At 36.2% G+C, this 72,089-nt stretch overlaps 1 protein-coding gene and 1 pseudogene across 2 annotated transcripts; both read right to left on the reverse strand.

The window, feature by feature from the left end:
* Window positions 1–1,539: 1,539 nt before the first annotated feature.
* Window positions 1,540–28,706, reverse strand: RGS18 (regulator of G protein signaling 18). Its single transcript, XM_082648826.1, has 5 exons — window positions 28,457–28,706; window positions 27,865–27,966; window positions 26,774–26,835; window positions 4,905–5,071; window positions 1,540–2,932 (listed from the first exon to the last, which is right to left on the reverse strand). The coding sequence occupies exons 1-5, from the start codon at window positions 28,573–28,575 to the stop codon at window positions 2,675–2,677; spliced, it is 708 nt and encodes a 235-aa protein (XP_082504952.1). The 5' UTR covers window positions 28,576–28,706; the 3' UTR covers window positions 1,540–2,674.
* Window positions 28,707–42,609: 13,903 nt separating this feature from the next.
* LOC309835154 (BCL2/adenovirus E1B 19 kDa protein-interacting protein 3-like) lies at window positions 42,610–44,253 on the reverse strand (annotated as a pseudogene). The gene is made up of 2 exons: window positions 44,060–44,253; window positions 42,610–43,265 (listed from the first exon to the last, which is right to left on the reverse strand). The product of its transcript is annotated as a BCL2/adenovirus E1B 19 kDa protein-interacting protein 3-like (transcript).
* Between the last annotated feature and the right edge of the window lie 27,836 nt (window positions 44,254–72,089).

Raw genomic sequence — 72,089 nt, forward strand, 5'->3', positions numbered from 1 at the left:
TTATAACAACACCAAAAAAAAATCAGAAAAGTATTTTAAAAATAAATAAATAAAATGTGGTACTTAAATACAGGGAATACTTTTCATAATCCTGTCCATGCACTAAAGTAAATTAATCTATACTTGGCGCTTCACAAATATTTTAAAATTTAATCGTCTTAAGAACACTGTAAATGTTTTATTCCAATATTACAAATGAAAAAGTGAAGTTCAGAATATTTAAGTAGCTTTCCCAACATATTGCTTTTGATAAGTGGCAGAGCCAGGATTTAAATAAAAATATGCCACATTGGAAAGCCTTTACCTTTTGCTGAAATATGTACTACTTTCCTCATAGGGCCTCCTGTTGCTTCCATTTAATTCCAAGGTCATTTATTGAGCTTCTGTTATGTACAAAATATGACAGTCTGGGTATTGACTTTTGTCTGTGGGCTTTATGACACCTCAGATGATTTAATTCAACCCAAGTCTCTCTTTAAAGACATTCTGTATTTATACACGTGACTGGTCAAAAAAATGTAAGCTATATTTCCTGTGATTTTTTTTTTCCTTTCATGTACTTCTAATTTTTTTTATAGAATTGCTCCCTATTCTTAGACCAATATCCCATATTAACGTTTAGTCTGAAAATTTCCTTCATTAACCATAATTATTTGCCTCTTTTTCTTGTTTGGGCATCAACCAAGAGGTGCTTTGGAGAATATCAGGTCAATAAATCAATAGAATCCATAAATGTGAGGGCCATAAAGAAAATTAGAAATTAGAAATCATGAGTCCTCATCTTGAAAAGAATGTGTGGAGGAAGGATGCTTAGAAATTAAATGAATTTCTGAGAATCGGGCATCTGATAAGGAGCCCAGACGTTAAGACTCTCAGGCTTTCATTGTATATTTCTACAATTCCTTCAGCCAGCGTTCAGTACTGTCTGCCCATTTTTACTTGACTTCTTTCACTTCTACAATTGTTTATTTTGTTTTCTGTATTTGACTACTTATCCCCCCTACAGACACAAACTCCTTGAAGTCAAGGTTTAACTTCATCAAGAAGTCCTGTTATGTTTTTGAAGGGTCTCATGGAATATTTCATAATTTAAACAAGATATTGGGTGCTTCTAAAGAGTATTAACAAGCGAAAAAGCTGTATACTAGCTTTCTGCGGTCCTAGAAAAATGCTGTTAAAATCAGTCCATGATTTTTTTCTGATGAGATCAGACAGCTTGTATAAAGTCTTAACTCTGTGTATAAAGCTATCAAACTCTTTGAAAAGAGACTACCACAAAAAAAGAAAATACAAATCAGCCAAAGAAAAAAGAAAAATAATTTTCTTAGTTGATCTTTGAAATGCATAATGCCTTGTTTTCATTTTCACAACAGTATTGGGAGTTGATTTAGCATTAAGATCAGTGACAAAATAACTCGATTAATACTTTCTACTCCAATATCATTCTAAAATAAGAAAATATGTCTGTCTCATTTGATGACAGGAAGGATAATCAATAATCGGTGAGAGCATTTAGTGGTCAGATAAACATTAACTGTATGAATGAAGAAATTAAAAATGTTTATTACTATAGGTGATCTACAGTTTTATACTTTACAGTTCAACTAAAATAACATTTGCCAAAGACAAACGTATGACATTTTAAATACAGACATTTACATATAATGCAACACACATCTAAAAGTAAATATTTCCCTATAGTTAGAGACATACATACTTATTAGCATCATCATATTTGAATAATATAGTATTAAATGATTCAGTGAGATTTGGAATAAGAACATGATCCATGGAGGAACACTATCTGAATATGAGCCAGTGTGGCATGTGCCTGAGTTTCCAGGGCCTTGGACTCCTTGCCTCTTTACTTCCTCTCATTCCAAAAATAAAGGTTCATGACTCTGGGGATAAACCTCCTCTGGTCATCATTCAGATGACTGACTGCCCACTCTTTTAGCGGAAAGTTTTTCTCACAGATGAGAAGATGCTCCACTCAGTCCCAACCTGGAGCTATTGCAGCATCTGGTCATGTTTCTTTGACCACCAGAAGTGGTTCCGTATAACTGAGTACGTCCATGCTCACTTAGGAATGAGCACAAATGTGGATCCCATTCTTGGTTATCAACCTAGGTTCTGTATGACCTGGAAGTTCTGTAGAGATGAATGTGTCCTCCCAAAAGTTCCTGTTGCTGGCTTATAACTAGAAGTGATATATTGCTATTCTTGAGCCAGGGTTCTATACTCTCTATAACTGAACCAGAGAAAAGCTTCATCATTATAGAAAATGTTGTCCAAATACATGGCTATCTGAGCATCATATAGTTTACATCTAGAAAAAAAAGTCCAAACTAGATATTTGGCCAAACTGTTGAAATTTTGCAAAAGTTTAACCTTTACAATCTTATACAACATAATTATTACTTCTTTTCTGCCTTTTAATTAAGCAATAAGTTTTTCTGACTATGAATGAAATGAAGTCAGATGGAAGCTTTTACAGAATATCTTGGCAGATAGAGTATATATTGTCAGAATAAAAATTTTGGTTTGCATTTTTTAAATCATTTCGAATGATGCACTTTATTTTAAAAGACTTACCAATTTGTTAACATAAACATGCTATATCTTAGAAGCAGATATACAAGCTTGCCAGCAAAATGAGCAAAATTAATTTTCTTTATAACCAAATGGCAACATCTGACTTTACATCCTGGAATTCATTGTAGGTAAATGAACGTGATCGTCTTCTAAGATTTGTTGGTCTCTGAGGTCTTCCTTCTATCAAGTCTAAATAGATGTCAGATTTCAGAAAACGTGTGTAACTGTCTTGCTCCATGAGCTGATACACTCTGCTTTGTGCAGCATCAAAACTGTGGAGGGTGGGTTGGGTGATGCTCCTGGTGATGATTTCTTTGGTGTGAAAATCAAGGTTAACCTGGATAATAAAAACAATAATAAAAGTGTAATTATCGTCAATCTACTTAAGTAAACACCTTTGAGAAACAGAAATAAAGGACTGACTCCACGTTGGAGGGGGCATACGGCACTTGGATGCTTGGTGCTTTTCCTGTTGTGGGTCCAGGGATCCAGTGATTCACTCTGGGCTGGCATGTTACCTGGCTCTTCTCTCCCTTTGCACCCGGTCCTTATCAGTCTCTGCCAGTGTAGGATCATGGAACAATGTAATGTTAGGTGTCCTAGAGGTCATTAGATTCAACTCATTTTCAAAGTGAAAACTAAACTTTGTAGAAATTCAATTATTTTGAGTGAGGGCAAGCAGTGTGTTTGGGGCATATTTGGGATTTCAATGTGAGGCTTTTGCTATATCCCAGTGCTCTTTTCATTATATTATGATGTTTTCCTACAAGCAAACGTGTGCTGAAAATGCCTATATGCATATATACGTGTGTGTGTGTGTATATATATAAAGATATAAAATCCTTTAACGCTTTTTATCAAAACATTGATGATATATTCGGCTTTGATGGTGCTCAGTTTTCAGTTTTCACGTAGGTTTCTTTTCCTTCGTGGGTAACACCACATAACCAGCTGCCTTTGTTTACTTGTGTGTAAGGGGAAGACAGGATAATACTTTGAAACACAAAACAGATTGAGACATACTGAAACAAGGAAAATAACTGTCATTTCATGTGCAACAGTATCTACATAAGCAGTGCTACCTCGTGGACAGCAACAATTTATAGTCAAACAGAACTCTTAACAGTGACAGATTATCAGTTCTACACTTCTGTGAAAAGACACTATTTATTGAGCACGTACTAAAAATACAGAAACTGTAATTCATATTCAAGGATAGTGAAGTAATATTTGCTGGTTTAATAGCCATTTTAGCAGTTGTTTCATACAGTTACCTCATACTGAGCTTGCAGTAAAAAAAAAAATCACAATTGTTTTTTCACTTGAACCGTTGCCAAATTAGGTTTTCCTCATCTTTCTATTATGAAATTTTCTTTTAGTCCATCTTAATGTGTAGGGATAATAATTACAGGGCAAATGAAACTTTGTACAGGTAGATGAGCTAACATTAAAATAGTACATAATACAAACTTCTTGATTTCTCTTACCTTCATCACGTACAAAAATCTTTAGTTTCTACAAGCAGTTACTTGTGCTAAGGTGATAAACATGATAAATGAATGAATCTAAATGTTGCAATTAATTGTGTTCACTCTTAGTCTAGAATAAAATACCCTGAGGAGTAACTTCAGTTATACCTTTCCTTCCATAAGCAATATCTTATAATGCATTCTGTTTGTAAATAGAAATCTATATACAGGCAGACCTTGGAGATATTGCGGGTTCCCTTCCAGACCACCTCAGTAAAGGGGATATCGCAATAAAGTGAGTCACACAAAATTTTTGGTTTCCCAGTGCATAAAAATGTTATGTTTACATGATAATCCATTAAGTGTGTGATAGCATTATGACTAAAAAAACAACATACATCCCTTAATTAAAAAATACTTCATTGTGCAAAAAGGCTAACCATCAGCTGAGCCTTCAATGAGTCACAGTAGAAACATCAAAGATCACTGATCACAGATCACCATAGCAAGTATAATAATAATGGAAAAAGTAAGAATTATTGTGAGAACTACCTAAATGTTACATAGAGATATGAAGTGAACCAATGCTGTTGGAAAAATGGCACCGATAGACTTGTTCAAGGCAGGGCTGTCACAAACCTTCAATTTGTAAAAAACAAAATATATGTGAAGTGCAATAAAGTGAAGAGAATAACATGAGACATGCTTGTAAATAACCACCATTTTTCTTTCAACAAAATTCTGACCTTTCTGTTAGAATGTATGGCAGTACCGATTTGATGAAGACATATTCTCTCAAAAAATTTTCAAACAGATGTAAATTTTTACAATCATCTTTACCTCTTGTGGAGCATCATTCTGTATAAATTTCTCATATATTGCTTTTGCTTTATGAATTATTTGTTGAGGGTCTTTGCTTTTCTTGAAATCTTCACAGGCTATCCAAAATTCAATGTTTTCCTCACTGAATTCAGTTTTAAGAAATCTGGTAAAAGTCTCCAGTCCATCTACCAAGGAAAGAAGTGATATATTTTAACTAAAAAATATTGATACTGAGAATATATGCTACTTGATATTGAAGTACAACTGTGAGTGTTAGCAGAAGAAGCGTCTTCCCTCTAATTCAGGGCAGTAGCACACATCTTGCTCATGAGGAACCATGTTAACAATTAGCTGAAATCTTCACAACTATGAAAGGTAAGTACCATTTCTGTTGAAATGAGGCTGGTATCATACTTAGACCTGAGTAACAGGGACCTTAAATCTGGACCTCACTTTGGGTTTCTCTCAGCTGTGCCTTTCCTTGGGGTGAGTGTCGTAGGGTTATTCTACAGAGCCAAAGAGCCATTCCAGCTGGAGATCATCTCTCAACTTCTAGACCATGCTTCTTGGACTCAGGACCCTGAAATTCCCTTTAAAAGGCTTTGTGGGACTTCCCTGGTGGCACAGTGGTTGAGAATCTGCCTGCTAATGCAGGGGACACGGGTTCGAGCCCTGGTCTGGGAGGATCCCACATGCCATGGAGCAACTAGACCTGTGAACCACAACTATTGAGCCTGCGCGTCTGGAGCCTGTGCTCCGCAACAAGAGAGGCCGCGATAGTGAGAGGCCCGTGCACCGCGATGAAGAGTGGCCCCTGCTTGCCACAACTAGAGAAAGCCCTCGCACAGAAACAAAGACCCAACACAGCAAAAATAAATAAATAAATTAATAAACTCCTACCCCCAACATCTTCAAAGAAAAAAAAAAAAGGCTTTGTGTTTCCAGGATTGGCACAGTCCTCTGCCCCAGATACATCCACCAAAGGCACCTGTCTCAGTGGAATGCACACCCCAAGGCTTGAGTGTGGACAGGACTTGAATTTGCATGCTGGAGTGTCCACCCAAATGTTCAAAGAGGCCTCTCACAGTGTGGAACCAAACCATGGGTGGAAAGTGAAGGGAGGTGGGCTATGCTTATAGGGTAGAACTGGGAAGAGTCTGAGAATTTTATATTCAAACGTAATCTACCGTGTGTCACAATAGAAGGACATGCGGTATGCGGGCCTCTCACTGTTGTGGCCTCTCCCATTGCGGAGCACAGGCTCCGGACGCGCAGGCTCAGCGGCCACGGCTCACGGGCCCAGCCGCTCCGCAGCATGTGGGATCTTCCCGGACCGGGGCACGAACCCATGTCCCCTGCATCGGCAGGCGGACTCTCAACCACTGCGCCACCAGGGAAGCCCAAAATGTCTATTTTTAACAGTTTATTAGCCTGATCTGTAACTCTTAAGCATTTAGAAATATAGTATGGGGCCTCTATTTTTACTTTTTTCCTGAGGCCCATGAATGTTAGGGGCAGGTATCAAGTCTTATGGAAGACTGCCAGGGTTCAAGTTCTTGTTCAGCTAGTTACTATGTGGTCCTGAGTGAATTACTTTTCCTTTCTGTGTCTCAGTTTCTCAATATTTAAAATTAAGATAATGATAAAACGGACCTGATAGAGCTGTTTAGAGAATTAAATGTGCCAAAATGTGCAGGACGCTTAAAACAGAAACTGGCGTATAGCAAGTACTCTATCTGGGTTTTGATGGGGGGTGTGATGGTTATGATGATGTTGATGATTTTGATGACTATCGTTTTTTTTAGGCTCAGTTAGGTAAAGTTTCATAGCTAAAACTGTGGCAGACTCAGGATTCAACACTAAGACAATCTGACTTTAATACTAGGGTTCTTTCAACTATTTATGATATTCTACTTTTTTGGGCTAATAGGTTTTTGTTTTTTTTTTCATTTATTTTTGGTCGTGTCGGGTCTTTGTTGACGCGCTTGGGTTTTCTCTAGTTGCGCGAGCGGGGTCTACTGTTCGTTGCGGTGCGCAGGCTTCTCATTGTGGTGGCTTCTATTGTTGTGCAGCACCGGCTCTAGGCACGCGGGCTTCAGTAGTTGTGGCTCGAGGGCTCTAGAGCGCAGGCTCAGTAGTTGTAGCACATGAGCTTAGTTGCTCCGTGGCATGCGGGATTTTCCCAGACCAGGGCTCGAACCCGTGTCCTCTGCATTGGCAGGCAGCTTCTTAACCACTGTGCCACCAGGGAAGCCCTGGTATTTTTTTAAAAAAATTAAACTTCTTTGAGAAAATTATAGATTCACGTGTAGTTGTAGGAAATAACAGAGACAGAGCCCATGTACCCTTTATCCAGTTTCCACCAATATAACATCTTGTAAAACTGTAGTAAAAATATCACAAATAGGATAATGATATTGATATAGTTAAGATACAGAATATTTTCGTGATTACAAGGTTATCTCATGTTGCCTTTTTACTGTTATACTTACATTTTTCCCACACCCAACCCCTCCTTAAATGTTAGGAACCAATAGTCTGTTCTCCATTGCTGTAATTTGGTCTACTCAAGAATATGGTATAAGTGGAATCATGTAGTATATATTGTTTGGGGTGGCGTTTTTCATCTACCATGATCCGCTGGAGATTCATCAGTATATCAGTAATTTGTGCCTTTTCATTGCCGTGTTGTATTCCATGGTATGGATTTGTTTAACCATTCCTGTTGAAGGTTTTGGGGAGCAGTTATCAATAAGGATGCTATAAACATTTATGTATAGATTTTGTGTGTGTGTGTGTAGACATAAGTTTTCATTTCTGTGGGATGAGAGAAGTGAAGCTGTTCAGTTATATGGTATTTGAAATAGAGAAGAGAGCATTATAGAAGCATTGAGAAAAGGTAAAAATGTTCCTTCTAGATTTTTCAGATAAATTTTCTCAGGGACTTCCCTGGCAGTCCAGTGGTTAAGACTCTGTGCTCCTAACATGGGGAGCACATGTTTGACCCCTGGTTGGGGAACTAAGATCTCACATGCTGCACAGCACAGCCAATAAATAAATAAATAAATAAATAAATTTTCTCAGAGAAATTCACATTTGAGTTGGATACAAATGATTTTTAGCAATCTTTCTTTAGATTTGTTCTCTACTCATAGTTATGACCTATTTCTCTTTCTGCTATCACAGGTGAGTTATTACATGAGGAAATTTCATGAGTCCTGTCTAGAGTTCTCACCTAGCAGCATTTGATTAATAATGATCCCCTCCTTTTTGAAATATTCTTCTTCCTGGGATTCTAGGACACCATACCTCCTAATTTATACCATCCGATTACTTTAAGCCTGGCTTAATGTCTTCTGTTCCCTGGTTAAATGTGATGTTCGCTGGGATTCTGTTCTTTACATTCTTCTCCTTTTCTTGCCTCTTCTACCTCCCTTTTCTTCCTCTATCCTCCTGTATCCTCGTCTTCTAACATTTTTCCTGAAACTCCTTTCCCCCTTATTTCCCTCTGTACTTTATGCATACTGCTGGCACCTACAGGCAAAATAAGGCATTACAAACAATCTTGCAAAACAATAAAGTTTCTCTGAGTTAAATTTTGATCTAATTAAAAGATTTTAATCTCATTACAAGAAATCATTAGAAGAAAATTTTTCTCTTCACCTCAGATATTCCTCCAGCTACTGATCTATTTCTCCTTACAAAGTCTTTTGAGTAAGCTTTCTGCAGTTGGTCTCTTAATCCCCTTCACTCATTTACCTCCCCATACACTAAAATGTGGTTTCTACTCAACGCTTGACTTAAATAATTTTTACCAAAATGACTTACTGTAATATTCCATGGAAAAAAATTTTTTCCAATCCATATATTACTTCATCTCTCTATGACAGCAGGCAAAGATGAAATATGTCTGTAATTCTTTTCTATGGCACATACACTCTTGAGTTTCTTCTTATATCTCTGACTACTGCTTTTCTAAATACTTCTCAGTTTATCCTTCTTCCTTCTTCCCTTTAATTCCAGTTCCAGGGCAATTACTTCAACACTTTAACACAATGAATATGCTGATGATTTTCAGAAATGATCTCCGGCTCAGATCTCTTTCCTGAGCTCCAAGCTCATATCACCCAACATTTGGTAAACATCTCCACTGAATTTCCCACCAAAATAATCACATCACAGCTGAATTCAATATCTTCACCCAAAAGCTTCCCAGAATGTTTCCCACCCAATGACACCATCCACTCAACAACTTAACCCACAACCCTGGCATCCTTAGGGATCCCCAATTTTCTTCTCAACTCAATCAATAATCAGATCTTCTCAACTTTATCTTCTTTATGTATCATGCATCTGTCTTTTTATTTTTATTCAATCAATCTGGAATTACCCTTATTCAGACCAGGATCATATTTTACATAGATTATTATAAAAACCTTCTAAATGGTGACTCTGACTCCAGGCTTCACTTGCTTCCCTCCCCTGCTAACCGCCCCCCAACACTTTCCAAGTTATTATTCACATTCTAGTCAGTAATATCTTTCTAGAGTACAAACTTAATTATGTTTCTTCACTGTTGAAAATTTTCCAACAATGCCCTTAATCTCTTTCCACTCTCTTTCTCACACTCTAAGCTCCAAGCACAGTGAAATAACTTAGAGTTTCATTCATGTGCCATGTTCCCACATCTCTTTAGCTTCTATTGGAAAGATTTTCTCTTCCTACTCCAATTTTATCAATCTAATTTCATCAGGCTAATCTGTATCACCCATTGAAGTTTAAATTAGAGATCACTTTATCTGGAAAGATTTCACTGATCTCTCAAGAATAAGTTGGCTGTCCTTCATATATGACTTCCTACACTGGGTAACATTTAAACTATTGTGCTGCAGTTGCTTCCTTATTTTTGTTTCTCATGCTATATTGTGAGATTCATGAGATGAAGGCCCTTGTCTAATTTGCCACAAAAGTCCCCAGCATGAAGAAATCACTCAATATTTACTTACTGAAAGAAATAAGTAATAATTGAACACATGAGAAAAAGTACAAATTTTCATTAAAAATACAAAAGTTCTAGCAAAAAAATCTTGTTGAGGAGGCAGAGATGAGTCTGGGTATCATGATATGTTTGGGATTTGTGGGTCAGGGTACAGAGGACAAAAGAGAAGAAAGAAACATGCAGAGGGTGCCTGGAAGTCTACATGCAGGTTACCTGTAGATCCTTGGCTGAGGGTCAGGCTGTACACGGGCAGGGCAAACTCTGTGAAGCCCAGAAGAGTATAGCTACAGTGGTGCTGAGAGGTAAATGGAGATCAGGGAGTTTGCATGGGTCTGGGAGACCTTGGATTTCTGGCCCAGCTATAGTGGAGATACCCAAGAAAGGCTATATTTTTGGTATAAATACTACAGGCAAGGTCTTTGTCCTCAAACTAAGATAAATTGGAAAGAGATTGGTTTTAAATATCAAACTGATCAGAAAGAATCAAGAGGATCCACCCGTGATTTAACTGACTGCCAGAAAAATAATCTAATGCTGTTTAAAGGAAGACAGCATGATCTAGACTCCTATATCTTCCTCCTTGCACACATACAATAAAAATTTATTAGGCATGCAAGAAATGTCTAATGTGACCCATTATCAATAACAAAAGTGGTCAATAGAAACAGATACCTGAAACACAAGATACCTGAAATGTTGGAAATAGCACAATGTTGAAGAATGAAAAGGTTAAAAAAGACATAAGGAGTGAATAGATGCAAAAACTCAGAAAAGAAATTGAAACTATAGAAAACAATCAAATGGAACTTCTAAAACTAAAATGGAAAATACGTGAAGCAAAAAAAATTCATTGGATCATCATGACAGCAGATTAACAACTGCCTAAGAAAAGATGAGTGGACTGGAAGATGGGAAAATAGAAATTATTTAATTTAGGATAGTAGAGGACTTCCCTGGTGGCACAGTAGTTAGGAATCTGCCTGCCAGTGCAGGGGACATGGGTTTGAGCCCTGGTCTGGGAAGATCCCAAATGCCGCAGAGCAACTAAACCCATGTGCCACAACCACTGAACCTGAGCTCTAGAGCCTACAAGCCACCAATACTGAGCCCACCGTGTGCCACAACTACTGAAGCCCGTGTACCTAGAGCCTATGCTTGGCAACAGGAGAAGCCACCACAATGAGAAGCCCACACACTGCAACAAAGAGTAGCCCCCGCTCACCACAACTAGAGAAATCCTGTGCACAGCAATGAAGACATAACACAGCCAAAAATTTTAAAAAATTAAAAAAAAGATAGCATGAAACGAGGGGGAAAATTTCACAATTATACTTCCAGATTTTAATTCTGTTCACTCATACATTTATAGAACAGATAGAATGTCAATCAGAATATGTAAAACTTGAACATTATCAACTAAATTGACCTAATTGACAATTATATGACATTCTACCAAATACATATTTTCAAGTGCACAAGCAAGATTATCTAAGATGGATCAGATGCTAGGATGTAAAATGAATATAAATAAATGTCAAAAGATTGAAGTCTTACACAGTATGTCCTTTGCCCATAAGTGTTTTAATCAAAAACCAACTAGTCATTTTCACAGTGTTGATCCTTCCAGTCCAACAACATGGTATATCTCTCCATCTGTTGGTATGATCTTTAATTTCTTTCATCAGTATCTTACAGTTTTCTGCATAGAGGTCTTTTGTCTCCTTAGGTAGGTTTATTCCTAGGTATTTTTTCTTTTTGTTGCAATGGTAAATGGGAGTGTTTCCTTAATTTCTCTTTCAGATTTTTCGTCATTAGTGTATAGGAATGCAAGAGATTTCTGTGCATTAATTTTGTATCCTGCTACTTTACCAAATTCATTGATTAATTCTACTAATTTTCTGGTAGTGTCTTTAGGATTCTCTGTGTACAGTATCATGTCATCTGCAAACAGGGACAGCTTTACATCTTCTTTTACAATTTGGATTCCTTTTATTTCTTTTTCTTCTCTGATTGCTGTGGCTAAAACTTCCAAAACTATGTTGAATAAGAGTGGTGAGAGTGGGCAACCTTGTCTTGTTCCTGATCTTAGAGGAAGTGGTTTCAGTTTTTCACCACTGAGAACGATGTTGGCTGTGGGTTTGTCATATATAGCCTTTATTATGTTGAGGTAAATTCCCTCTATGCCTATTTTCTGGAGGGTTTTTATCATAAATTGGTGTTGAATTTTGTCAAAAGCTTTCTCTGCATCTATTGAGCTGATCATATGGTTTTTATCCTTCAATTCGTTAATATGGTGCATCACACTGATTGATTTGCATATATTGAAGAATCCTTGCATTCCTGGTATAAACCCCACTTGATCATGGTATATGATCCTTTTAATGTGCTGTTGGATTCTGTTTGCTAGTATTTTGTTGAGGATTTTTACATCTGTGTCCATCGGTGATATTGGCCTGTAGTTTTCTTTCTTTGTGACATATATGTCTGGTTTTGGTATCAGGGTGATGGTGGCCTCATAGAATGATTTTGGGAGTGTTCCTCCCTCTGCTATATTTTGGAAGAGTTTGAGAAGGATAGGTGTTAGCTCCTCTCTAAATGTTTGATAGAATTCGCCTGTGAAGCCATCTGGTCCTGGGCTTTTGTTTGTTGGAAGATTTTTAATCACAGTCTCAGTTTCAGTGTTTGTGATTGGCCAGTTTATATTTTCTATTTCTTCCTGGTTAGTCTTGGAAGGTTGTGCTTTTCTAAGAATTTGTCCATGTTTTCCAGGTTGTCCATTTTATTATCATATAGTTGCTTGTAGTAATCTCTCATGATCCTTTGTATTTCTGCAGTGTCAGTTGTTACTTCTCCTTTTTCATTTCCAATTCTATTGATTTGAGTCTTCTCCCTTTTTTTCTTGATGAGTCTGGCTAATGGATTATCAATTTTGTTTATCTTCTCAAAGAACAAGCTTTTAGTTTTATTGATCTTTGCTATTGTTTCCTTTATTTCTTTTTCATGTATTTCTGTCTGATCTTTATGATTTCTTTCCTTCTGCTAACATTGGGGTTTTTTGTTCTTCTTTCTCTAATTGCTTTAGGTGTAAGGTTAGATTGGTTATTTGAGATGTTTCTTGTTTCTTGAGGTAGGATTGTATTGCTATAAAATTCCCTCTTAGAACTGCTTTTGCTGCATCCCACAGGTTTTGGGTCATTGTGTTTTCATTGTCATTTGTTTCTAGGTATTTTTTGATTTCCTCTTTGATTTCTTTAGTGATCTCTTGGTTATTAAGTAGTGTATTGTTTAGCCTCCATGTATTTGTATTTTTTACAGATTTTTTCCTGTAATTTATATCTAGTCTCATAGCATTGTGGTCAGAAAAGATACTTGATATGATTTCATTTTTTAAAAATTTACCAAGGCTTGATTTGTGCCCCAAGATATGAACTATACTACCCAAAGCAATCTACAGATTCAATGCAATCCCTATCAAACTACCAATGGCATTTTTCACAGAACTAGAACAAAAAATTGCACAGTTTGTATGGAAACACAAAAGACCCTGAATAACCAAAGTAATCTTGAGAAAGAAAAATGGAGCTGGAGAAATCAGGCTCCCGGACTTCAGACAATACTACAAAGCTACAGTCATCAAGACAGAATGGTACTGGCACAAAAATAGAAATATAGATCAGTGTAACAGGATAGAAAGCCCAGAGACAAACCCACGCACATATGGTCACCTTATCTTTGATAAAGGAGGCAAGAGTATACAATGGAGAAAAGACAGCCTCTTCAATAAGTGGTGCTGGGAAAACTGGACACCTACACGTAAAAGAATGAAATTAGAACACTTCCTAACACCATACACAAAAATAAACTCAAAATGGATTAAAGACCTAAATGTAAGGTCAGACACTATAAAATTCTTAGTGGAAAACATAGGCAGAACACTCTGTGACATAAATCACAGCAAGATCCTTTTTGCCCAATGGAAATAAAAACAAAAATAAACAAATGGGACCTAATGAAACTTAAAAGCTTTTCACAGCAAAGGAAGCCATAAACAAGATGAAAAGACAACCCTCAGAATGGGAGAAAATATTCACAAATGAAGTAACTGACAAAGGATTAATCTCCAAAATATACAAGCAGCTAATGCAGCTGAATATCAAAAAAACAAACAACCCAATCCAATAATGGACAGAAGTCCTAAATAGACATTTCTCCAAAGAAGATATACAGGTAGCTAACAAACATATGGAAGAATGCTCAACATCACTAATCATTAGAGTAATGCAAATCAAAACTACAATGAGGTATCACCTCAAACCAGTGAGAATGGCCATCATCAAAAAATCTAGAAACAATAAATTCTGGAGAGGGTGTGGAGAAAAGGGAACCCTCTTTCATTGTTGGTGGGAATGTAAATTGATACAGCCACTATGGAGAACAGTATGGAGGTTCCTTACAAAACTAAAAATAGAGCTAACATATGACCCAGCAATCCTACTACTGGGGATATACCCTGAGAAAAACATAATTCAAAAAGAGACATGTACCAGAATGTTCATTGTAGCTCTATTTACAAGAGCCAGGATATGGAAGTAACCTGAGTCCCTTGACAGATGAATGGATAAAGAAGATGTGGCACATATATACAATGGAATATTACTCAGCCATATAAGGAAACGAAATGGAGTTATTTGTAGTGAGGTGGATGGACATAGAGTCTGCCTTACAGAGTGAAGTAAGTCAGAAAAACAAATACCGTATGCTAACACATATATATGGAATCTAAAAAAAAAAAAAAGGTTCTGAAGAACCTAGGGGAAGGACATGAATAAAGATAGAGGCGTAGAGAATGGACTTGAGGACACGGGGAGGGGGAAGGGTAAGCTGGGACAAAGTGAGAGAATGGCATGGACTTATATATACTACCAAATGTAAAATAGCTAGTCGGAAGCAGCCGCATAGCACAGGGAGATCAGTTCCGTGCTTTGTGACCATCTAGAGTGGTGGGATAGGGTGGGTGGGAGGGAGATGCAAGAGGGAGGAGATATGGGGATATATGTATATGCATAGCTGATTCACTTTGTTATAAAGCAGAAACTAACACACCATTGTAAAGCAATTATACTCCAATAAAGGTGTTAAAAAAAATCAACTAGTAACATAGCTTTAAAAGCCCCCAAATATTTGGAAATAAAACAACACATATAAATAATTTATTGATCAAAGAAGGAATCAAAAGAGAAATTAGAAAGTATTTACAATTGAATTATAATAAAAATACAGCGCATCAAATTTTGTAGGATGCAGTTTAAACCGCATTTAGAGGGAAATTTACCACATGAAATGCTATACTAGTAAAAAATAAAATCTGAGTTTGTACTTTAAGAAGCTTTAAAAACAAGAGAAAATTAAAGCCACAGTAAGTTGAAGGAAAAAAAAATTATAAAAGAAGTCTATGTAAAAGAAAACAAACCATAGAGAAAATTTACAAAGCCAAAAGTTGGTTCTTCAAAAACATTAATAAAGTAGAACTCCCAGTGAGGCTGTTTCATAGTAGTAGGAAGCAAATCAGTGATATTTCCACAGATCTTAGGCATATTACAAAGATAGTAAATATTATGAATGATTTTATGCCAATAAATATAATTTAAATAAAATGGGAAAATTGTGTAAAGAAAGCCTACCCAAACTGACACTGAAGTGAAAAATCTGAAACTATTAAATTAATAGATTTTTATAATAAAAAATACCACCCCCCCAAAATAAAATCTTGGGCCCAGATTTAGTGAATTTCATCAAACATTTAAGAAAAAAGTATTCTAATGTTATACAACTTACAGAAAACAGTGGAGGGATGAATAATTTCCTTCTCATTTTAAGGGGCTAGGATAACTCTAACACCAAAACCTGACAAATGTAACACCAACAGCACCCCCAGAAATAACGATTAAGAAAGGAAAAGAAAATTATAGACCAATGATCACAGATGTAAAGATTCTGAACAAAATATTAGAGACTTAAATTCAGGAATTTAAAGAGGGAGAAGCATACATTCTAGCATTAAGGCAAAAAAATTGTGAAGTAAATGATAGCTTTCTTTGTCTACTCAACTTATTTTCACTTATATTCATTTCTTCTATTCACTGTTCTCTAGAACTATTCCTCATGGTCCATGATTATTTGTGATATAATAAGTTCCATATAGAATGAAGCAAGAAGAATGAATAGGGTAGAACTATGGTGATAACTAAGAGGGTTTGCATTTTTAACATGTTTAAAGGTTTTGAGGGCTAAGTGCTGTTCATACACATTACTACATTTAATACTACAACATATGTCTGGAATATGTCCTATATTAATTTTCATAGCTGAGAAAACTGAGATTCATATAAATTCAATTGTCTCAGATCTCAGTTTTCAAACAAACAAGTTGTAGAAGTATATCTTTCTCAAGAAGGCAGCACTTTCTGTCATAGGTAGAGTAACAGTCCTTCAAAGATGTCCATGTCCTAACCCTCAGAACCTGTGACTACATTACCTGACATGGAGCAAAAGCTTTGCTGATGTGATTAAGGTTAAGAACCTTGAGAGGGGCAAATTATCCTGGATTATCCAGGTGGACCCAATCTCATCACATGAGTGCTTAAAAGTGAAGGAGGAAAGCAGAGAAGTGGGTCAGGGGAATGCGATGTGAGAAGCACTCTTGCTGCCCTTCAAGATGGCAGAAGATGGTCAAGAGCCAGAGTGTGGTGGCTTCCAGAGGGTGAGAGTGGCCTTAGTTTAGAGCCAGCAAGAGAATGGAGACCTTGGTCCAAAAGTGCAAAGAGCTGACTTCTGCCAAGAACCCAAATGGATAGGAAAGGGATTCTCCCCAAGACCTTCCACAGAGGACAACAGCCTGCTGACACCTTGATTTTTTTTCCAGTGAGATCCGTGCTACACCTCTGACCTACAGAACTGTAAGATAATATATTTGTGTTGTAAGTCCCTAAAGTTATCATAGCTTGTTACACAGCCACAGGAAACTACTGTAGTCCTCAAATCATGTGTTACATGTCACCATTTACTTCTCCTATATCTAGAACTTGTCCTGTTTGTCGTGAAGCATTGTGTTTTCATTTTTGTTTTTAATGCTGAAAGCAACTGTTTGATTATATTAGAGATCCAGGAACTTAATGTAAGAGAACAACAGCCAGAAATGGCATAACCTACAGACATTCCCTAAGTGGTAGGTATGGGATCTCTCCAAACACTACCATGATAGAGGAGCCCTGTGGGCGTCTTCTACTCCACTGCTCCTTCCATTGGTGTTTTCATTGGGGTGAGGGGAGAGTCTGCCATTTCTTTTCCTTGGTAAATTGATCCTGAGCACCAGATGTTAGTGGTTAAACCTTAGTGAAGAAACTAGGAAGATAAGCAAAGGTCAGTCTCAACAAGAATTTGAGAAGGCATCATAGGACTGACATGCCACCCAGAAATTGTCCACAGTGATTAGATGCTGGTAAGATAATTCCTAGTCAAACACAGCTGTCTTAAGGAGGCCTTAGTTCTAAGCGCTTCCTGCTTAAGTCAACAAATTCTAGTCTCTGAGGAGAAGGAAGAATGATCAATGTGAGTGATATTGAACCACTCTTGTTCTTATTTCTCTAGCACAGTTAGTGTTTGATTTTCAAGATTTATTTCTCATGCTGTGTAGTGTGCTTTGCTCAGAATGTAGCAGAAAAATATAAATGGATAATGATTCCTTGAAGCTTTTTGATAGAAGATTTTCCCCAAATACCTACAAATATATATATTCTCAGAGTAAAGTTAGTGATCTATCTCTGTTTTTATTATTTTTAAGCCAAAATAGCTATGAAAGTGAAAAACAGGGAGTCAGACAAGTGGGTTTTACCCTGACTTGTTAACCCACCAGCACTCTTAGGGATTACTGTTCCTCAGTGCGGTCTGTTTGACTTTCCTTTCCACAACTCTTTTACCCTCTGTAGCTCAGTACCTGAACTTGTAAAAAAGCAGTCTGAGTCATTACTATTGTCGAAGGTTACATTCCTCTAATTTTGGAAAACTACATCACAGCAGCAACCTTTCAGACTTCAGGTAAAGCTGGAGCCCCAGGCTGATGACTTTAGAAAATAGGCTGAATAAGCATCATTTGACTATTGATTGGCAACAGCTTGAAAACTTCTTCCTTTTCCATTTATGCGACTAGAAAGATCATTTTGTTGCCTAATCTCTGCTTTTACTTTTTGTCTTTTTTTTTTTTCCTTCTTCTTCTTGTGTAATGATCCCAGAAGGAAACAAGGAGACTAAGGCAACACATGCCTTTCAACCCCTCAATCAAAATTGAAGTAGAATTTGAAATGTGGGCAACGTTTAGGTGTGTGAAAGAAAAGCCACAACAAAAACAACCATCTGTAGACCAATTGGCTTAAACCAAACTTTAGGTAGTTACATAGTCATGCCCCAGCCTCTGGCCAGAACTTTAAAAAAAATATATTGAGAATTCCCCCTTGATGAATTTTTAGTGTAATCAAAAACCGCTGCTTAGCACCCATACTTCCTTCCTCTTCAAAATTTCTAAAATGTTTGCCCTTTTTTCCTCCAATTAACATCCACTTTTTGCTGGATTGAATCCTAACTATATGTATAGTCTCTTAATTTATCTCTCATAATTATCTTCACAACTGATAGATTCTTTGTATTTTTTAATAGAATTCTGAAATTTCTTATTTGCTCGGTAGCTGCTATAAAGTAGTCTGAGGAGGATTCCTTGACTAGATATTAGGAAACAATTGGAAGCAAGACAGCAAAATGATGGTGAGAACATCTTCAGGTAATCCTAATTAAGAAAAGCAAAAGTGGTCGTAGGGAAATGTGCACTTTGATATTGAAAAGCCTGTCATTGGGTGGTATTGCCCTGTGTGTTCATGATGTGGGTCCTGCCTCTTCCTCTCCCACAGTGAGAGACATCTGTCTTGTTCTAACTTGCTCCTCTGTTACTATTTAAATGGAAATTAAAGCAAAGTTAGCAAATAAAATGCCTGCTATCTTACAACAGAATGGTCTGTTCCAGGTCAGACCTAGACGGGAAAGAGGAAATTAAGAATATGCTTTAGTGGGCTTATGAATAAAGTTACTTTGACCCCAGTGAAGGGAAATGCTTTTTGGATTTCATTTTATTCTATCTATATGTCATATATAAGCATGATCGATCAGTTTTTAAATACCAGATTGTTCCTAAAGCAAGTTGATAAATTGCTGTGACAATTTTAGGAGGATATGGTCATCACTTTTCCTATTAATAAATCTCAATTATAAGAAACTTTTTGTATTGACACCTAGAAGGGATCATCCATATGCCAGACAACTGAAATTGTTACTTATTAAAAATAACTTCCTTTGTCTATCTTTTAATTATTTGTGAAACACTTAGTATGAACCTGAGGACTGTATTATAAACTGAAAATGCAATGATATTAATTACAATAGTTGAAGTTTTGAGTCTTTGCTAAGGCCTTGGCACACTGCTATATGCCTTTTATTGGGGCAGTTCCATTTAATTTTCACACCAGCCCTAAGGAGTTAAGTCCTGTTCTACCCATTTATACAGATGAAGAAGCTGAGGTTCAGAGAGTTGAGTTACCCTGAATCTTACCGCTGGGAAAAGACAGCACAGGGGTTTGAATCCAGGTTTATTTTGTTTATAATTATAGAACGTTTGTCTTTCAACTGCCATGAAACAACAAAGTCTTTACTGTTGAGGAATATGGAGATTAATAGGCAAGACAGGCATGTATAGACCAAGGACTAAGAAATGAGAATTGCAGGGGTGACTAATTCTGTTTGGAGCAGCAGAGAAAAATCAGCTTACTTAAGATGACTATAGAAGCCTTCCAGAAAATAACATGAATGCTACTTAAATAGTCCTTCACTAATTCACAAAGCATGAGTGAGTGTCAGCTCTGTACCAGCCGTTGGGCTTTGGAGTACCACCGTGCTTAGTCTTGAGTTTGATACAGACATTCAAAATGAAGTCACAGCATTAACGTAAGGAAAAGCGCTGTGTGTTAAAAGTGCTCATGGTGAGTTAAAGTGAATGAATCTTGTTGCCATAATATGAATATAATAGGGGAGAATAAATACTGATTCAAGAAACAAATTAATGATGAATGAGAAGGTAGTTCATCTATTTAAAAGTTTAAGTAAATGACTTTTAAAACAAATAATACGTAATATCGTGCAGGATTATCCCAGCACACTAGTTACTTCCTGTTTCTCTTACTCACTTGGGGCAGCTGCATGAAGTCAGGTCACAATGGAACCGTTTCTCACACAGAGGCAGTAACTTACTAAACAGTCCTTTAGAAGAAAGCAGTGGTGAAGACATCTGCCAAAAGCGCTTGATAGAACCCGGGATTAGAATTCACACTGGAAGAAGCTGGCTCAATGTGTCATACAAATATGAAATGCTTGTAATTGCATGTTTCTAAATTGAAACTCTGACATCTGTTGGAGTATTTTTCTGATGCCAAGAAACCAAATGAAACAAAAAGTCAAGGAACTCAGAAGTTGGAAACCCAAATACAGTGTGGTATCTTAAGTACTAGGTTGCCTTGCTTCTCCTTTGATATTTGACTTTGGACCTGCCACAGAATGTGGTGGTTACTTGTGCAATAATGATTTGTTTGTGTGGCCCATTTATAATCTAGACTGGATTTTACTTACTTTTATTTTTTAGATAGATAAAGTAATTGCGTGTTTGTTACGGGTCAGCTTGATTCAGAAAGTTAAATTTGCAGAACCCTGGAATCCCTTATCTTGCAGAAAACTGGTAACTGAAAATTGGAAAGGGCAACTTAAAAAGCCACAAGGTGAAAAGTGTAAGGAGAAGTGCTAATTTCCTTCCTCAAAAGAGAAGTATGCACTTCCTTGCAGCCTTTCCTCAAAGTCAGTAATATGTACTTCCCACAGTATCATCAGTTCATGTTTTTAAATCAAGGGGGTGAAATGACTCACATATTCCTTTTATCCTACCTTATCATGAATTAATCTCAAAATTAAGCTTAGTATATATAATCACAATTTAAAGTGCAAAAAGTCCAAGCAAATAGCTGTTAATAAAAAGACTAAAAATACTGGAATTATTTGCAGTGACTGGAAAAAAGGATGTACAGGAAAATAAACAGGTAGTAGTTGGAAGTTTTTTTTTTATTGACAGACTCCCTTCATAGGAAATAACCTTCTCTTTCAAATCTTTACTTATCAAGTATGTGAGATGGTTAGAAAATGTTTCTATAATCAATCATGCTTCTATATTCTAAGTGTGTGCCTATAAAACCCTTCAAAACTGCTGATAAAGTTTACCAGCAACTTAAAAAAGTTCAAAGTCTCACCTGTTATCTTCTCCAAATCTATTTTTTCCACCTCTATTTCTGATCTATAAAAGGCACTCTTACCTTCCTATTAATATGGAACAAAATCTAGAGATCTTTGGCTCCTTTTTCTTCATCTCCTATTTCTTCACCACCTCACTTTACAACATAAGTACACATTCATTCAGTCACCAAGTTCTTCCATTTTCTTTCCAAAATAGCCCTTACGTTGAGGTTAACTTTGATATTTGTAACAACCTTGTAGGCAGTCCTATTATATGCATAGAATTCTACCTTTCTATCCATCAGAGTTAGCTTTCTAACAAACAAACTCTTCTTGAGTTTGTCCCCAACTTGATATTCCAATGTGATTTTTCACTACTCTTTACCTCAGTGAATGCGACCTGCTTGCTTTCCTAGGTTATAAGCCCAGTAAGCGCAAATCGCTTATTTCTCTAGCCCTTTTCCTGCCTTTTTCTCTACTCAGGAATAACCTTTTCCTCTGCCTGTTGAAATCTTGCACGCATCGACATAATTTCATGTAATGATTTTCTAAAGCCTACATGAAACATTGCAAGTTCTACAGGCATATTTTAAACTATTTATCCAATTGTTTTCAAAATTATGTATTATCAGCAGCATTGTTTTACTTTCAAAGCTGTCTTACACAGACCCATATAAATATATGCATACAAACACTCACGAATATGTGAGTGTAATATACATATATATGTAATTTTATTGGAATTAATTGATTTGCTAAGTTCATATTGGTAACATTTATTTTCATAAAGTCAATTGGTAAGAAGACTGATAACTAAATTTGAAATTGATGATTATGAATGACAGTCTGATACTGGTTTTTGGTTTATTCCTTTTGTTTTTCTTAAACAACATTTAGAAATTATTGTTATATATGGTTTTAAATCATAGATTTTTATGATTCATTTTTCAGTTTCAGGCAAATTTGTCAATAAACAGGGAAGGCAGGAAAAAAATTACCTTAATATCTGCAGAGAAACAAATGAGGAATGGAGGTTAAATTATTGATGGACTGCAGTGTATTAAATTTACTGTATAACATATTTGAGTTCATTTTTTAAAATAACATTTACTTTTAGAACAGATTAGATTTACAGAAGAGTTATGAAGATAGGACAGAGCTTCCACACACCCCACACCTCCAGATCCCTGCTATTATTAACATCTTACATTGGTAAGGTACATATGTTATAATTTTTTTTATATATAAATTTATTTATTTATTTGTTTTTGGCTGCATTGAGTCTTCGTTTCTTCACACGGGCTTTCTTGCAGCGAGCGGGGGCTACTCTTCGTTGTGGTGCGTGGGCTTCTCATTGCAGTGGCTTCTCTTGTTGCGGAGCACAGGCTCTAGGAGTGTGGGCTTCAGTAGTTGTGGCATGTGGGCTCAGTATTTGTGGCTCGCGGACTCTAGAGCGCAGGCTCGGTAGCTGTGGCGCACGGGCTTAGTTGCTCCGCGGCATGTGGGATCTTTCCGGGCCAGGGCTCAAACCCGTGTCCCCTGCATTGGTAGGCAGATTCTTAACCACTGCGCCACCAGGGAAGCCTCTACATATGTTATAATTAATAAACAAATACTAATACATTATTATTAACTAAAGTCCCTACTTTGGTTATATTTCCTTGGATTTTACCTTCTGTGCTTTTTTTAATTTTAAAAGAGTTAAGCTAGATTTTAGGAACGAAATTTGAATACAGTAGTGGAATTATCAAAACACTCCATGGATTCCTTGGTTTCTGTGGAACACAGCAAAAACACTGTTCTTTCTGCTTGAGTTTCATCTATTACCTGTTACCCTAAGCCACGCTTTTTCAAATTATGTTTCTCAATAAAGAATTACTTTCTCTCTAGTTCGCTAAATAAATTGCACTGTTTAATGCCCCATGCCTATGTTGGCTTTCTGCTTGGATGATCTCTTTCTCTTTGTCCAGCTAGTGAATTTTTTATTAATCCCCTAAAATCTAGCATAAGAACCATCTACTCTGCTCCTTTCCTAAAGATGCTAATAATTATTCTGCAGTGGTTTTAGTATCAGGCATTTTTTTGTCAAATAAATACTCAAATTTTCTGATGTATTTTGTTTGACTTATCACTTCACTTCCCATTTGAATAAATTTAATATATTTTCCATTTCCTTTATATAGATATGGCATACAGAATTTGACAAACTTACACATTTAACGAAACGGAAATTCTATAAAATCTGATAGAGCAAGGTCTTGAAGTGTGTGTGTGTTTGTGTGTGCATGAGTATAAAACTTTCCTTTTTTTTTTCTTTTTGGCCTACAGTCAAGTCAATAGAAATGAGCTGAATTTGACCATTGCAACCATGAGACTTTCTTAGGTGATTATTTTAAGCTTTATAATTTAATAGTACAATAAGATTTGCAATTTAGAATAACTGAATTTTTGGGATTGATTAAAAGAATACCATTAACATAATTTTTTGTGAATCCAGTATAATTTAATTAGCACTTTGATCATGAGCAATGATAATAATGTCTAAGTGGGTCAGTGCTGATTTTTGTTATTCATGCTACCCCCTCTAGGTTCCAACTGCTGCTGTTTTACAGAACTTTAATATTTCCACCAGTAGAGAACAGAGAGGAGCAGATTTTTTTCCATTTGGTTTTGACTACTTGTAAAGCAACATGATTAGAGAATGCCAGGGGAGGATTTTCTGTAGGACTAATTGCCTAGAGAGAACCTTTATTCTCTCTAATGGGTCGTGAGAGTATGATGAAATTATTATATACCAATGTATTAAGTTAAAGGAAAGTCCAGCTTATATATTTCTTTCCATTGAAATTTAACCCTGTAAGTGATGTTTATACAGCTGGGAGCAGGTTGCAAAACAGAAAAAGATTATTAAATTTATTGTTGATAATTATTTTTCATGATAGCAGAAGCCATTTACATTTGTGTAGTGTCAAACAGTTATTGGCTTGTTGCAACCTAAGTGTCCATCGACAGATGAATGGATAAAGAAGATGTGGCACATATATACAATGGGATATTACTCAGCCATAAAAGGAAACGAAATTGAGTTATTTGTAGTGAGGTGGATGGACCTAGAGACTGCCATACAGAGTGAAGTAAGTCAGGAAGAGAAAAATAAGTACCGTATGCTAACACATATGTATGGAATCTAAAAATAATAATAATAATGGTTCTAAAGAACCTAGGGGCAGGACAGGAATAAAGACTCAGATGTAGAGCATGAACTTGAGGACATGGGGAGGGGGAAGGGTAAGCTGAGATGAAATGAGAGAGTGGCATGGACATATATACACTACCAAACGTAAAATAGATAGCTAGTGGGAAGCAGCCACATAGCACAAGGAGATCAGCTCGGTGCTTTGTGAACACCTAGAGGGGTGGGATAGGGAGGGTGGGAGGGAGATGCAAGAGGAAGGGGATATGAGGATATATGTATATGTATAGCTGATTCACTTTGTTACAGAGCAGAAACTAACACACCATTGTAAAGCAATTACACTCCAGTAAAGATGTTAAAAAAAAAAAAAAGAAACAGAAAACAGTTATTGGCTTCTTACTCATCTCATGTAATCCTGACAGAAATTTATTTCTATTGGAGCTAAAGACATTGTGATCTCCATTTACAGTTGAGGAAGCTGAATATGAAAGTGATTAGGAAAGTGATTGTGAGGCAGAAGAGCACCAGAGCTCAAATCTCGAAAGGGACCCAGGACTAAGTTTTTCCTAGCAACAAATTTGGTTATATTATTCGAACACTTAATATTTACCAGGTGCTGGGTTTGGAGATCCACAGATGAAAAGACGTGTTTCCTTATAATAAACATTCAAACTGGAAAAAAAAATGAATTCCACTTCTTTTTTCCTTGCTCTGACTAGTGAAGAGGCTCAAGGGCTGAGTTGTGCCCAAATGGTGGAAATAATAGGAGATTAAAAGAAGAAATAAGTTTGGGGGGCATGAATTAGGGAGGAAAGTTTTACACAGGTTGTAATTAGGTAAATACCTGAACCAAGAGAGTGACAGAGGAGATAATGAGAATGGGAGATAGGTTTTACATATATTTGGCAAGAATTTTAACAAAAGTCAAGAAATGGGTAGATACTGGGAATGAAGAAAAGTTGAAGAAAGCTGTTCACATTATTTTTCTCCAAAATAGGGAGTTATAGAGCATTAAGGTGAAATGAGGATGGAGTAACCCATTAAACTTTTTTCAGCATGAACTTCCTTTCTTACCACTACCCTCCATTTTCACTACATCCTTGCCTAAATTTAAGCCTTGATTTCTCTACCTATACTTTTCTTTCTCTGAGTCAATATTACAATTCAGAGGCAGAATCTGTTTTCATTGGAAGAGGGAAGGTCTTCAGGGAGAGTCTGCAGAAATAGGATTCTCTGTCAGTAAATCTAGGGGAACATGAACTGGTCACCAAAACCTTATAGATGGATGGACAATTAGGAGAAAATTAAAGGACATGAAGACAGATTAGAAAAGTTGGTTTCATCAAAGAGTGCATAGTACTTGAGGCTGAATTGCAAGTACTGCACTCCCAGCAACAGGAGCTCCTGCTTCCAGTAGACACCTTAGGATGAGAAAACCACTGGCAATGCTGTAAACAGTAGTTAGCCTCAGGCTAACCCAAAGAAATGCGGTAAGGAATAGAAGAACTTGGAGATACAAATAAAAGCTGTGGGCTAGAGGAAGTGTGTGGCTATTTGGTAGTGATAAAGTGTTGCTTCTTAAGCAGACTCTGCCTGGTTTAACGTGGAAAGCAATGAACCCTGTGGTTGCTTAGCCTCATCGCCTACTCGGTTCAGTCTGTCAGTTTTACTCCCTGAAAGAAACTGTGGATTGAATAAAGGCCAGGAAAAAATGCTTACTCAGCTGTTTCCTTATGCAGCTGACTCTAAGGATTAGCAATCCAGGCAGCCTGTCCTCTGACCTGTGCTTGGACAAACTCAGTATTTGTCCTCACTTTCCATCTCATCTACAAAGCTCCACCTTAAATGCCCACCTGATTCTCAGTTACTCTGCAAAATTCTGATGACTGATGCAAAGAGTGAAGCATTTATAAAATTAAAACAATATATATTTTCACGAAGGTTTCCTAAATATCCATGAACAGAGCTACTTTAGATTTTTGATCACTTAACAGTAAAAATAACACAGATAATCTGGGATTTAATAAAACCAAGGATCTCATTCACAAACTAAAAACACTGAAAATATGGAACTATTCATCTAGCACCAAGAAATATTTCATCCACCATAAGTAATTCTTAATAAAATAAGAGTATTTTTAAAATACTCTTATTAGTTGACTGTTCTATTATTTAGTTATTTCTGTGGATCAAAAACTCATATTGCTGTAAATTATCAATCAGACTAAATTTTTATGACAGCCTGCTTTGTATAGTTACATACATATTTTGTATACTTTTCCATTAAAGAATAAAGTATTTGGGAAAAGTAGCACTAACCTTTATGGGAAAGCAGTTTGTCAAATGATTCACCCCATATCACTGCTTCTTCAGGAGAGATTCTGTTCAAGAAACAATGTTTTATAATGGAGTATGCAGAAACTCTACTTATGAATCTGCTCTAACATGTGCTATCATACTGCTCTTTTCAGTCGTATTTCACAGGATTTCTCCTTTGATTATTATACAATGGAAATTGTATTTATATTGGAAAGTTCAAATACATTGGGTTTTGCCTATAAAACAATGTGTTAAAATAACATTATTTTCTCATGAATTATTTTATTTTCTAGGGAAAAATAATCATGTGTTCGGTTAAAAACAAAGAAATCAGGTCAATTATCTTTCTTAATTTGGCAAATAGGAGAACCTAATCTAACAGTGTCTTTCAGTCAAACTTTTTAAAAACTGCAATTTCCTTGAAACTCTTACCAAAATATGCAACAATTTTTTTTAACAGATACAGGAAGTTTGACTAATGAAGTTTTAAAAGGGTAAGAAATAGGAAACATTCTTAATACAACAAATATTTTAGAAATGTTGATAATTGAGAATTGAATATATTTGTCTTGGATCTTTTATTGGTCATATTTCATATTTGGAAAAATTTATATTATCCTAGTGTATAAGGTTATTCCATTTTCTGTTTGAACTAAAGAAATGGCTAAAAGTTACAAAACATCCCTTTTTGTGCTTTACTTGATACTGTACCTAGGGCATTTTTTCCAAACTACTGAAGAAAGAGATGAATAGCACTTCTCAATGACATTGTGCAAACTCTTAAATTAATGAGTATTTCATCAGTTTAAAATACAAAGTGATGAAGGAGTAAAATATATCATTTAAAATTGGCAGGCATATAATTTTAAAAGAGCATCTTTAAATTTTTATGAGATTACTTAATTCAAGCTATTAAAATGGTTTAATTTTATGGAATAGATCTAGTTTTTTTGAAATGAGATCACTAACCCTTCCTTATATTACTGTGTAATATTCAATAAAATGGTAATCCCTAATTTCCTCTTTCTTAAATCTTTAATGATAGAATCAGCAAAATGTCCCCCCCCCCCAGATAATTACAAGTTATTCACCTTGTTTCTTTGGCCAATTGCCCAGATCTGCTGGAAAGAGTATCTTCGTGAAACTCAGGTTTCTGCACAAGAAGACTTAGCCTATTTCTTTTTTCCTTAGCTCTGTAATGAAAAGGCATTAGCTTCAGGACAACTTGGATGACAATTGAAATCTCTCCTTCTGACTGACAAACAGATTTGGGATTGGTAATCACCTGGACACCCCTTCTCACCCACCTCCCTCACTCTGGACACGCTCAGTGGTTTTCTTAAGAATTTCATTTAAATACTGTTTATGGAGGAATTAGGATAGCATATGTGAAATATACTTGTTTTTTTTCCCCTCAGTGACTTTAAAGTATTTGAGATTATATTTCAATAAATATTATTACAAGTTCTCCTGTGTGGTTAAAATTGTTGCACTTTAAAAAATAAAATAAAAATACTTTTAGATTTAACAGTTATTTACTCCTAATAAATAGATTTTTTTCAGTTGTAATATTACAATCAATATATTTTCAACCAGATATTTTAAAAACAAGTGCTAACAAATATTCAATGTTGATCATGTTTTTAAAAGTATAAGGCTAACTTAAAAAATTATGATTTTTACCTGATTTTGGCTTCTTTGCTTGTTTCTTCTTTTCCTGAACCATATATTAACTTGAAAAAAGTTTTTTCTTTTGGTTCACACATATTTAATTGAGAAAAGAAAAACAATGATGTTTCCATCTTCTCTGTCTAAAATGTAGAGATGTCTAATTTATTACATCTTTCACTTGTTAATGCTATTCCATGGTTATACATAATGGAGTAAAAAGTTATCTCAACCCGTCAGCAACACTTTAAAAAAAAAATCAAGAGCTTGGGTTTCTGCCTCTGCAAAAATATAGAACTGAGGAACTAAAGTACAATTCAGTCTGGAGTTGTTTAGGGAAATGAGACTACAATTTTGCAAAATGACTCTTGGTCTCTGAGATAAAGACTAGTATTACCACAGCACAACTTCTCTTTCTAGTTTGTGCAACCAGAATGATGCTAGACCCAAATGACACTGTCATTTCCCACAGGAACTTTTTAAAAAGGTCTTTAACGTGTGTAGTACGCGTTAAAATGTGTGTGGCAAAGTGCTACACCAATCATATTTTCCCTTGTTCTTAAAATTAAGTATTTTTACTTATTTAAATACATTGAATTAGGTAAATTACATTTAACTGACATAATGCTATGTAATGTTAATCACATTTGCTTTACATATTGTATCAAAATAAGAAGATAGATCATAGAGTTTCACAGTTGAAGGGGATAGTAAGAAGCATTTAATTCAATGATTTTTAAGCACAGGTCCATGGAATGACTTCAGACATTTGTAAAATTTTTACCAGTCCATGATGAAAATGGGAATAAAAGATCATATGTAATTTTTTCCTTAAACTATTTTTAATAGTATCTATTTTTAATATGAAGCACTTATTCTGAATTTGTCCTTTTGCCTTTTTTAATGTTAAAATGTTTTTAATGAAATATTGTAACTAGAGCCGGCAGTTTGTAGGATTGTTTATTTTATGTTCTTATTAAAAAAGAAACGGCAACTCAAAGTTGGTTCAGCTTCCACCTTCTTTTTTTTCATGAAACCCAAATATCTAAGAAATGCTGATCTAGACCATAACTCACATTAAAAAAAAAAAAAAAAGGCAGGGATGATAGATATTAAGTGATTTATTCTTACAAATTCCCAGAGGTCAGTAGAAAAGAAGATCCGGAATTATCAGAGCCTTTGATCACCAGTAGCATGTGCTTTAGTCTTTCCAAGTCTTTGATCTCCAGTAGTTAATGCTTTAATTCCTCTAAAATTGTATATATTAAAAAAAAAAAAGTTAACAAATCTAAAAGAAAATTTATTTTCAATCTTTCTGAATTATTGATTTTAAGAAAATAGTTATTCTTAAAGATTCACAGGGATCCCTTTTAGGGATACCAGCTAGGAGCTTAAAACATTTGCAGAAATGAAATTAAAGAATATTTAGTATATATTTATACTATATGCCCCTGATTCTATAAGTTTTACTTTGAACATATTTTTAAGTTCACCTTGGCTGAAAATTGACTGTTAAAAATATTGTACAGGAGGGCACTTTATGGCAAGTCTAGCTGGAAACAGATGTTGATAATGCAGATTACACTTCCACCACAAACTCCTTTAGTCTCTAGTATTTATTAGCACTCTCTCTCTCTCTCTATATATATATATATATGAGGTTTAGTTTTGTAAAGGTGAATGAGGGCAAGGGCTGGTGAGCAAGGACATATTCTAGTCCCTAAGACTATATTTGAATTACTATATTCAGAGGAGTATGAGACAGGAATTTACTATTTTTCATAAGATTTGCTGAAATTGCGTGTAAGATGTGCTCTTCACAGGCTGATAGAACTGTTGAGAGAGAGACTGTGAAAACATGGACACAAGTAAATTACATTAAAGACCTGTCCAGAGGTCTGAAAGAGAATTGGAAGATGTGTGGGCTAACTCTGTGTGTGTGTGCAGACAGGTGGAAGTAGGAGAAGAAAAACAGGGTGGATGCTACATGATGACTTGAGCTGATAATCATTCTTTGGGGCACAATTATCCTTTAGCTTGAAGAGTATTCTCATAGGATAGAATTCTAGGTTTACAGTCACGTTTTTTTGTTCTTTTTTTCCAATGCTTTTAAGATGTTGCATTTTTGTCTTCTGGCCTCCATTATTCCTGATGAGAACGTCAGTAATAATTTGTATCATAGTTCTTATGCTCTAATGTGTCTTTTTTTCTGTCGCTACTTTTCAGATTTTTTTTTGTCTCTGATTTTTTAAAATTTGATTATGATATGAAAGATATTCATTCTACTTGGGATTTGTTTAGTTTCTTGGATGTGTGGTTTTATAGTTTTCATCAAATTGGAAACTTCTAGGCGTTGATTCTCCTATTTGTTTTTCTCCTTCTTCCATTTTCAGAAAACTCCAATTACAGGTATGTTTGACCCCTTGACATTGTCCCCCTGGTCACTTAGGAACTATCCAGTTTTTTCAGCCTCTTTTCTCTCTGTTCCTCAGATATTTTTCATTGCTATGTCTTGATAGAAATTTTCACTGATCTTTTCTTCCTCAGTGCCTAATCTGTTTTAGGTTTATTCTGTAATTTTTTAAATTTCAGTTCCAGAAATTCCATTTTTTTATAGTTTGCATTTTTCTTTATTATGTTCTTTTTCTTTGAAGTACTTGAACATATTTAAAATACCTGTATTGAAGTCCTTTTTTGAAAATTCCTCACTGTGGTTCTGGGTCTGCTTTTATACCAATTTTTCTCCGGCTAATAGCACGTTTTCCTACTCTTTCAGATGTCTAATAATTATATATTGATGCTAAACATTTTGAATTTTGTGATGTTAAATATCAGGACTTTATTAGTCTTCATTTAATGATGATAGAGTTGGTCTTGGTCAGGCAGTTATCTGAGTATCAGGTTTGTCCATAAAGACTTTTATTTGAACTTTGTTATGGTGAGCCTAGAATAGCCTTAATTACTAAGATAGAAAGATTCTTAAATTTCTAATGAATTCTCAGAGTGTTTATTAAAGCTTTGCTATTCTGGATGTTAAGTACCTGAATGTCCCTTAGCCCTGTGTAAGCTCTGAAGGTTAACGTATATCTCACAGTAGGTGTCCTCTGTCAATGCTCGTGGAGTTTTATCCTGCGTGAGAGCTGCTTGGTGTTCAGCCAGACTCCAAGGTACCCTCGTACAAACTTCTTGAGCTCTTTCTAGTACTTGGTCTTGCAAATTTCAGCCCTCTTGCTCTCCCTGGATGCAGATCACTATTTCCTCATCTTAAAATAGTACTTTTTGCTCTATTTAAGGAGTACCCCTGTAAACTTCTCAGTCTCTAAATGAGCCTTACATTTCTTCCCTGCACTGAAGTCTTCAAAGAAGGCAGTTGAAGTTGTATGGCTCACTTCATCTGTCTCTCTTCTGTTAAGTATCGCATGTCTATGTTGCCTGTTTTCAGTGTCTGAAAACAGTTGTGTTATATATTTGTTATATGTGTTATATCGGTCATGGTCATGGTCATGGCCATCTTTTACCACACACACACGCACACACACAAACACACACATATCCTGTTACCTTAATGAATTCCATTACTGCTATTATTGCTCATGGAATTACTCATAGCTTTTCAATTAGTTTTCTTAAGTTTCTCAAGAAACAGATACTTTATAAATATTATTAGTTTCAACAACCCATTTCCAACCATTACACTCTCATTTATATTCTAACCTAATATTATTGTTTTATAACTTCAGTACAGAAAGTTGATAGTTGGAATCGTTGTTGTCTTTGCCTTGGCATTAGGAGAAATTAAGACCTACTAAAATGAGGCTCAGTTTCATACTTACCTTTTGTGAATGTGTGCATTTATATGATTATGTTCCTTGTTCTTTTCTTTTCTTATGATAACTTTGCATGGAATTTGAATTTGATACATTTCTGTTGTTTATTTTCACATGAAATTAGTTTTCTTATACTTTTAGAATGAGCCAGGATTCAAGAAAACTTTCCTAGCTTTAATTTCAATAATTACATTGGTGGTAGTATTAGTATTCTGAGAATAATTTTCAAAATGAATAATTAGTGGATATTCTTATTTATCATCTCCTGTGTCCTTGAGAAGCAGAATTTTTAGGGTGGAATAAGGGACATATAGATGCAATAAGGAAGCATTTAATTTAAATCTCCTTAGTCTTGAAGTTTGACTGTATCAGGATAAATTTGGGAAGTTGTTACTGGGTTGGTTATTGTTTCCAGTCTTTTATGTTGGATGGAGCTAGGCTGTATATTTTTCCTACTTATAAATATTCCCTTCCTCTTTTCACTATTAAGACCTAGATACAATGACTAATGCTTTCGTGATGAGACTCATATTGTGGCCTTGAACTGTCACTTCTCACTAAAAGCGACCTAGGTTTAGTGGAGACATTGCTGAGGTCTGAGACAGGAAATGCACGAGCTGAGCCTGGCAAATCTTGCCATATCGGTTAGAAGGGAAGCTATCAAAGACTAATGGAGTCAATTCAAATTATTCAAGGGCCAACTTACTAGTCTTCCACTAACCACAAAGGGACGATCAGACTTTCAGTACTTTTAATAACGAGAGTGGATTGAATACATCAAACTTATTTTCATCTGTGGGTGCATAGCAATATTTAAAAAGAATTGCCTACCTGCAGAGGATTATAGAAATTAACATATTAAAATGAAAACTGGTTAATAAAGGGAACAATTAAGCAGTTATCCTATATTTCTTATTAACTCTACCATGGGAAACCAAAGAGTGACTGAGAGGAAGTATTGCTTTAGTAAGATATATTCTGACAGACAAATAAAAGTGAAATAATATTAAAATCTCAGCTTTTTAAACCAACAAATGATTAGATACAGGTGTTAAACTTCAGCGGTGGCTAAGATCACAAAAAGAGACAAGCAGACATTATGTGCTTCCTATAGCCATACTACATTCTACTTACAGTTTTCCAAAGAGATCAAATCTGATATACAGTCTCTGGACCCAGCTGCCAATCTGCAGAAATGACAGAGGACAGAGGAACATGTTTAACTGCACCATGAAGGTGCAAGCAGTGAGATTCCGGCTGTGGGGGGAACTACAGCCCAGTTCTGCAGCTGCTAAATTGTAGGGGAACAAAGGAGATTGAAGTAAGGGGGGATAGAACTGTCTCTTTCATTCAGATGTGCATTGAATGAAAAATATAACTCTATAACGCCAAATAAGTCTTTTCAAATAAAGGGCTAATTGCCTAATTAGTTCTACCTGAAAGTCTGAGCGTTTGATGTTATCTAAGAAATACCCATGTTCTATGACCAATCAAGTAGTCAAAATCAGTACTATTTTACCAGCCATTTGGAGAGTAAACTGTATAACCAGCATGAGGTAAGGGAACTCTTAAAGAACTTACATTCCAGAAAACTCATCAAGTCTCCATTTCCATAATTCTTCCCAATCTGCTTTCAATCAATTTGGTTATTTTTCTTTTTTTTTTTTTCATCTTTATTGGCGTATAATTGCTTTACAATGGTGTGTTAGTTTCTAATTTGGTTATTTTTCAACACGGCAACACAGTGTGAATACTGGCTCACACTAGTTCTTCCAAAATTCTGATTATGTTAATTTGAAAATCAAAATATTACTACTGCTACTTGTAACAGTAAAACAAAATTAAACGGAAAACAGATTCATTGACTACCTCTAATGCAAAAGGAGGAAAAGATACTAACATTCCTAAAAAATATTACATTTGGTTCATTGAGGAAACTGACAGGCAGAGAAGCAAAAGCACACAAAATCTTCCACACTTGCCTTATTCCGCGTAAAAGCATGCCTGCCATGGGCATAGCTGCACTGGACATTTCACAGAAGGGTGCCAAGAGTAAAGCTTCCCCTCAGTCACTCAAAATACAAGGAAAGGAGGACAGATAGCATCTGTGTATCAACGGGAGAGTCTTAGTTAAGGAAATGCCAGAGTTTACTACTTTTCCACTGATCTAACTCACAACTCCTATACTAAATTATTCCTAAGCTACAGAAGAAGAAGAGAAAACGACCCCCAGGGCCACTCAGAATTGTCTCTGCTTATTCCCTAGTGCCATACAAAATAAAAGGCTTCACTCAGCTTCATGATATGGCCCCTGTCCACCTTTTCAGCCTCTTTTCTCACCCCATCCCTTCTGTCTAGTTCACCCTTTGGAGTTATCTTCCCTTCTCATTGTCTTTGAGGTATTTGACAGTTCTATAAATTGTTGAACACTGATAGTAATGCCCATGCTTCTGGTTCACATAAACACAGATTAGCCCAGTGGAGATGCATTTGATTACTGCCCTATGGATATTGATGAATTTTGTACCTATTTGTAAAGTCATTTTAGCATTCCTGTTGACCAATACGTGTGTGCGTCTTGAATTCTTCTGTGAACCACCTATAACATCTTACTAATTCCTTCATTAACTAGTGAGTTAAATAAAATCTTAGATACATATTTATTTTACATTTGTATGAGTCATGATTTTACCTGTTAAAAAATATGTTTTGGTAAAATAATCATCCCCTTCTTTCTGGATGGCTCCATCCTCTTGTCCATTTGAAAACAGTGATTAACCTTTAAATATTAAGCTTAAGCGTTGCATTATGTCTCCTTCAAAAACACTTATAACGTAACTAGGCAAAACTACACCCCATCCACTGGACTTCACTCTATCTAATTTCATAATAAGAATTGCAAGCTTCTGTTGCTCATTTTGTCACCTTTTTTTTTTCTACTTGATTCTAGCCTTTGATTATAGGAAAAGTTTCTTATTCATTTTTGTAAATGGAGTACACAGCATTCTGCCAGCAACACATGAAGCTTTTATTACATATTATAATAAAATAAAGGGTGAAAACTACACAAAACAAATGTATACTGTAAAGAATTATTAAAATGCTAACACCCTTGGAACTACTACTCAGGTCAAAAAATAGTACTTTGCCTGTCACCTAGAAGCCCCATCCATGTGTCCCACCACAATTACAAATTCTCTGTCTCCCCATGAGTAACTGTTATCCTGGAGTTCATAATGATCACTTCATTTTTAGTTTTATAACCCAGATATGCATGCTTTTATATTTATCCGTTCCCTTTTTAAACTTAATATGACTTTTAAGTCTCTTTTAATAAGTCCCTAATCAGTCCTCTTCTTTCCTTACAATTAGTCTACTGAAAAACTGGGCTGTAGTTTTTCTCATCATCTGGACCTTGCTGACTGCACATTCATGGTGCAGTCCAACAGGTTCCTGTGCTTCTGAATGATACTTGCAGGTAATATTATAGCAAGTATGATGAATACTTCAGGAATTAAAGGCATGACTCTCTATGGTCAAACCTACATACATTGTAATTGTATGCTAAATTACCTCCTGCCATAACCAAGGACTTGTCAGAATGAGAATTTAGAGCTTTATATGCTGACCAAAACTATTTTTATATCCCTCTCATATTGCAATATATTTAAATTTTTATGTCATTGTCAAATATAAAGCTTTATTCAAATATCCAAAGGGATTAAAAAACTTGCCTTTATAAATTCATAGACTCAAAGCTGTGGATGAATTTCAACCCATAGTTGAGAGAATCAAGAATGAGAAAAATCACATGACTTGTTCACTGTCAGCATATTACTGGCAGAGCTGAAACTGGAATCTGGTTTTTATAATTCCCAGGCCTTCCCCAAGCTCATCTGTGAGTGGCTAAAAGCTTTGAGCTGGGAAAATGCTCTGCTTATGTTCTATGTATAGCACCCCTCTCTTTAGTTATGACTTGACTCCTACAAGGTTCCTTTTCCTCTCCCACAGAGGCTTTAATCTGCAAGTGGATAAAAGCTCCCATTAGCCTGCCTCTCTTCCAGGCTTTAGTCCCAGGACAATTCACCCACTTTCTCTAGTATTATGCAGTTCAATGGTGTCCTTCCCCACCTGCAGTCCTGTAAAGGCCTCTTTTCTAATGCCTAATTGCTATTTTTGCTAGGACTCAAATAATACATTGTTAAGTTTTTAAATTTGATCAGAAATTTATTTTTAATAAGTTTTAATTTTGGAAGGTTTATAGATTTATAGAAATGTTACAAAGATAATACAGGAGTTGTCACATACTCTTTCCCTAGCTGTTGCCATTGCTAACATCTTACATAATCCTGGTGCATTTGTCAAAACTAAGAAATCAGCATTAGTCCATTACTATGAACTAAACTAGACTTTATTTGGATTTCTGTTCTTTCTACTAATGCCATTTTTCTGTCCCAGGACCCAGTCGTGAATTCTATGTGGCATTTCCTAATCGTATCTCATTTGTTGCCTCTGTCCATGACAGTGTCTCGGTCTTCCCCTGTTTTTCATGACCTTGGCAGTTTTGAGGAGAACTGATCAGGTATTTTGTAAAATATCTCTCAGTTTGGGTTTGTCTGATGTTTTTATCATGACTTGACTGAGGTTATGGATTTGGGAGAAGGTACCAAAGAAGTGAATCACATCACATCAGTGGGAACGCACTATCAACATGACTTACCATTGGTGGTGCTGACCTGATCTCCTGGCTAAGGTAGAGTTTGCCAGCTTTCTCCACTGAAAAGTTCTTTTTCTAACCTTTTCGTGTGCTATTCTTGGGAAGCAACTCACTAAGTTCAGCCCACAATTAAGGAGGAGGAGGAAGTATCTATATAAATTATTTTTAATTCTTTTGTAAGGAAGATTTATCTCTTTCCTTCTATTTATCCAGTAATTTATCAGTATGGACTTGGGTATATTTATATTTTGAGTTACAGTCTAGTACCATAGTATTTATTTTGCTGTTCAGTTGTTCCTTCTTTTGTCATTCAAATTAGTTCCTCATTGCAGGCTTTTTAAGAGATAAAATGCACTTAATTTCTCAAATATCACTATGAGAAGCAAAAAAATTGTTAGGTATCAACAAAAAGAAATTTTTGAATTACTGTGATGGATTTTGTCCCCCCCCAAAAAAATTTTTAAAAAACTTTGGAAAATATCATACAATTTTCACTGTAGTTTGAAAGTAGATAGAATATCATAAGTCCCCATACCTTTAACACTCATTTTTAAAATTAACACTGTTTTGCCACACTTTCTTTATCCTTTTTGTCCTTATTTTTGAAATTTGATTAAACATTTTAAATCAAATCCCAGACATTAATATTTCCCTTTTAAATATTTCAGCATGTCTTTATAAAGAATAGTTTCTAAATAACCACAATGCCATTATCATACCTAAAAAATACCTTGATATCTTTACTAAACCCAGTCCATATTCAAATTTCTTTTGTTGTTCAAAAATGTCTTTGTATAGTTTGTTCTAATCAGCATCCAAAAATATGTCCACACGTTGCAATTGTTAGTTATGCCTCTTAAACCACTTATAGTATAAAACAGTATTATGTTCTGATGCCCCCAATTTTTCATGTTATTTACTAGTTGAAATAAATGGGTCACATATGGATTTGTGTCTACTGGCTGTATCCTAAGATAGTTCAGTGGGTTCAGGTGGTAACAAAATGACTCCTGCATTGTGTCATTGTGCTTTTTCCCCAGTGATGAGCTTGGGATACATTGATACCATGTAAATATTCAGTTCTTTATCCATTATTCACCAAATGTCTGTAGTATATATTCATTATCATTGCCCAAACCTGTCATTTAAGCAGCAGTACAAAATGATGTTTTCTAATTCTATAATTCGTTCCACTCAATTTCCATGGAATTTTTCTGTAAAGAATAACATTTCCTTATTGATCAGGACTTTTCGGTTATTCCAAAATACAAGTCATTTGAAGTCACCTGACCAATACTTAATTTTTCCTCTATTATTACTCTAAGTTGTTTTATAGTAATGAGTTGTTCCCCTAGCACCTATGATATTTTGTGTATACTTATTTGTTCTCTCTTTTTTTGTTTTGTTTTGTTTGTTTGCTTTTTTGGCGGTACGCGGGCCTCTCACTGTTGTGGCCTCTCCCGTTGCGGAGCACAGGCTCCGGACGCGCAGGCTCAGCGGCCATGGCTCACGGGACCAGCCGCTCCGCGGCATGTGGGATCTTCCCGGACCGGGGCACGAACCTGTGTCCCCTGCATCGGCAGGTGGACTCTCAACCACTGCACCACCAGGGAAGCCCCAAAGACACCTTTATATCTCTCCTCAGTTAGGAAATTCCAAGGGTTTGGGGAGCTGTGAGTCTGGAACCCTGGACAAAGACCCACTAATATATGAGAAATGGTCATTGGGATAACCAAATACATATTTCTTATAAATCACTATACTGCACATGGCTTTGCTGAATTCAATGGTAAACACTGTGTTGAAAGTGTCCCTCTCTTAAGGCTATACTATTTTGTATTCTCACCAAGAAGGAGGGTGAGTGCCTGTTACCTCACAACCTTACCAACAAGTTGCATTTTCAAGCTTTTGGATTTTTACTGAGAGATAAATATAAAGTGGTCATTCATTATTTTTAAAAATATTTTGTTTTGTTTTCGTGTGTGTAGCTTAATTTTTTAATTAACTCTTTATTTTGAAATAATTATAGACACACAGAAAAGTTGCAACATAAATATATACCCTTCACCTTGCTATACCTAAGGTTAATATCATACGTAACACATAACAATGGTAAAATTACCAATACAAGGAAATTAACATTCGTATAGTATTATATTTTAAACAACTTCACTGAGATATCTTTTTTTTTTTTGCGGTACGCGGGCCTCTCACTGTTGTGGCCTCTCCCGCTGCAGAGCACAGGCTCCGGACGCGCAGGCTCAGCGGCCGTGGCTCACGGGCCTAGCCGCTCCGCGGCATGTGGGATCTTCCTGGACCGGGGCACGAACCTGTGTCCCCTGCATCAGCAGGCGGACTCTCAACCACTGCGCCACCAGGGAAGCCCCTCTCTGAGATATCTTTGACATACAAAAAAGTGTATATATTTAAGGGGTACAATTTGATGTTTTGATATATGTATACGTTGTGAGATAATAATAATAATCATCACCACAATCATAAAAGACTTATCCACCCCTCTACATAGTTACTGTGGTGTGTGTGTGTGTGTGTGTGTGTGTGTAAAAGATTTTAGATCTATCTTCTTAGCAAATTTAAAGTGGATAATATAGTATTGTTAACTGTGGTCACCATGCTGTACATTAGGTCTCCAGAACTCATTCATTTTGCATAACTGAAACTTTGTATCCTTTGGAGGTACAATATAATTAACTAAATTATAGACTTAATTCAAATTTTATCATTATTTCCATAAATGCCCCTAAATGCTTGTTTAATTTTCCCTTGTCTTATGTCTGAATCTGAACATAGTTTTGTATATTTAAATCCTAATTGCATTTGTTTCTCTTTTTCATAACTTCTTCTCATTTTCACTTCGGGTTTGGTCTTTCTATTTTGATTTTTAGGAGCTCTTTAAATGTTAAGGATGTTAGCTCTTTCTATATGTTCTGTATTTTATTTTTACCACAGTTTGTCTTCTGCCTATTGTTTTCTAGGTTATGTTTTAATGAAATTGTTTTATTTTAATATAGTCAAATTATCAAATGTTTTAGTTTTCACTTTTAGTTTTTGAGTTATATTTAGGAAGAATTCTATCCTCTCTCAGTTTGTTTGTTTGTTTGTTTTTTTCTGTATGCGGGCCTCTCACTGTTGTGGCCTCTCCCGTTGCGGAGCACAGGCTCCGGACTTGCAGGCTCAGCGGCCATGGCTCATGGGTCTAGCCGCTCTGCGGCATGTGGGATCTTCCCGGACCGGGGCATGAACCCGTGTCCCCTGCATTGGCAGGCGGACTCTCAACCACTGCGCCACCACGGAAGCCCCTCTCTCAGGTTTTAATGAAATTTACTCATGGTTCCTGTTAACACTGGCATAGTTTCATTTTTAATATTTAAATCTTTGGGGCATTTGGAATTTATCATCTTGTAAGTAGCAAGGTGAGAATGCACATTTATCTTTTTTTGTAATGGTTATACATCTGTCCCAACATAACTGCTTTAAAAATGCCATCTTTTCCCCACTGATTTGAGATGCTAATTTTCTAGTATATTAAATTTCTCTAAGATTTAAGTCTATTTCTAAACTTTGGATTTTGTCCTAGTTGGCCTATCGAAAAGTGCAGCAATCATATTTTTTTAAACTGTGCATTTTATTATATTTTTACAGTATGTTAAATATTTTATAGACTTAGTCTTCTTCCCTTTTATACATGGTTTTCTTGGTTCCTCTTGTTTATTCTTTTTTTCTATGTTATTGTTTACATTAATTTGTCTGGTACTGTGTTGGGGGGGCATGGGGCATTGTATATTTAGGGGATTTTATTAATATTGTGTCTCATTTTTAAATTAAAAGTTAAAGTCTCTCTATATATTTAAGTTTTGCCCTAGATGTGTTCTACATATTTTTGTCACTTTATGTTACATTTTCAAAGGGTGGAAATAAGGATCTAGGATATTTTTCTTGCAGATCATCCCTAAATAGGAATGTTAGAAATTGTATCACAGTGGTAATTCATGTATTCAATATTATACATCAAAAATGAATTGTGGCTTCTAGTTTCAGACCAAACATGTAAAGAGCTTGGAAGTCAGAACTCCCATATTTACGATAAGAAAAAACTGGACAATGATATCTTGGATGCATCAGAGAACTAGGTTACAGGGTAAACCAGCAACCCAACACCTAGAGAGATAAGTGCACCCAGAGAGATACAGCAATAGAAGCTGTTGGAACCATAAACTGGTAGTAACACTTAAGTGGTAATTTTGGTGAATTCTGGGAGGTTGAGTGGAGACTAGTGTGAGGGTGAAAAACTGCTGGGAACCACAACCTTAGAGAGAACCCACATTTTTATGGGCTTTCCTTCCAGGAACCCCATCATGTGTCTATGGTGAAAGTCCAAGAAAGATACCCTCTTGGCTCTGGGAGGGGGAAGGGAAGAGTAACCATTTAGAAACGTGTTCAGAGCCTTCTCCATATCAGAGGTCTACTTTCCAGTAGAAAGGACTTCGCCCAATTCTTAACTTTATCCAGATGAAGGAAGAGAGCTCACTTCAGCCTTCCTGTCTTACTTAAGGGGTGGAAAAACAGGCATCTAGAATCAGGGCTTCAAATAAATCGATTTGGGAATGTTGCAGCCAGAGAAAGGCATAGGAGGCTGAAGGTAAAAAGGCTGGATTAACACTTGTGAAGGTCATACCTCCGAGACACAGACACATCAAATGATTGAGATTTAATCAGAAGATCATAGAATGTTCTTCTTCCCCCCCACCTTACCACCACATCGACAGAGCTCAGGTATAATAAAAGTGGATTATAGCTGAAAGAACTAAAATACAGACTCTATGAGCAAGGATACTTAGTGAAGCCCAAAGCCAAGTGAGGACATCAAAACAAGGACACTGGAAAAATTTCAATTAGAATATCCCATTGTCCCCTTGTGTGAGAAGTTGCATGTGCCTTTCTCCTCTACAGAATAAAAGCTCTTGGTGGGTAGAAACCACATTGTATCATCTTGGCATGGTCTGCTTTGGTAATGAACAGGTTGTCAGCAAGGTTTTTCAAGTGAAGACATGGGTAAACAAGCATGTTTTCATATTATGAGAATTTATAAGGGAATGACAAGAAATCCAGAGGCTTAAAATCTTTATTTTAATATATTTATTATTTCATTGAAAATACCCACTTACAAAAGTTGATATTTCTCCCACTTCACATTGTTTCCATTTACTAAACATGAGTGGCTAAATCGGGGAGGCCAGTAATGATTAAATATATATTATAGTTGTAGGCACCTCTGTTGGAAATTTCCACATAATTTTGTTTTTAATTTCATGAACATTTCACCCAGAGTCCTGGAGTGTTTTAGTGTTTTTATAATGAAATTCCCTCTCAACTCCACATGCTCCATATTCACTCACACCACTCTTTTTTTTTAAGTGTCTTATTTTTATTTTACTGAATTCGGAATGTGGCATTTACCTAAGAAATGACACAAGTGGTGCAGCCACCCAAGGACCAAGATGATAGTAAGCTGCGTTGCAAACCCCAATGTAAATTCCCACTAAATGAAAAAGCTGGATTCCAATTCTTCATTAAAAGGTTATGGTGGATATTTTCAGTAACCTTCAGATATAGATACCCAACCCCATGGCTAGCAGATGAGAGAGAAGAGACGGAAGAAAAACTTTAGAAACGCTGCAGAGAAGATGCCCCCTTTCTCCCTAACACTCGTGTTCCTCAAGCTGAGCGCGATCGTGCGCTGCGGGGGTTTGAAGAGGAACTGGGGGTGGGGGTGAGGAGTGATGTTTTCTGGCCGACTTGACCAGTCCCATAACCAGTCTGAGTGTTTCTTCAAGAGGCTTTCTCCGTCTTTCTTTGTCTCCATGTAATCTTCCTCCGACTGAGAGCTGTTTTTCTCATCAATATTAGTGTGTCTGCTTTGGAAGCTCCATTGGTATCTTGCGAGGTCTGTGAGCAAGGTGGGCGGTCACAGAGAAGTCTTGGGGCTACTCCGTCCAGACTCATGCTGCACACCCAGCAGTATTTCTTCCACGTCGCCATTATAAACAGAAACAGAGTCTGAACAACGCTGGCGTTCCCATTATTGCCAAAGTGTAATTCCACCCAAGAGCCATGCAACCACTCCTCCTGCAGTGCAGGTGGCTTACTCTGACACGGCACCTGGGCGAGGGTGCTGCGGGAGGCGAGACGGCGTCGGGGTCGACGTGGGGTCAACGTTGGCGGCGGCGGCGGCGGGGTTGACGTGGGGTCAGCAGGCGCTCTGAGGCGGGAGTGCGAGCGGCGGTGGCTTCAGCGGCGGGCCAAGGATCTGGAGGCCAGGCTCACCACACACACCGTTCTCTTTTGAAAGGTAATGGCAGCCACTATTTAGGTAATGTGTTTACATTTCTTTTGTGGTCTTGACTGACCAAGCTGACGTTTAGCAGTGATTACCTCTGACCCGCGTTTACTTCTGCGATGAGGATCTCTTCATTGCTCGCAACTGTGTAAAAGAAATGACCTCTGAGAAACAGTCTCTGTGAAAACCTTCTTTGGTCATAGTTGTCCTCTGCTCTTTGAATCTAGCAGCATTCATACCCATATTCCTTGAGCATCGGTCAGAAAAGGTGGTTGGTTTGGTTTATTTTGTTAAATACTGGAACACAGATGCTAAAATGAGGTATGTCTAGGATCTAGTGTTGATGGAAAAATTGGGAAGGAAACTAATAATAAACAAAATACCTCTGTATCTAGGGGGCGACAGAGAAAGTGAGAGAGACTGTCTTCAGAAATCCAACTTAAGATACTGCTTATTGGATTCCTAATGAAGGAATTAAATTCTAGGTGACCAGGTTTTAACCTTAGGATAGAACTAAAACTAGAAATAACACGTATAATACATAAATTATGTATCTTGTATTTTCAGTCACTTTTTCATAACGTGTTTAAATATGGTTCACGTGAAGTTCATAAACATGATTTAAATACCAGCATTTGACATTTTTCCTCCAGCTTTGCCCAAGTCCAAGAAACTGAGAGAAATAGTATTTCAAGTGACGTTAGTGTTCAGCTCACTGGAAAGTTAGGTTTTTGAACAAGGATGGTTCATCAGGCTTTTTCATTGACCGGATAAAATATTCTTTCAGGCCTTCTAAAGCCTTCACTCTTTTTCTTTGCCCATCTCGCAAACTCGGGCTGTTAAGCACCTCGGTTGCCTTGACACTGACAATGAGGTGCTCTTGACGGCAGACACAGGGAGGAAGTGCCATGGTTTTGAGCACAAAAGCTATATTCCTGTTTTATTATCAGTCTCTTTTAAGTTTGATTGTAGAAGTCCATCCTCTAGGGTCCAACCTACTGGGACTGTACTGTCAGACTTGGGCTTCTGGCAAAATGGGTATCAGACCTGAGACTAAAGTTTCCCTGTCACCTTGAGAGGCTCTCTTTCAGAGTGACCAGCTGACCTCCCTCTGAGCTGGCTCTTTATTTCACAACAGGGGTTTCTTTTGTGTTTTTGTCCTCCTTGATTAATCCATTAAGAGAGACAAATTCAAATGTGGATGAAATGACTAGCCCTTGAGTGTGTGTATTCTTTTTTCTAACCTTGAGTGTGTGGATTTTTTTAAAAATTATTTTTAAAACTTTTATTGTAGTATAGTAGATGTACAATGTTGTGTTACTTTCTGGTGTACAGCAAAGTGAATCAGTTATACATATACATATATCCACTCTTTTTTTATATTCTTTTCCCATATAGGCCATTACAGAGTATTGAATAGAGTTCCCTGTGCTATACAACAGGTTCTTATAAGTTAACTATTTTATATATAGTAGTGTGTACATGTCAATCCCAATCTCCCAAGTTATCCCTCCTCCCCTTATCCCCCGGTAACCATAAGTTTGTTTTCTGTATCTGTGACTGGGTCTTTTTAATAGCAAAATTATATTTGCTTAGAGCTTCTACTGCCTTTCCCAGAATAAATTCTTCATTTCCTTTCTAACGTTACACCATCCCCCAGGGATTTCTTCTCCCACAGAGCCCCAAAATCTCCTATGGGTTACTCACACTTGCTCATGAGTCATATGGTCTCATTAGTTGCTCTGCCCACCTCTGCAAAATCAGCGCTGCGATGAGCAAGTCAGAGACCAGGTGGTCCTGAAATGGCCTGGACTGAACCCTCTTGGCCCAGTGCTTTACTCACCACCATCGGTCTGATGCACCTGTCCAGATTTCTGCCTCATTCCTACTGGTGCAAATGTTCTCTCCTGAGGAAAAGCAGGAATTTCTTCCCATTATATCATGTTTAGCTCCACAGCAAAAGTCCTTTTACTTCAGCAGTTATGTTGGGAAAGGGCTAACCTAATTCATCATTACTTCACTTGAATTCTTTCGGTATTCATGAAAATATACATAGTCATCAAGTGCATACACCTTAGCAAACTGTTTCCTATTGCTGCTGTACCAAATTACCACAGACTTAGTGGCTTAAATCAACACAAATTTATTCTCTTACAGTTCTGGAGGTCAGAAGTCCAGGATGTGTCTCACTGGTTAAAATTAGTGTCAACAGCTTCCCTTCTGGAAGCTCTAGGGATAAATACATTTTCTTGCTTTTTTCAGCTTCTAGAAGCTGCTCATGGTCCCCCTCCAAAGCCTGCAATGTCTGGTTGAGTTTTTCTCCCATGGTATCACTTTAACACTGACTTTTCTGCCTCCCTCTTTCATGTTTAAGGACCCTTGTGATTACATTGGTCCCACCTGAATAATCCATATTACTCTCCCTATTTTGAGGTCAGTTGCCTAGTAATTTTAATTCCTTCTGTTATCTTAATTCCTCTTTGCTATGTGACATAGTATACCCACAAGTTCTGGAGAACAGGGCCTGGATCTTTGAAAGGCCATTCTTCTGCCTACCACATATACATTCATAATAACTAAAGTCCAGAAAACAGGATGAGGGGAAAATTAAATCACCCTGATAGTTGAGAGTTTGGTTTAATGACAATACGTAATTTTGAAGGTAAATGTGATTTGAGTTCACATATATTTATTGTTCAAATAGTTTTCCTCTAGATCTCTCTGATGCCTAAATTTTAGAGTTCAGATCTTTAATAAAAATGTAAATGCGGAAAGAAGCAGATTTTTTGGCCTCTACAATCCATTCATGTCCTTTACCTCCTCACTTCTGGTAAAAAAAAAAAAAAAAAAAAGTGGTTCTTTCAATATAATGACATATTATTTTCTAAGTCACAGTTAAAATGAATGGTAAATACTCTGAAATTGAAAATATAAATAATTTTCCCTTTAGTAGCAAGCCTTCCAAACAGTGTTTTCCAAGTATTTTGAACACAAAGATTTTTTTATTATATCAATATAATCTGACACAAGCTAGTTGTGTTAACTTTCAGCATCTATGGATTGAGAAATATAACAAAAACTACTGTGACTCTACTAATGTTTAAAATAAGTATGCACATTATTCTTTATGACACACAGATATGTTTCTGACAATGGCACATATAAGTGTATGATATTCTACATATTTATTTTATATATACGGCTTTGTACACATAGATAATCAGTTCACAGGCCCCTTGTAGTAACTCTGCACTTCAGAAATCTATGTTAAACCCAGATTGCAAACTATTTCCTAAAAGTCAAAAAACGTCTCAAATCTATCTTCTTAATCTCCATCAAGAACACAATTTTTTTTTTCAAATATTTCAGAGCACTGCAAAATGCAGTTACCTCACTTTTGAACAAACAACTTAAAAAAAGAACCTAGAGTCTACAAGGAAACGTGTTGAAAATTCTGAAACAGAAATGTGCAAATAAATAGATTTTTTATCCCTGTCTCTAGTAGTTGTCTAGTATAAAACATGTAATTTAAAGTCACTTAATTTACAGAATTGATATGCTCATTAAATACTACTTGATAATTTAACCCACAGTCTCTCAGAACAGATTCTAAGAACTCTTGAGCCAAATGCATATTCAAATTTTACTTCTGATTTAAGACTTTAAGAAATAGGATGCCTGTATATGATAAACCCAGTTTCATACAAGTGAAGAATATTTTGTAGGCATTTATAGTAATATTAAGCTCTCTACCTAAAACCTGAAGTACATTGTTTCATTGAGTAGTTGTCTGTGCTGGAGAGATCACTGTGTTTTATGGAAACATAATTGGAAAATAACTTTTAGAAAAATAAAAAGAAAACATTTGATGAGATACATAAATACTATTTACTAGAATATTTATTAGAAAAAAAAAAGAAGTTTAAAATTTTAAACAATCATTACATTTAAAAAAATTCCCTGTTTGCTTATTGAGAATTATTAGAATAATGTGGAGAATAAATCATGTACCTAAAATAATGGCTTAAATGAGATTGTGGAAAATTTAGGTTAGTAAAATGAAAAGGGCAGTGTTAAATTATATGGTTTGGCTAACAAAATAAATCACTTCATCTTGTCCCATTCATTTTATTAGATAATGTTTTTAGAAGTTTTATCTCTCAGTTAAGCTTTGGCCAAGGACTCCTAAATTTTTAAATAGTTCCCCAAGTTTACTTAGGTGATGTATTTAAAGTTGTTTTTAATGGAATATATATTGGATGTTTACTGCAGTCTTTTCTGTTCAGTTGACTGGGGTATGAATTTACTCTAAAATAATTCTTGATCTGGATTTAAGATTATCAGGAGCCTATCAATGCAGAAATGACATTAAGAATTTATAATTCCATGCTAGTTAAAATTTCCTCAAATCTGATGGAGAAGAGGGATTATATAAGAGCAAATTACTGGCATATTTCCATTGCTAAAGGCTAAGGACACAGAACTTTTACAGATTCAAAAGGTTATAAATTTTAGTTTATGTGCCCGTTATAGCCACTGTTGACAGGAAACAGGATGAACACAGTGTGAAATGTGACTTGCAGAGTCACTTGAGGCTGGTTCTCTGAAATTTACCAAGTCTACTGCCATTAACAGCCTGTGTAAGTAGGACCCTAGACAGTGTATTTTGGTTTTATTTACATAGCTAAAGAATGTATTAAGAATTAATCATTTATCATTCACTTTTTATAAATAATCTTTGACTCTTTTCTCAAAAGAATATTAATTTCTAAAAACTGGTACTACCTAGGCTGAGCATATTATTTTCCATGGGGTGTTAAATAAATTTTTAAAGTAAATTTCTGGTACATAAGGAAATCTACATTGGTAAGTTAGAAATCATACGATATTTAGGAATGCTGCGATGGAAATATTTTTTTTTACTGTTGCTTTTGTAAATGATATTGTTGGAGAGAGACTTTTAAGCTCTTCCTTCGAAAACTAGATATAGATAAGAACGTGGGTTAGCATAGATTAGATACCAAGGTCTGTAACAAAATGATAACAAATCGTGTTTTCTATTGGTTAGATGTTACTTTTTGATTTTTTTTTTTTTTTTTTTTTTTTTTGTGGTACGCGGGCCTCTCACTGTTGTGGCCTCTCCCGTTGCGGAGCACAGGCTCCGGACGCGCAGGCTCAGCGGCCATGGCTCACGGGCCTAGCTGCTCCGCGGCATGTGGGATCTTCCCAGACCGGGGCACGAACCCGTGTCTCCTGCATCGGCAGGTGGACTCTCAACCACTGCGCCACCAGGGAAGCCCTACTGTTTGATATTTAATTCAAAAGAAGCAATGATGGGTAGCTGTAAAGAACATAGATTATAGTCTAAATCTGTTCTGGGCTCATTCATTGCTAGCTGTGTCACCTGCAGGTCAGTCAGTTCGCCTCACTCTGCTTCAGTTTGCTCATTTTATAAATGATGGTAATAATAGTACATACCTCAAGAGGTTGTCTTGAGGATTAAATGGGTTAATACAGGTAAAGCACTTAAAACATTTCCTGACATCTTCTAAGTGTTTTTTGAAAAATAAGGTATTTACTCATTTATTATTATAAGTGCCTGTACATACCAGGCCCTGTGTTGGAGTCGAGAAGGGAAGTAAGTTTTGGGCCCTGTTCTCAAAGAGCTTATGAGTCTTACACAGATCATCTCCATGTAATGTGTTCAGGTTTATATGTGAAATACATGTCGGTTGCTATGACAGAAGCTTGACTCTGAGTTTTTCAAACAGAATATCTGAGCTGCTTCTTGAAGATAAGAAATTGTGCAAGTGAGGAAGCTGGGGAAGGGCATTTCGTTTAGAAAATAGCATGAAAGCAGACACAGAATGGTGAAATAAAATGAATATGCAGGGAGCTTCTAGTAATTCAGTATCAGAAAGCTTAAATCACAGGGGTGTATGCGTCTGGATGTCCCTCTCCCCCTGCTTTGGTTTATTCAAAAGGAATCAAATGTTTTTACGTTGGTCATAGATTCTGCAGATCAGCACAGTGCTTACCACTCCTTTTAAGTTAAGCAGACCTGGGAACAAGGATTTGGGAACAAGTATTTTACTTGAGAAATGATCCCAGGAAGCACAAATGAAAAAGTGCTGGAAAAAAAACAGAAAGAAAGAAATGCAAATGAGATGTGTGTTAATAAGTGGGTTTCTATTTTGGGCAACTGGGCCTCAGTCCTACTGGTGATCCTCTGAGAAAACACGTAGAACATATTTCTGAATTGTTCCAGGGGAAGATGGACAGACTGGGGTGTTTATTCACCCACTTTCACCCCTGCACACATACCATTGGTTGAAGGTTTCACCTTGAAGCAGTCACTCCCCTGATCTTCAGTTGCTCCTGCCTTTAGTCAGCAGGCTCTTGTGGGGCTAGAATTAGCTCTCATGCAGTGAAGGAGAGAGATGCAATGTTTAGAGTAGAATGCTGTCAACATACCAAAAACTGTCTTCTACAGCCACAGGTGCGTTCAGAGGGAGACTTAGAAGTTAGGAAGGAGGAAGCGACTGAGGGCACAGATTCAGGTGAGCTGTCAGGCCTCCGAAGACCTGATTCTGCGGCCCCTGGTAAGAAGAATGAGGTAGGGACTGACTGGAGACTTGAGATAAGGCTGGAGAAATAGGGAGAGGAAAAATCATTCAGCACCTCACAGACCAGGTAATGCTGGCAATTTATCTTTTATTATTAAGTCCTTTAAAATGGTTTTCATAGAATGTGAAATATTTCAGTTTGCATTTTGGATCATTGTCTTAGACTGTAAACATTATCCTTAACTGGAAAATAACATAAATTTAGCTAGTTTGTTGAACATGGTTTAAAAATGGGTCTTGGCCCACACATGGAGATCTGGGACTTAGCAAGAGAAAAATCAATTAGATTCTGTAGTATAATTTAATTCAAACTAAACTTACTTTTGAACATGTTTTAAATTGGTGAAAGTCTAAGTAAATCACAGTATTTTTTATAGTACAAGTATAGAGTAAAATGTACGTATTTTTACATATTTACAGAATTTTATCAGTCTATAATGATGTCACATACTGGATAAGAATGTAAAGGTGCATCACCATATTAAGGAATGTTATGCATAATAACTGATGAATGCAAGCAATTTACCTTTTAAATTTTATTATGGCCATATGCTATTTTATTTATGTTTTTCCAGCTTTATTGAAATAAAATTGACATATAACATTGTGTAAGTGTAAGATGTACAACGTATTGATGTAACACACTTATATACTGTGAAATGAATACCACTGTTGCATTAACTAACATTTCCATCACCTCATAAAATTACCATTTCTTTTCTGTGGTAAGAACATTTAAGATCTACTGTCTTGGCAACTTTCAAGTGTATAATACAGTATTGTTAACTATAATCACCCTGTTGTACGTTAGATACCCACAACTTATTCATCTTATAACTGAATGTTTGTACCATTTGACCAACACCTCTCCATTTCTCCAACCCCCTAGCCCTTGCTAACCACCATTCTACCCTGTTTCTATGAGTTTAGCTTTTTTTAGATTCCACATATAAGTGATATCATACAGTATTTGTCTTTCTCTGTGTAACTTGTCTCACTTAGCATAATGCCTTCAGGGTCCATCCATGTTGTTGCAAACAGCACGATTTCCTTCTTTCTCGTGGTTGAATAATATTCCATTGTTCCATATTATCTTTGGAATAATATTCCAAAGATACGCTGCGTCTTCTTTCTCCATTCATCCGTTGACAGACACTGCTGTTGTTTCCATATCTTTGCTGTTGTGAGTAACGCTGCAGTGAACATAGGAGTGCAGCTATTTCTTCAAGATACTGATTTTGTTTTCTTTGGCTATATACCCAGAAATGGGATTACTGGATCATAACCATATGCTATTTTAGGTTTAAGTATTAGGATCAGACAGTTCCATAATATTCATTCTAGGTGTATTACTGTTTGTCTCCACTTAGTGGGCACACTCCAGAGAAATGAGTGAGAGAATATAAATTCCTTATTTCTAGATAGTATAGCATCAGTTACAGAGTTTAATATTGATTTATGCTAACAATTTTGTAGAATTAATGAATAATTGCTTTGAAAATGATTTTTAAACAAAGGAATAATTTGTAGAGTATGACCAAGTTACTTTAATTCAGTATTCTGAACTTCTGTTGACATCCCTTTAACAACATTATATTGTGACTATTTTATGAAAGTTCTGATAATGCTTTGAGATCTTAAATGCAAATCCTTTGACAGAGATCACTTTCTCTGTATTCCCCATCAGCATTTTTTAACATGCACATTAACCACATTGAATAATTTTGTAGAGTGGAGATAATTTCCATGGGGAATTCATACATAAATCAATTAGACCGAGGCTGAACATGTTTGCTAAAATATGTTTAGCTATATCAGAATGGTTATCTATTTGATTATATTATGTTTAATATCTAAAATAGCTGTTGTTGACTTCCTAGAAAACGTGTTAGTACACTTAAATGTGCATGTGCGGTGTGTGTACACGTATGCTTTTGGAGTACTTGGTAAGGTGTATATCTACAGAGAGATACACACTATTATTACTTTGGAAGATACTTCACTTTTTGGCTACTTCTCATAGTTTTAAAAATTCCAAGTAGATATTATTTTCACTGATTAATTCTTGAGAGCCAGCTAAATATTAGACTTTGTGCATGAAAGACATTTTCTAAATTCCTATAATGTGGAGGAAGAAGCTGCTGAGTTTGCCAATGTAGAGACACTCCATGTTGTTAAGGTGTAGAATGGAGAACTGCCAAAATGTCAGGACCCAGGTAGCTTAGCATGGTCTCGGATGTAGTTTTTACGGGAAGGAAAAGGAGCTTCCTTATAAAGATTCCTTTTTCAGGAATCTCAGGGCAGTTAACCACATAGGCAAAGTTCAAGTATAGTTTCTTTACACATATAAAATAATGTAAAGGCCTTTGTTACACAAACAGCACACAGATACAAGTACAGATTGCAATGGCAATGTGTTATGTGACATTTAAAAAAAAAGGAATCTCACTAAGCCGTAGTGTTTCCGAGGCATATAATTTATCATCTGAACAGTGCTACCCTGATGACAAACAAAAGCATCTTACCTACCTTAAATTGTTCGAGTAATTGTTCAAGTATTGTTTTTTTAAACAATACAACTGCTTGTCTATACTTTGTCATTGTTGAACAAGTTAAAACTTGTTATGGAGCAGAATTTTTCTATAATATATTCCTTAGTGTTTACATTTAGATTCAAAGAGGAAAGCTACTGCACAACCAATGATTCTATTCCACTCGGTTTCCTCTGACTCGTTCAGGCTTTCTTAATTATTTTTGCAAGAGGCCTTATTGGTTTTAGTCTGATATTCTAGTAGAAGTAATTTGTACTTTGAGTGGGATGTTGGGAGCCTATGAAGATTTCACTTGTGTGTATTCTGTGTCTATTTTCACTCCAGTCAATATTTATAGAGCTTGCTTTGTTCTGTTCATCTTCCTGCAGTAAAACCATCCAAACCGTTCAGAAAAGTCCTTTTATCCATTAAATGTTCAAGATGTATCCCACCTATCTTCTAATTGATTATATGAAATATACTCTATATATACACCTTTATCCATATACTTTTTTTCTATAATTCCTGACACCCAGGATTATCTTTTTCTCAGAGCAGGGTGCCACCATGTTACCTTCTAGCCACGGCCCAATCCATCTGGGAGAGCAGAAGGGAGCATCTGGGATGGTTGGAAAAGGAAAACCGGGACTCTTGTTAGCATATTCACATACCAAAGTTAACACTAAATGATAGACCATCTTGGATGTGTTGAGTGTGTTTACCTTGTAGTTGTTACATTTCAAGGTTGCACAGGGAAGAGATCATCTTTGTTCTTTCCTCTCCCACCTGGAATTTTTAAAGCTCTTTGTACCCTTCCAGTACCTGATGGAACCTAACTGACCTAGGCCTGAGGCTGAGAAACAGAACAAGTCAGATCCTGGGGGAAGATGAGAGGAATTAAGAGACTTAGGGTATCCTGAAAATGGAAAGTTGAGAGAGGGGGAGACACCCTGGGTTCTCTTTTACATCAGTTGAAAAGACAGATTAAAAAAAACTGATAGGCAAAGATTTATACATGTGGCATATGTGTATATTATTTAAAAAAAATAGAGATCAAAGAGATGTTGCATCTGTTGTGCATCAACGATATGCCAGTCATTTTGCATATATTTTCACATTTAATCTTCAAATAAATTTGAAAGAAAAGCACTACAGTCAGCTCCAGTTTGCAGATTGAGCAGTGGGCTGAGAGAGGTTATGTAATGCACCCTATGTGGGCTCCTCACTAAAGGAGTGAGAATTCCCACACCAGTCTCTCCAGCTTAACTAATTGCTTGAATTCAAACTCTTAGAAAGAAATTTTTTGGTAGATAAACTTAAAGTTATTAAAATTTTCTTATGTTATAAAAGTGTTATTTTCCTAAAGGCAATAATTTTGATTTTCTTCCTTTTCCCCAAATCCCAGTCCATTCAGATCTGTTTTATTTGTACCAATGAAATTACCAGTATGATTTTGCTAGACTAGCATGTTTAAATGCAAGTTAAATGACTTGGAATTAAAAGATATTCATGAACACTTCCTGAGGTATTTTAAAATTGCATAAACTTTCAGTTCTTTATGGATTTGTGAGAAGGTATCATATTCACCAAGCTGTGCTGTTCTAGGAAAACAAAAATCTCTTCCCTTTCACCTTCTGCTCACATTAAAAAAAAAAAAAAAAAAGAGGCAGCACTCCTTAAAGACTACCATTGTCAGGTTGTGTCCTGCCTTTACAAAGATTTTGTGAAAAATGCTGAAGAAAGCAAGAATGATACTTGGGCAAATCCTATATGTAATGAATAAGTGTAAAATTGTTCAGTTGCGTCTTACCCACAAGATCCAAGGGCTGCTTCTAATTGCCATCTTCTGATGGTCACAAATCCTGACATAGAAAAAGTCATGCTCAAATAACCCATCCAATACAAGAAATTCTACTTTATTTCCTGATTTGTTATTTAAATCTTATGTAAAAGAGTTTTTTTAGCAGGAATTAATTAAAGCAAAGTTAATCAAAACAAAGCTAATTCAAAACAAAGTTAACCATAAATGTGCACACAGCTTTGATACTTGGCTGTATACAAATCTTAAGCAATAACATTTACGTTCCCAGACAACTGAACTTTCCTTTTTCAAACTAAACTTCCCAGTCTCTTTCAAACTAATACTCACTTTAGTCAGTACCCAAATGGGCATTTTGCTCTATTTGTAACATGTGTATATTTGACATCAAATGAATTAGTCTTTTGGGGTTGGTGGTGTGACTTTTGCCAACTCATCCCAGAACAGTAAAGATTCCAAGTTATAACATACTATAAGCAGGGTCAGCTATGAAATTAGTGGAGCCCAGTGCAAAATAAAATTAAGTGTTTTGTGTTAAAAAATTATTAAGAATTTCAAGACGGCAACATCAGACCATTAAACCAAGTGTGAGGACCTTCTCAGCACTGGACCCTGTGTGACGACAGAAGTCACACACCCAGGGAACCAGTTCTGGCTGTGAAATTTCATCTAATTGTCACCATGCTCTTTCCTGGTAATAGTCTAGATTCCGGGTACCCTATAGATAGTCATATTGAAAAAAAAATGGTGGGTATACTATTTCTGCCTACAGGTAAAGATTAAGTAGATAAAAACAGGATTTTAAAACCTTTTTTTTTTTTGGATTTTGAGGACATCTATGAAACATACCTCACAGTAAGTAAACTCTCTCAGAATTGGTAGTATGAAGAACTAAAACAAATATTATGATCTGTCAAACTTACTTTGAGCTTTAATACTTGAAAGAAATGACTAGGTGCTGAATGCCTTTAGGAAAATGTCTTCTTTTTTGTCATTATACTAACGACTCTTTCTAGGATTCTCTACAAAATGAGTATCTCACTTTCTTATAGCTCAGGCTGGCCACATGGATATTCTTTTCTATCAGAGTATACCTGACGCCTGCAGTGAGGGTTATTACTCTTTATCTTGAATTGCCCCTCTTATCTGGTGTGTCTCAGTGTATATTTTTCATATGCAAAAATCATATGACTAGATCATTTGAATAATTTATTCCAAACTAGTGTGGTGCTTGGTATGTGATTACTTCTATTACATAATTAATAAATTTAATCTAAAGCAAAATAGAAAATTCAGACATGAAAAGTGAATAAATTGCCCATATATTTTCTACTTCTAGTTACCAAGTTTTAATATTGGAATATGCTCCATATTTTTTCTCTAGCATTTAAAAAAGGAGAGTATACGATATATGTTTCTATAAATGTTTTCTATTAATGTACCAGAGACATCTTTTTAGGCCAATAAATATAGTTTCATATAATTTTTAATATTTATATTGCAGTCTATTATGTAATTGTAGTAGAATTCATACACCTCACCTCTTTTGCTGGAGAGTAGGGACCGTGATCCTTTTCCAAGTCTTTTTTTTCTCAGGCTTTCTGATCAGGGTGCCATTATATCTTATCATCCAGCTCTAGCCATGGCCTTTTCAACCATCATTTAATTTGTTAGAAAGCGGTCGCATTGTTTTTTAACTTCATTTTCTTTTTGGATATAATGCCATTTCTCCCTCTTGGCTCTTGGCTCAACTGTGACTCAGTCCTGCCCGGACTCCTGTTCCTTGTCACTGGCCCTGTGGGCAGGTTCCAAGCTGGTGTATGCTGACTTTGTGAAGGGGGTCTTGTTACCTAAGGGGTCATATTGCTGCTGCACATAATATTAGTATTTTTATGAAAATCTAAATACACAATCATTTTTTTATTTAGTGTTACCTATTCTTTCATGCTCTAGCCCATCAGTAGCTGTCATTACATACATCCCTGCTGCTTCTCATTTGTGAACTTCTATGTAGATTGTCAGTGTAGATGAGTTCAATTAACATTGCTGCCTGCTATGAGGAGAATTTGCCCCATGCCTTCAGATTTGGAGTTTCTGCTCGAAACCACTGTTTCCTATTTTGTCCACAGCTTCTGAACTTGTCCAGTTCATCTATCTAACCATCAGTCACAAAAGTCTCTCTTTGTGTCTCCAAGTCAGCTGCTCTGGATGATCTCTTTGCAAAGCCCTCAGTAAGCCCTATCGTGATTTGTATGTATGCTATGTGGTCTATATTTCATGGTATTCCACCCCAACATACCCTCATTATTTGATGAAAAAGCCAAACTCACTGTTATTTTTATATGGCAGATGATTGCCTATCAATTTTCTGTCACTTTGTGGTATTTCTCAGGTCTGTGCAAAATGAATTTGTATATGCAACAAAGTATACCATGCAAAATACACTCTCAGATTTGATAAAACTACAAACAGAAATTGTTATGTAATAAGTAAAAAACTCATGTTGATAAAGACATTCTTCTTTAATAAATACCTTACATGTAATGCTTAAAATTTTTTTTTAACATTAGTAAAAGTTTCGTCCTTAAATTTTTACAAAATTTTGCTATAATATATCAAAAAGGAGTGCCTCCCACTTCCTCACCTCATTGATCCAAATCATTTCACTACTAATTCATTCATTAATTCATTTAACAATTTTCCAGCACGGCTCTTTTCTATAGATACATTATAAAACCATACAATAATGTATTTGTTTGATAAGTATTTATACAGTTTCTACTTATAAGGCACCATTCTCTGTCCTTGGTATATATCAGTGGAAAAAATGGCAGACCAAAAACCCTTCCTTATGTTAAAGAAGAAGAGAAATGGGAAGTAAACACGTAAATAATTTTAGATAATGAAAACTGTTAAGGAATTTAATCAGGGAGATGGGGCACTTGATCTCAGATAGGCAGGGAATACATTTTGTAAAAAGTGATATTTAAGCCCAGAAGAAGCCAGCCATGCACAGGTCTAGAGAAAAGCACCTAGGCAGAGGGGACAGCAAGTGTAAAGGCCCAGTGAGCATGGCAGGTCATTAGCTGAGAGTAAGGTACAGGGAGGAAGTAATGTGACATTTTAACACTAAGTGAAAAAAAGCTTAATAAATAAACTCATGCTATGAATCAAGATAGAGATGTGGATGACAGGGTGGGGTTAAGTAGAAAACACAGATCTTTGGGGTTGATAAGACTAAGAAATTGAGAAACCAGGATATTGGACACATCATCTTCATGGATACTGTATTCTGTAAGAATGGTGACAAGGGCATTGGTAGAGAGATGTATCAGAATTATATCTGACTGTTAAACTAGAGATTCCAAGGCTTCCACTTACATCTCACAGGCAGAACATAGTCGTGTTGCTGAAGTACAGAACAACGGAGTTCTTGTACTAAGAAGGAAGGGGAGCACAGTGTTTGGGAGGTTATGAAAAGTCCTTGTCTCATTGTCTTTACTATTAAGTATGAAACTTCAGAAGAGTCTTCTACACATTTATCTTTAGGCCTAAGGAAAAAAAGTACTGGTTTGTGTCTTAATATAGTTTTCTTTCTACTTAAGAGCTAGTGACTGAAATGTAGTAAATGGCACAATACCTGTTTGATAAATGAATGAATCAATGAAAAAATAACTAGATGATTATTACTTATCAAGCATAAAAAATCTTTTTTGTTGTTTGTTTGTTTTTTCAAGATAATGGTTTATTTCCTTTGGAAACCCAAATATCTAGAAGTGGGAGTGCTGGATTATATGATAGTTCTATTTAAAAATTTTTGAGGAACCTGCATACTGTTTTCTATAGTGGTTGTAACAGTTTACATTCCATACTAAAAGTGTACAAGGGTTCCCTTTCTTTTTCTTTCTTTCTGTCTTTTTTAAAATAAAATTTTATTGGAGTATAGTTGCTTTACACTGCTGTGTCAAGCACCACCCCCTTTCCCCCTTGGTATCCATATGTTTGTTTCTCTATGTCTGTGTTTCTATCTCTGCTTTGCAAATAAGACCATCTATACCATTTTTCTAGATTCCACATATATGTGTCAATGTACGATATTTGTTTTTCTCTTTCTGACTTACTTTACTTTGTATGACAGTCTCTAGGTCCATCCATGTCTCTGCAAATAACACAGTTTCATTCCTTTTTATGGCTGAGTAATATTCCACTGTGTATATGTACCATATCTTCATGCGTTCCTCTGTTGATGGACATTTAGGCTGTGAAGCATAAAAAAATCTTTACTTCAAACTTCCAGTACTCTGGCAATTCATATTACAGTGTTTCTACACAGTCCACATACACAGAAGATAGCTTGGTGCAGTGGACAGAGCATAGACAAACTAGGTTAAATGCTAGCTCTGTTACTAACCCCCTGTATGACCAAAGGGATGTTCTTCAATCTCAGAGAGGTTGAGTTTCCTTTCCTTCCATATTCCAGATCTGTGCTTTACACCCAAACTAATATGTAAGATCAATAAAAAACCTAAAATGTTGCCTTGTCCCATCACTCGTTTTGAAGCTGTGTTATAGATACCTCAAATATTTATTTCCTTCAAGGTAGTGGATAGTGATTTCTACACATTTTTCTAGCTGTAGGCTATGTGGGGACCAACAATTGGATGACTTAATATTCTCAGAAATATGGCAGGATTGCAGTTCATTGCCTTCTGTGGTTCAGCAGAGCCATGAGGCTGGTTCTAGTCAGTTGGTTATCAGAAGTCAGCTATGGGCTGGGTATTGAGTGGCAGGGTAAGATCCTCAAAAATTCTCTACTGAGAATTTTTTGTTTCTTCTTATAATATGTGACAGAAATCTCAGATGGCCCTCAAAATTCCTCCTTAGTGTACCTTCCATATATAACCCTCTCTCCCTTGAAGTGGACAAAATTTGTGAACGAGATATCATTCCTGTCATTAGGTTACATTATATGTCAAAGTTGAAAGGATTTTGTAGCTGTAATTAAGGTCCCTAATCAGTTGGTTTTGAATTACTCAAATTATTCTGCATGGGTTTGATAATCATTTGATTCCTTAAAAGAGGAATTCTCCTGCTCACCTACTGAAGTGAGCTACCAAGTTGTCTGTAAGAGGGGCATGTGGCAAAGGACTATGAGTGGTGCTTAGGACCTGAGGTCAGACCCTGGCTAGCAGTCACCAGGCAAAAGGAGACCTCTGTCATACATCCACAAAGAGCTGAATTCTGCAGACAACCATGTGATTTTGGAAGAGTATTGTGAGTTCTGTAAGCAGTGTAGGCCAGCTAACACCAAGATTGCCATCTTGTGATACCCCAAGCAAAAGACCAAGCTAAATTGTACCCAGGCCCTGACCCACAATAACTATGCGATAATAAATGTGCATTGTTTTAAGTGATGCTTTACACCATTGAGTTTGTGGTGTTTTTTTTTTTTTTTTTGTGGTACGCGGGCCTCTCACTGTTGTGGCCTCTCCCGTTGCGGAGCACAGGCTCCAGACGCGCAGGCTCAGCGGTCATGGCTCATGGGCCCAGCCACTCCACGGCATGTGGGATCTTCCTGGACCAGGGCATGAACCCGTGTCCCCTGCATCGGCAGGCGGACTCTCAACCACTGCGCCACCAGGGAAGCCCTGTGGTGGTTTTTTTACAAAGGAATAGAAAACCAATACATAAGGAATGATACATAAGCATCAATATTTAAGAGGTTTCCCTGGCAAATTAGTTCCCTGCATGAAGATTATGTGTAAAGATCTGTTGCCAAATTACTATGTACGTACAAGGAGAGCAAAAACTAAAACTCTTTTTTTTTTAGAAGTATTGAGATTTATAAGTTCCCTTCCCTTCCCCTCCCTTCCCTTCCCTTTTCTTCCATAACCTAAACTAGCCTATCTTCACTGATACAAATTTGGCACCAGAAGTCAAATGCAATAATAACCAAACAATGCATTTTACGTTGCTTTAAGAAGTTTTCTTAGGAGTAAACTATTATTAGAGACTAGAAGGAGAGTCATCCTTGTTAGGTAGTGGAGAAACACATGATAAAACTGTCAAATGTCATCATTTGCAATGTAGATAATTTATCTTCTGACCTTGTAACTTTAAGGAAAGTGTTTGGGAAATAGAATGTTAGTAATGTGTGTTGGTTACTGTTGGCTGAGTTTGGAAAATGAAAAGATGAATAGATGAAGAGATGGATCCAGAAATAATTGGCCAGCTTAGAAGCAGAAATGAAAGAGCCTGGAGAGACTCCAAAAATGTGAGAAATTGTACAACTGGAAAAAGCAATTTCTTCTCAATCCTGACCAGTAGGAGATAATTTTGGGAAATTTCTTGAATAAGGGTTGATTAAAATTCAGCCATGCAGCAAGAATGCAGTCAGAGGTTTGACCATTGTTAAAACCTCTTGATGAGTTAAGGTTATAGGATAACAGGATAACAGAAGAGAGGAGATATCTTTGGAGGCAGAGCTAAGGATCAAAGAGATCAAAGACCAACACTTCCTGAGCATGGAACCAGGGCCTAATTGAGATACGTTTACCACAGCCAGTATGGGGTCTTCTTGTAGCTGAAATGCCCATGGGATTTCAGAATTGCTGCGGACCAATGACACCTGTGTACTTTCCTTTCTCCCCATTTGTGAATGGGAGTGCTTATTTTGATTGTCCTGTTTTTGTTCAACCACTGCAGATTTTTTGGAGGTCGAGCACACAATTTTCTGATAGATCTATCCATCAAGAAAGGGTCCTATCTAGACCTGCTGTAGTGCCTACTGCTCATCACTTAGAGATCATGGACTTTGAAGTTTGGGTCTTGACTTTATGGGACTTTGGAGTTATTTCCTTTTGGGAGTGGGGAAGATGTCTATGGACTTGGAAGTGAAAGTATAGCTGATCAGAGAGTGGACTGTCTAATGTTAATTACATTCACTAAATATTTCTGACTCTCTGCATTCCAGGCCTATAGTAGTATTATATTTACTAAGTCACTGTTGTTGGATGTAGTCAAATGACTAGTTACGGCCAGTGAGCTATGGGCCAGTGAGCTAGGACTGAGTGTTTAATTGATGGTGCAACAACTTCAGAACTCTCTGTATCCTCCCAGATTTAGACATAATTATGGTGTACTTCTGTTCTCAATAGCAATTGGAAACTTCTAAAAGGAGAGATCACAAATAAACCAAGAAATTCTAATTGGAGATGATGGACTATGAATTTAGAGATAGGGAGAGAGATTGGGAATGAGAAAGAACAAAGAAAATAAAACAGAAAATCGTGAAAAAAATATTGAATTCACATGGTGGTTGGGGAGGACAGGTGGGCAGTGGTCAGGCAGTATTTCCAGATACTGGGACCAGTTGTGATGAGGGTGGCTCTATTGGTATGGGACCTAGAGTGACTGTGATGAGCTGAGTCCCATATTGTGCCCCTCGATAAACATGTAATGGAAGCTAAAAAATGTATCATTTTAGGTTTCAATCACTGAGATTTGGGAGTTAACTTATTACCACAACTTAACCTTACCTATCCTGCATGACACAAAAAGGAAGCCCCAATTACTTATTCAAATACATCTTATAGGGAAGTTAGAATCCTTCAAAATTCAGAATGGAATTTTGATATTTAATTTTAAATTTGTTTTCACAAGAAATTATTATCATCCTGTTAAAAGTTCTGCAGTGAAATACCTCTTAAATATTATTACATTTAAATGAAAGGGAAGTTGGCAGTGCTGGAATTAACATAGAAACTGCTTGTTGATGTAAGTTATTCTATTTATAATGTTAAGAAAGATTAGCTTAAATATTCCACTTTACCTGCAATGTAAGTTGAAGTGCTGAAAGTTAAAATTACATGTTTTGAATGAATTTACCTGTGAATTAAGTCTACTACTCATAGGAAATGTTTCAGTAATTTATCAAAATCACATGAATATCCATTGTAAGTTTACTTCTACTAAAAATCTTAATTGTGCCAACACTTTTATGATGATATAATTGTGATGAAGAACCAACATAGCATCATTTTATTTGTCACCAGAGAAAACCTATGTTTGTCTCATCAAGAAATTCCAAGGCAAAACTAATTTTTAGAATCTTTATATAAAGGAAAGATCATGATAATTGAGTTGAAATAAATCATCTTGCAAAAAATAGCATTTTTCTCAGTTAAATCCTTATAAAAATCATATTTTGGTGATTTGATTTTTAAATAAGTGTTGTATATTTTATAACTACATATAACATTTATTATGATATATTAATATAGTGTGTTAGTATATACTATATTAATATAATGTACTATATATTAATATATATTGGCTTTGTTATAATTAATATTATAATAAGTTTTATATTAATATTGATATAATATTAAGTTAATATAATATAACATTTATTATATTACAACTTACAAATAATGAGGTTCCCTAAATAAGGGACTTAATTTGCAAGAACTGTCTGTCATTTTCTGGCTTAGTGACCTTGAGAAGTTAACCACTTTTTCTTCTTTAAACCTTTGTAAATGGGATAATAACTTACTGAATTAAAAATTAAAATTTTTATCTAGGTATGTAAGTAGAATTTCCTTAAAGAAAAAAGGAAGAAGAACCAGTTAAACTAGATGTTACATTAGTTCAAAGAAGTGGATTTACAGTAAAGAATAATAATGGCTGCTTTTATAAGTGATGAAGAACCAGGTTGAAGAAATAAATGTAAAGTGACAGACAGCAACAGAAGCAAATCCGCCAAAATGGGGAGACTCACATTCTGAACTCTAACCATACCTACAGCTGCAGATAAAAACACCAAGAATGTGTCTTCTCAGATACATTTGGAAACCTATAAGTGGAGAGATAACAGAGAGAGTTAAAAGAATGTGGGTGGGCATAACAGAATGGAAACGATAAAGGAAAAAATAAAACAGGGAAAGGGCAAGGAAGAGAATGCAGTTGAACAGGAGGTAGGGAAGGTGCCTAGACATAATTTTGGAGCCCTTTTGAGGGGAGATTTATTGTGAGTACTCATGCTGCCAGACAGTTCTTTCCACTTTTTATTTCCTTTAGTGTAGAGCCAGTGACAATGTATTATGTTTGAAATCACTGGAAATAAGGAGATCTGTTAGTACTTAAGATCTACTGAAAGGATGGATTTGTTTTGGAGATTATGTAAATAAAAAGGAGAAGGAGAACGTGACTATTAAAAGTATTTCATGGTGTTTTGTCTCTGAAAGTTGATTATCATTGAAAATAACTGTGGAGGGGGGGAAAGGTAATAGAATTGCTTCAAAGACTCCTGTGATTATTTTTATGCTTTCAGTGAAAGTCTTTCAGTGAAAGATATATTTGGATAAGGAAATATGGTGATATAAACTGCGACAAGGGAAAATGGGGAAAACCACCTAAAAGATGCTTTACACATAGAAAGAGAAACTGTTGGTGATGTAGGAAATAGCCAAAGGTATATTACGGAGGATATATTATATAGTATTGAGTATAGTGTGCAGTGGGTAGAGTATACTAAGCAAGGAGGATAAAAATTAAGAGTACCTTAGGTTTTGTACTTAAAGGAGGAGTAATGGTCTATAACTCTGTATTTTTGTGAGGAGGAAGCTCTCATAGCCATGCAAATTGTAGAAGACTTTGCCATAAAATATGGAAGGCACTGCTAAGAAAGTCCAGTGCCCAGAATTAGATAAAATAAAAATCTTTAAAAAGTAAATTTTATCTAGATGAATGAATTTCATTCCCAATAAATTCAGGTATATAGGAGAAGGGACTGAAAATGATTATAATGTAATACTTGTAAGACAGATACATACTTCCCTTTTATTGAGTGTACAGCTTAGCAGTCAGGGGAAGACTGTCCAGAGTCACACTTGGATTTGTGCCTTGGCTGTGCCACATACTCTCTCTGTATGACTTGTCAAATTGTTTAACGTCTTTGAGCCTCAGTTTCCACACCTATAAAATTAGGACGTGAATACTAATAAGATCATGAAACTTAAAATTGCAGTACCTAGCACATAGAAAATTCTCAAAATATGTTAGTCAAGTACTATAGCAAAATCTTTACATAGATCTAAAAAAATTTTTTGAAATAACCACCCACTGTGTTTTCCTTTCTCATTAAGTTTTTTTTTTTTTTTTTTTTTTTTTTTTTGGTGTGGGGTGTTAGGTTAGAGAGGTGAGGAGTATTTTAGTTATTTGGCCATTTAAGCATTAAGGCTAAGCCAAACGGAAAGATGAAAGAGATAGAAGAAACTACCTAGAGCAAAATCCTTGGTCAGTACAGTAAAGAATTTACCCTTGCTCAGTGAGAGGTCTGGCCTTTGCCCTTGGATTGGGGAATATTATGTCAAAGCTCTGGTGATGTCTTATCTGATAAAAGTGTTTACTGGGGGATCTTGAGTCTTGCCACGTAGTACAAAGATGTGATTTATGGTGGGAACTTTGCATTATCTGTTGTCAGCTCAAACTCCAGAGTTGCCTAGGAAGTGAGGTCAGCTATGTGAGCAGTTGACAATTCTATATGACCAAACCCTAGTAAAGACTCTGAACACCATGGCTTGGGTGAACTTCCCTGGTTGGCAATGTGTATCATCACACGTCACTGCTGGAAAAGTTAGCACTGTCTGTGACTCTACTGGGAGAGGACAACTGGAAACTCCATGCTTGGACTTTCCTGGACTCTGCCCCATGTGTTTCTTCCCTTGGTTGATTTTAATCTGTATGTCTGCACTGTAGTAAACTGTAACTATGAGTATACACATAACAGCTTTCAGTGAGTTCTGTGAGTCTAATGGGTTATCAGAGGGGGTAAGGGGTCTTAAGGACCCCCAAACTTGTAATTGGTGTCAAAAGTAAACATGGTCTTGGGACCTACTGAATTTGCAACTGGTCTCGGAAGTGAGGGTGGTCTTGGGAAACCCCAAACTTGCAATTGATACCAGAAGTGAGGGTGATATGAGGACTGTTCTCTAATGTTACCCTTCTTCATTAAGGTTTTTTGGTGGGGGATCATGAAGTTAGGAGGTGTTTTATTTATCTGGTTATTTCCCCATGACAAACGAAGTAAACAGGAAAGATGAAGGAGGTAGGAGAAAATGCCTAGAACAAAAATTTTGTTCCGTTTCTGGTTTTCAATTAGACACTAGACTTTATAGATCTAGAGAAGAAAAGCTGAGTTTTCAAGGATATGGAAAGGGGGTCCATGGAACTCCCATAGTTAAGCTTTTCATCTTCTCTCTCCAAATCTGTCCCTGCCCATCTTCTTCATCTTAATAATGGAGATTCTCTGTTTGCTGAGGGCAAAATCTTGGAGTTATCATTGATTCTTCTCTTTCTTCATTCTCATAACACATCCAACAGTAAGTTCTGTTGATTCTGTCACCAAAACATATCCTGAATTTGTTTACTTCTTTATAGTTTCATTACTTGCATGTTGAATGTAAACTCCATGTTTTTTTTCTTCCAAAACTACAAAAAACTTCCCAGCTGCTTCTGTTTTCACCCTCCTCCCCAGTTGTTCTCTAGACCAGTGGTTCTTAAAGTCAGGTCCACAGACTTCAGGGGATCCCTGGGACTGTTAGACTCAGAGAATCCTTAGGTCAAAAGTATTTTTATAGTAATACTAATATGTTAGTTGCCTTTTTGACTGTGTGAACATTTGCATAGATGATGCAAAAGTTACGGTGGGTAAACAGCTGGTGCCTTAGTACAAATGAAGCAGTGACACAAAACCACTACTAGTCGTTATATTTGTCACCCCCACACACTCACAGTTGAAAAGAAGTAAGTTTAATTTATGAATGTCTGTGATAAACTGAAAAAAATGTTAAATTTATTGATCTCCAACTAATAAGCATATGTCTTTAAAGTATTTTGTGTGACCAAATGGGAAGTACACACGAAGCACTTCTGCTGCATACAAAGGTATGATGTTTGTGTAAGGCAAAACACTGTTCAGTTGTTTGTGTTGTGGGGTGAATTAGCAGCTTCTTATTCATGGAACACCATTTTTTACTTGAAAGATTTGCAGACAGAAAAACTGAAGTTGTTCAGACATAGGAAGATATTCAGACATTGTCTAAAATGAGTGAAGCAACATTGTCGCGTCAAGGAGAAAAACTGACAGTGTTTATTGCCAATGATAAAATTTGAGCTACCGAGAGAAAAATCAGAAGTTTGGAAAACTGGATTCGCTACTGTGAGATTGACATGTTTCCAAAACTTAAACACTTGTCTGGTGAGGTCACTGGTGATAATAAGAAATGTGATTTTAAAAAAAATTGTTTAATGAAATTTGTTAACATGAGGAAGAGATGCATAACTCATGCAACTAATATTTTTCTAATGAATAATGTTTGTTTTACCAAATCATGTAGGGGTAAAGTACTTCCTCCTAAATGTGAGATTCAACAAGAGATTTTACAATAACAAGGTGTAAGAAACTCAGCAATAGTTTCAAATTACACATTACAACTAAGTTTTAAGAAACCATCACTTGTAAAGTTTTGGTGTAGTATCATAGAAGAATATCCAGAGTTATCTAAAAGATTATTAACAATTCTCCTCCTTTTTCCAACTATATATCTGTGGGAGGCCAAATTTTTTCAGATACTTCAACCCAAGAGCATATTGCAATAGATTTAATGCAGAACCAGATATAAGGATATAGCTCTCTTTTATTCAGACAGACATTGAAGTGATTTGCAAGAATATAAAGCAATGCCAATATTCTCATTCTTTTTATGTTTTGAAAAATAGTTACTTTCAACAAAAATCTGTTATTTTTGTTGACATGTAATGAGTTTATTGTTTTTAAGTGAATTAATTAAAAACATTATCATATTTCTTAGCTTTAATTTCTAATACCATAAATATCAATGGATACACACTACATAAACAAAAGCTCTTTGAGGTCTTTAAAGCTTTCAGCAATTTAAAAGAATACTGAGACTAAAATGTTAAAGAATCACTCCTCTAGGCACTAGCCAGATGGGTATTTTAAGATGTCAGTCCCACCAGTGATTTCCCATTGCACTTAGAATGAGGTCAGGCACTTTTCCTTAGCAGTCTTTTATGTTCTGACTGCTGCAAAATTTCAATAAACTTTCCTCTTTACTGATTGCACTTCAGCCATCTTGGTCTTGTTTACTGCCTGGATTGTTCCTCTTCATTATCTTTACCTGGTTAGCTCCTTATGATTAAAATCTCAGGTTAATGTCATCATTATAAGAAATCTTCCCTGATTCCTCAGTATAATTACTGTATATGTATTTAACACTCTGTTACTGTATATGTTTTTACCCTGGTTTAAATATGTGCAGAGCACTTAGCAATCTGTGATATTTTTAAATTTATATTATATTAAAATTGTATATTATCTGTCTTCACCCTCTAGCAAGTAAGCTATATCAGAGCACGGATTTTGTCTATCTCATTTATCACACAGTCCTTCAGTCCTTAGGGTCTAAAATAGTCCTGGCTGATGGTAGATGCTTAATATATTTTTGATAAATGAGTGGAATGATGACTTGTAAGGTTGGCTACATCCAATCAGAGAGCAAGGAACGTTTCACAGAAGCTCATGACAGAAAGAAACTCAGGGTTGGGCTGAGGGATGTTTAAGAGAGAGCATGAAGATAAGAACAAGTTGGGCAACATCAGAAGAGAGAGAACCAGAAAGAAATTTTGAGACACAGTTCTCTCATTCCCATCTTGAAATCTAAACCTGAGGTACAGGGTGGCTGGAAGGATCCAGATAGATTTGGGGAAATATAAAAATTGTGAGCAATTTTTAACCCTTTTCCTTCCTTCTTTCCTTCCTCCCTCCCTCCCTCCCTCCCTCCCTCTGTTCCTTCTTTCTTCCTGCAAGCTTCTCAGAAAATTATCATGTTTGGCATGGTACCAAGTTCAAATGACATGGGATTAGTAGAGTAGCCGTTGTTGAGAAAGGTGACTGGGCCCAACTTCACAGACTCCTGTACCTCTGTTAGATGGTATGGAGAAGCCAGCTGGCAATTAATGGAATGGAAAAACCTGGTGTTGGGACAAGAAAGCTGCGGATATGAGGTTTCAGCAGCAGGGACAGTGGAAAGGCTTGTGATTATCCTCAGACAGTGTCAGGATTACAACAAAATAGACAGCCCTGACCAAGAGCAACTAAGCAGATACTCTGTAGAGCTTACTTAGCAAGCAGGTAGATTCCTACATACTGCATTTCCTTAAGGTGAAAAGCTGACATTAGCACTTTGCTTAATGTATTCCTGTCTTCATATAGTTTTTGGCTATAACCATTTAGGTCTTCTAGATCTCACATATGATATGAAGCATTTAAAATTTTATTTAATATTTTTTGTTGTTTTCATTGGGATGATCGGTCCAGTACATAGTCACTATAGTAATGGAAATGAAAGAGAAGACAACCTTTTCATGATGTTTGTGAAAGGAGGGTCATGTCATAATAGCTGAAGGGGGAATTATGCAGGTGAATGTCAGGCAACAAGGAATAAAGAAACACATTTATTAGAGAAGAACTGAAGCTTAACTCAAGCTCTTAAATGAGTAAAAATGCATCTTCATCTGATGGTATTGTTTATGAATAAAGACTTTTAGGGCTTTTGGGAAAAAAATTTCCCTGCTGATTTTAGTGATGTATGAGAAGATGAAATGACCAGCACAGTGATACAAAGCGTGTTAACGGTGGCATTTACAGGATGAGAGGGAGGCCATCCAGACCGCAGCCTCTGACATTATTCAACATTGATTTAGGAAATTTTTACAAAAGTACCGCTACGCAGGTTGACAAGAATGTCAGAGGTCAAGATGCACTAAGCACAGTGGTATATCACAAAGAGCCAGAAAATGGCAGACGATTTGTTGAACTTTGGGGAAATAAGTAAAAATATGAAGGAAGTTTAGAATAATTTTTCTGATCTTTGAAGAAAGAATGTATTGTTGGTCATGTAAGTCAAGATTATTTTTCTTAAAATTATGCAAAAGTAGGCATTTCCAAAAATAAACTGCTGGGAAAAAGGCAATATATTATGCTTAAAGTACTATTCACAGGTTTAGAAAGGGGAATGAGGAAAGAACTTAAAATAGTGAGATAGATAAAGATGGGATGTCAACATAATTCTTTACGGTGCCTAGTGCCAAAAGCCTCTCCTCACAAAGATCTAACACTGTGTGTACAGTATTAGTTGAAGATAAAAATGGTTCAGCAGTGAATTTCAAACACATCTGAGTAGTTCAGATATATATTTACGTGTCAGAGAATCTGGAAAGAGTTAAAAAAAGAATGTTTAAATGGGAGAAAAATTAAAATTCAAGAACATGGAGGGAGTAAGCATAGTATTTTGAGTCATAAAAACTTTTACACACATTTTGGCAAAGAATAATGTATTTTTTAAAGTGGGAAACAAACACTACAAGATGATATGCAGAGATTGAGTTGGGAAGTTTTCACCAGAATCCTGGATAAGATATCATACATTTATTATTCCTAACTTTATTTTGCAACAGTTGAAGAGTAGTTTCCAGAGAAAGCATTGATTATTTAACGGACAAATCCCTTTGATTAGCCTATGGACTAGGGAAAAAAAAAAGCTTAATGTGAGATAACTTATATTTCCTATAAAAAAGAAGACTGACTATAGGTTACTGACAAAGACTCTCTCCTTAACCAAACTTTAGTCAGCCTCCTCTGAGCCCTCTTTTCAACTAGGCCTTGTCTTTGGGCCTTCTCTTCAGCCTGCCTACCCCAGTTTTAGCAAAAATCCTATGTCAGTTTAGTGAGAATCATCTTCACCTTTGATATCTGATCACCCTTGATACCTGATCAGATTTTTCTTCTCCCACCCTTGATCACTCTGGCTGGCCTTCAGCAAGAATCCTGTTAAGTTGGTTTAGCAAGAATTCCCCTACATTTGACATCTTCTCTTAATAGTTTTCCATTTTTCATTATCCTCTTTATCCTGTTCACTGGTTATAAATCCCCACTTATCCTTGTATTTGGAATTGAGCCCCATCTCTCTCCTCTATTTTAATAGTACTGACACCCATTGCAATAGTTGTGAATAAAATCTTCCTTACTATTTTAACAAGCATCAGAAAAAAATTTTCTTTAATATTATATACAACTCTTTTATTGTATAATACTTTTTCATTAAATTAAAGAAGACAGATGATGAAGTAAGTTGATAAGTTGACAGAATAGGAAACTTTCAAGTTTCACCGCCCATATGAAGAAACTATGAGGAATGGAGTGTTTTACTAAACAGAGGTTTTCTGTATTATGCAGGACGACCTATGAAAAGGACATTTCTGGTTGGAGGATAAAGGTCAAAAGCCTGGGAGGGATAACCTAGAAATAATATTAGACAAATGTCAGCTTTCTGTTGAAATAAATGAAGTGAGGATGAACCCATGGATGAGGATATAAAAAAGCAGCACCAGGATATTTCAGGCCTCTTGTGGAATGCTTTCTCTACAAAACTCCTAGTTAAATCCAGAAGTAAAGACTCAACTAGCAGCATTTCACTTATGAGGAATAAAGTAGTGCCATAAATATTTTAAAGGCATAGATATTAACCTCCATAGTTTGATTCAGTGTCTGAATTTGAGTTTATTGTTTATCAGGCGTTGTAATATGATAGTGTCTTCCAAATGAATTGAGACCATTTTCATTTAAAAGAAATTTAATAAAGCATTTAAGAATTTCCCTCAGTTAATTATGTCTTCACTTGACCTTTAAAACTAAGAATTATATGACATATTTTAAGTAACATATCTGTTTTCAGTGTCTTCTTCTTGTTTATGAAAATGTAATCATTTAACTCAGATCCCTCTAGTGTACATGTTACATTGCTGAATAATTTTATATGCATTGTAATCCATCCCATATTGAGAGCACCTACATAAAATATTTTCATAAACTTAAAGCTTTAAGAATATTATGATGACAGTGAGTACCTGTGACTTCTGTTGTTCCATAACTCCCAAGAGGCAGATACTCTGAATAATGGATCATTTATGAAAGAAGTAAAACAAATTTTCCTTTAAAAAGAAAACAGCAACAGAGGAAAAACTTTCAGAATAAACTTGAAATTCTTCAGCTTCATGTTCCAAGTCCTTTGTAACTTACTTCCCCTTCTTTCTGCTTCTGCCACCAGACATACCTTCCCTAAACTGCTTTCATACCAAATACTGTTGTTCTTTGTCAGCCATCTCCTCTCTATGCTTGTACTCTTGTAGCTCCCATTCTTTGCATAGAATGTACCTGCCACTGTCTTCAGCTGTATATGAATTGTGTGCATACAGGGGGTTGGCCCCAACAGAGATTAAGTATGTGATTTTCTTTCCTTTAGTGAGAGTCGGTAACTCTATCACAGAATAAGCAGCCACAGAAAATCACCTTACGATTATGGGAGATCATTTTTTGGAGAATTGTATCCTTTGGCATTAGAGAAGATAGAATCCCTGACTACAGGGGAAGGAGTGCCAGTTATTTTAGAAGAATGGATCATTCTGACTCAAAATAGGGTTATTGGTTTTGTAAAGAGCAGACACCCGGGCTTCCCTGGCGGCACAGTGGTTGAGAGTCCGCCTGCCGATGCAGGGGACACGGGTTCGTGCCCCGGTCCGGGAAGATCCCACATGCCGCATAGCGGCTGGGCCTGTGAGCCATGGCCGCTGAGCCTGCGCGTCCGGAGCCTGTGCTCTGCAACGGGAGAGGCCACAACAGTGAGAGGCC

This window comes from Grampus griseus (genome assembly GCF_964374135.1).
Source record: "Grampus griseus genome assembly, chromosome: 1".
NCBI classification, from domain to species: domain Eukaryota; kingdom Metazoa; phylum Chordata; class Mammalia; order Artiodactyla; family Delphinidae; genus Grampus; species Grampus griseus.

Excerpts from the sequence above, each read along its gene's own strand:
- RGS18 (XM_082648826.1), bottom strand. The coding sequence starts at position 28,575 with ATGGAAACATCATTGTTTTTCTTTTCTCAATTAAATATGTGTGAACCA. Across the intron at positions 27,967-28,456 it reads AGCAAAGAAGCCAAAATCAG|AGCTAAGGAAAAAAGAAATA; the intron begins GTAAAAATCATA and ends TTTTCATTACAG. Across the intron at positions 2,933-4,904 it reads AGAATGATGCTCCACAAGAG|GTTAACCTTGATTTTCACAC; the intron begins GTAAAGATGATT and ends TTTATTATCCAG.